A 72089-nucleotide genomic window follows, 5' to 3' on the forward strand; every position below is an offset into this window, starting at 1 on the left:
TTAAATATTTTAGAGTAATGTGAAACCCATATTTCCATTTGTATCTCTGGATCTGTAATTTCTTTTGAGTTGTGACTAAGTTTAAAAAATGGCTCTTTTTTGAAAGAAGTGAAGGATTTCAATAATTTAAAAGCTTTATATGAATCATTTGCACTGAACGAATTACTTATCTCAGTGGCACGATCCTCAAGGAATTTCCGCTTATCTCTTCTGAGTTTATGACTTATATCGTTTAGGATATACATAGCTCTGTTTCTCCTATAATGACCACTCCCCACTAGATTTGAAATAAGATTTTTTGATTCTATTGAGATCCAGTCCGGATAATTCATCTTGGCTGGTAAGGAATTTGATGCCGCTTTGTTGAAAATGTCACGGGTATTTTCCCATAGTGTGTCCGAGGATAAGTTGTTAGTTTGATCGATAAATTTATGAGAATTATTTCTGATTTGTTTTATATATTCTGTTTTGATATTGTGATCATTTAAAGCCTCGATATCTAATTTGGGACGTTTCGTAAGTGACTTTCCGTTTCTTTTCTTCCTCATATGCCATATCATCGGGTCTATTACCATAGAGCAATCTATAATTTTATTGTCAGAGTTAAATAAAACCTGATGAAGAACTTTAATATTTTTTATCCAACTCATAGTCGACCTATTACAAATAAAATAGTCTATTTGAGACCAAGTATTGTATGTTGGGCTAAAATATGTGTATATCTCTCTTTTATCAGAATGTTCGAAGAAAGTATTAGCTATTCGAAGATCTAACTTATGACAGAGTTTTAATAGTAGTTTTCCTCCAATATCGGATTTAATATTTAGTGTTCCTGAACCAAGGGAAATATGATTCTTTATATCGATTTTTCCTACTTTCGCATTAAAATCACCAGCAATTAGTAAGTTTTCGCGTTTCGGAAATTTATTTAGATATTCGTCAAGAAAAATGAAGAATGGTTGTTTTTCAGTATAGTTCACTGGTATATAAATATTTACAATATTTAGGGTTTTACACTCGTATTTACTTTTATGCTACATACCCTACTATTTACGCCATCGAATTTTGAAATGTAGCCCGATAGATTCTTTTTGCTCAATATACAAACTCCACACCAGTTTTTTTCAGTTTCGCCCGAGTTAAAGAGGAGGTAACCTTTGCAATTAATTTTACAAGTATCTATCTAATGTGTTTCTTGTATACAAGCAATATCAACCGCTAGGGTGTCTAATATTATTCTTAGTTTGGCAAATTTATTATTATTTAGGGATCTAGCATTTAGGGATATAATTCTTAGAGAACCAGAAAAATTGTTCATTGTAATGTTAGTAAATTTATTTAGTAATTAAAAATTAGAGAAATAATTTATATTACTAGATTAAAAATTTATTTAACGATTTATAAAACAAGATATCGACAATATAAAAATATATAAATAAGATAAGTCTATATTTTTAAACATAAAAATAAAAACATTTACAAAACATACTAGATAATTTTCTAAATTAATACTTAAATATATACAATTTTAAAATTTTTCGAATTTTTTTTAAAAATTTTGGATTATAGCCTTTAAAACGAGTTTTATTTTGTAATCACAAACTTTAAATAACAATATACATATGTGAACCATCTTTTAAAACCAGCAAACACTGCTACAACATATTAACCAAATATTTTTTTTAGTGAATGTATGGAAAAAATTAATAAATTTTTTTTAAACTTTCGCTTTTTCTTAACATATAAAAAAAAATGATTAAATGGTGTCTTTTTTATCCAAGAGTCTTTATGTTTGGTGCCTTTCTGCCCGGATGAATCTCCGGGTTTATTTTTGTCCAATGAATTTTAGGGTACTTTTGTCCGAGGTACTCTGTCCGGATCTTCATGTCCAGGACACTTCTGACTCGATTACCAAAAGAAAAGGAGGAACTGCTCTATAGGGGATGTTAAATTTATATTAAAAAAAAAGGTTTAGTAGGAGAATTTCTCTATTTAACTCCCTGTCTAGGCCTATGTGTCTATAACCTTTACCTCTCCTTATTAAAATTACTTCAGTTTGAACCGTGATATAAAGAGGAATCTTATTTTAAAAAGCGTTTTACGCGTATTTCGTTTTATTTCTTTTTAATTTTATTGTTATTTATTAATTTTCAATGTTGTTTTATTGACCTTATGAAATAGGTTATGTCTAACATAGGGTATAAATCGATAGCTAATCAAAAGATCTATTCAACTGGAGGTCAATCTCTCCCCCGTAATGGGCGAGTCTAGGTCTGGGGGATCAGGAATATTTTTATAAACAAATTCGATATGGGTATCAAATAAAAGCTAATTTAAATATCTTTTGACTCTAAGCATTCATTCTTGGTCTTGATGAGTATGACTTGGTCTGGGGGGTGGGTGAAGGGGGGGGGGTAAAAAAATAAGTTTTTTTGATATGGGTATCAAATATAAGCTAATTTTAATATCTTTTGACTCTAAGCATTCATTCTTGGTCTTGATGAGTATGACTTGGTCTGGGATGTAGATGAAGAAGGGGGGGGGGTAAAAAAATAAGTTTTTTTGATATGGGTATCAAATAAAAGGTAATTAAAATATGTTTTTATTATAATAATAATAATCACTTTAAGCGGGTGGGTCTAAGTCTTGGGGGGTCAGTAATATTTTTAAAAACATAAAAATCGATATGGATATCAAAAAAAAGCTAATTTAAATATCTTTTGACTGAAAACATTCATTCTTGGTCTTGATTTGTATGAATTCGTCTAACATTCAATTTATAAATTATAGAAATTTTAGAAAAATTCTGACGTCCTAAGCCCTAGACCCGACCATTTACTGTTATTTAATATTATAGTCTTAAGAGGTTTCATTTATATTATATTTGATTTTTTAATATCAAATTATTATTTTTTAACCCTCCCTACTCCGGACCTAATCCAACCATCAAGACCAAAAATAAATACTTAGAATCAAAAGATATTTAAATTAGCTTTTATTTGATACCCATATCAAAATAACTTATTTTTTTACCCCCCCCCTCTTCATTCACCCCCCAGACCAAGTCATACTCATCAAGACCAAGAATGAATGCTTAGAGTCAAAAGATATTTAAATTAGCTTTTATTTGATACCCATATCAAAAAAACTTATTTTTTTATCCCCACCCCCTTCACTCACCCCCCAGACCAAGTCGTACTCATCAAGACCAAGAATGAATGCTTATAGTCAAAAGATATTTAAATTAGCTTTTATTTGATACCCATATCAAAAAAACTTATTTTTACCCCCCCCCCCCATCTTTACCCACTCCCCAGACCAAGTCATGCCCATCAAGACCAAGAATGAATGCTTAGAGTCAAAAGATATTTAAATTAAATTAGCTTTTATTTTACAAAAAAGAAGATTTAAAATTCTTATCAAAGCAAATTTTGCTTAAAATTTGGGCTTGAAAATCATTAATTAATTGTAACAAACAGAAATATACACAAACACAATAATACAATACAATATTAATTCTAAATACTCGTCCTCTAGTTGACTTAAATTCACGACTCAAGTTGAAAACTCATGTTCTCGACTCGAGTTGACTTGAGTTCACGACTCGAGTTCACGACTTACGACTTCAGACTCTGAGTCGGGTGAACTCGACTTTTTAACAACACTAATATATTTTATATAAAATATTTAAATAGCTACATAACATGAAGGTATTTCTATAAATAAAAATACAAAATAAGGTTTACAAAAATAAGAATAAGTTTAACAAAAAATATATCTTGCAATACAGGTTAAAAAATAAGAGAAGTCAAAATTGACTATTAATTTTACAAAAATAAGAATACCAAAATAATATTGTGAGAATAGGATAAAAAATAAGAGATCAAAATTGAATATTATTTTACAATAATAAAATTACCAAAATAATATTGTGAGAACAGCTTAAAAAATAAGAGAAGTCAATTTGAAAATTTATAAATTCAAATATCAATATTATCATTATCCCTCTTCTAAAAAGCTTTTCCCATAATATAATGTAAGCTGTCATTCAGAGCTTGTTGTCCAAATGGTTTATCGTTTTGCATATTCCTTATCGTTGGCTTGTCTATATCGCATTTGATTTTACACGTTGGTTTGTCCAAATCGTTATTGAGTTTTTACGTTGGTTTGTCCAATGTTATCCTTATGATAAGTTGTTTTCATCAAACGCAATTTCATCTAGTTAGCTTGCTTGTCGTACTCCGTTGTCATTATTATCAATTTTCAAAATTGTTATCATCATCATTCCATTATGAATATTTAGGAATTATAATTGATCAAATTGGATATTAAGATAAAGGAATTATCGGAATAATATATGGAATTCGGAAGAATAGAATCAATTGAATAATAGAATATTAGAATGATAAATCAATAAGATTATTATATCATATTTTTCAAATGTTTAATTTATTTTTGGGTCTTAGTGTTAAATATTTGTTGTATATATTAAGTTATATAATCTTTTAATTAAACAGGCTTTTGTTTTATTCGTATAAGCATAGAAATTGGTGTTAATATGTCTTTATTTATAATATTTTTATGTATGTCCACTTCCCTTCTTAAAAGAATTCTTAGGGTTAGTCATGATTTAAAAATGCATTATAACATATTCCTTTTCTTAACTGGTCTAAAGGTTCCCGTTCTAAATCGCTAAAGTAATAATCGCTAAAAATTAAAATACCACTAAAAAAATAAATATTAATGACAACAAATAGTTATATAAAATACTTAATACAAATATAAATCTAAGGGTGAGAATATAATATATTTTAATATATATAATTCATAATAATATTATTAAACATGCGTTTTACAAATTTAATAATTGTTTTAAATAGCAATAAAAAATTTCATCAATAGTTAAAATACTTAATACAAATATATAACTTAAGAGAGAAATTATAATAAATTTTAGTATATAATTACAAATTATATTATTAACAAGGCGTTTTACAAAAATAATTTAAATGGCAAAATAAGATTTTATAATAGTTATATTCAATACTTAATAACAAATATATATATTTTAAGGGGGATATTATAATAAATTTTAATATATATATATAATATTATTAAGTATGCGTTTTATAAATTTTTAATTATTTTAAAAAGCATTAAAAAATTTCATCAATAGTTAAAATACTTAATACAAATATATATCTTAAGGGAGAAATTATAATAAATTTTAGTATATAATTACAAATTATATTATTAACAAGGTGTTTTACAAAAATATTTTAAATGGCAATAAAAAATTTTATCAATAGTTATATTCAATACTTAATAACAAATATATATTTTAAGGGGGATATTATAATAAATTTTAATATATATATATAATATTATTAGGACCCTAATGATGAAATATCAGGAGATGAAAGTATTAAAGGTATTAATCAATTACCAAAACCCCCAACTAAAATAGGTATAATGGCAAAGAAAATTATCACTAGGGCATGAGAGGTAACAATCATATTCTGATAATTATTCTTAAGGCAGTTCCTAAAAATACAGACCAGAATCCAAATATAAAATACCAATATCTTTATGTGAGATAGATGTAATTCATCGCATATTATATATATTTAGGATCAAGTTATATTTTAATTTAAATTATAACTTGATCCTAAACATATAATATGCGATGAATTATATCTACCTCATGTTTTAAAAAGTAACTTTTTTATATTAATAATATTTAGCGAGATGATAGTTGAGAAGTTATAGAGGGAGTATTCTTTTATTTGCGAATTTTTTTTAGGGGGAGGGGGTATATAGACAGCGTCATGTCAGGATTTTCATTGGATGCAAACCCCCTTCAAAAACCTTTGCCTAACCTTCTAAAAAATTACCGCCGCCTGGCGGCGGTGTCTTTTTATTATTATTTTTACCTATTTAATTTATTGATACTTGATACTCTTTTCAAAGAATTTATAAAGGATAACTTAAATTAATCTATCTCTACTACCATCTATCGATATTTTGTGAATATAAAGAATTTATTTTTTAGATAATAAATTCAATTAAAACTCCCATTATTTACAATGAATTAATTATTATGGCATTATGAGCTTGCTGAAATATCTAAACCTTAAATTACATTTAAAAGGATAGTTTATTTAGAAAACAATGTGTATGATTGTTTGCAATATATAGATTTGGTCGATGAATTGTATTATAATAATTCCATAATAAAAGTATTAATTTTTACAGCAATAAATTTTGTCTTATTTCATCTCAAGATTTAATAGATAACCCCAAAAATTTTTTATCCTACCCTTATTAAAGCAGCTTACCACCCACCCCCTCAAAAAATGGATGCAAACTGTTCCTACCCCTCCCGCTCATGTAGACGCTGTATATAGATTTATGATAGATATCTACATCCAGTGAAAATCTTGTCATGTAAACAAAAAATTTACTAAGTTATGAATAAGTAAAATAAAGTATCATTTCAATCGAAACACCAAGTATATTGGTCTTTTTTATCAATTTTATATTAAATTTTTTATTAACAATATATCTACAACTATTTTAAATTTAATAATATATATTTATTATGATTTTATTAAATCAGACACTTTATCAATAAAAAAAAAAAAATTAGAAGTAATATCATATAATGCTGTTAAGTTTACAATTTTTTTATTAATCATCACATATTTTTTAATTAATCATCACATATTTTTTATTTTTCCCCGTAACTATTTCCCCGTTATTGATTTGTATAACTTTAAGTTCTGTCAGGCGTTGGTTATCTTTTAAAACGCGAATTAATGAATATATGTCCGGATGAGCATTTTTTGCCATTCGCTTGAGGGAATGGTGATATCCTTCGAGATGATTATTACTGCGAGGACCTTGAATCTTATACCTAACACCAAACAATGTATTAAATGTTAAAAATATTATAAAATTTTATATGAATTGTGAGGAATTAATAAAAATGAAATAATTACCTGGTCCAAATTTGATGAGGAAAGATTGCATCAGAATTTATCCAGGTAGTATCCATATATATTAAGAAACTTAATATTAACGGGTCATTGGCTGCTAGATCTACACAAGAATCACAGACCACTTGAATGTCCTCTCTCTTGCATAAAGGTAATACACTCATCCTTCGAACAATAGTGTATACAGCAGTCTCTTCTTTATACTGCTTGACTAAACCTAAATGCTGAACTTTACGCCAAATGGCCTGCGTAAAGTGGACGAAGCAGCCTAAAAATAAATTATACAACTCTATATAATTTAAACTTTACCTTTTACTAAAATATTGGGAAATACAAATTGTAGAGCAGATATCGCTCCTGCTTCATAGTCGGTTTGTGCCATGTCTGGTGAAAACTGGATACCATTCAATGTCCCATATTCCACGATTATTTGAAATAGCTCAATATATGACTCCTTCCTCTTATCTGGAAGAAGTGCATATATGATAGGGATCATCGTTTGATTATACATGATATGTATAGTATATAATTGGCTAAAAAAACGTGGACATGTGTAAAAAGTCCCATCCATATAAATGAATTTTGTATAGGAAGATAAACTGACTAACATGACAAAACCAAATACAATAAGTTTGTTGTTTTTTATTAAGAAGCTATCACCACTGAATGTTGTTATCAATTCAGTGGTCAATACAATTGTATCATTGCTAATGGGAATATTTGGCCTGGTTTGTTTTAAAATACGGTTAATCGTATTTTTAAAGGAAATAAAAGGTGGTAAGGCTCCTGGATAATTGATTATATCTGGATCTTCAGAGCATTGTTGGTTTAATGCCTTTAGATAGATATTCATCCTTGTATCTAAAGGATTTTGTTGTACCGTTGCTTTTACTGTTTGCAAAGTTTTTAATTTGTGAAAAAGTATAGCATGATTTTGATGTTCATGCATTTTGGATATTGTGTATCCTTGAATATATTTACACGTCACTTTACAATCAGCTTTTAGACAACGGTAGTAAATTGTATTCCTGTATGTACCGTTATAACGGTAAAGAAAATTTAAAAAAAAGAGCAATGATTTGCCCTTTTGGCTATCGATAAATGTTGGTTCCTCTAAAATATAAGAAAATTTTTACATGTTTATATAGAAATTTACCAAAAATATGTATATTTTCATTAAAATCTATTAGAGATTCTGCAAATCCATAATTATTCATATTTTCTAAAAAATAATTGCCTATATATATAGTGATATATATTTTCATTAAGAATTATTACTTTCTATTTCTGAATTAAGAGATGTATAGAAATCATTTGATATGTTGGGAGCATCTATATTTTATAGATTAAATTGATTTGTTATAAAAATGTTACTTTGAAAATCAGGAATATATGGGGAGATATATGAGCAAAGAGGGGATGTGTAAGCTGAATGACTTTGAGTATAACCTATTTTAAAATTTGTGTTTAGATAATGGTTATATAATATGTTGTACCTAAAATTATAATATTTATTTAAGATTTATAATTTTTAACTTGGATTTGAGAGGGTCAAGGATTCTCCATGAGATTGAGAAGATATTTGAGATACATCTAAATGATTTTGAGTTTATTGTTTTATAATTATGTAATAAAATATTTTTACCTTGAAAATTTGATCTCAGTTGTTCTAAGATAATGTTTGATGATAAAGGTGAAGCATCTAAAATATAATAATATATAATTACAATTAAGTTTTACTTTGAATTGGTTTACAAGTGTCTAATAAACTCAAAATCATATAGATGTAATCAAACATCTTCTCAATCTCATGGAGAATACTTGGCCCTCTCAAATCCAAGTTAAAAATTATAAATATTATTAATTAACTATAAATTAATAGATGTATCTCAAATATCTTCTTAATCTCATGGAGAATCCTTGAACCTATCAAATCCAAGTTAAAAATTATAAATAATATTAATTAACTATAAATTAAATAGATGTATCTCAAATATCTTCTCAATCTCATGGAGAATCCTTGACCCTATCAAATCCAAGTTAAAAATTATAAATAATATTAATTAACTATAAATTAAATAGATGTATCTCAAATATCTTCTCAATCTCATGGAGAATCCTTGACCCTATCAAATCCAAGTTAAAAATTATAAATAATATTAATTAACTATAAATTAAATAGATGTATCTCAAATATCTTCTCAATCTCATGGATAATCCTTGATCCTCTCAAATCCAAGTTAAAAATTATAAATAATATTAATTAACTATAAATTAAATAGATGTATCTCAAATATCTTCTCAATCTCATGGATAATCCTTAACCCTCTCAAATCCAAGTTAAAAATTATAAATAATATTAACTAACTATAAATTAAATAGATGTATCACAAATATCTTCTCAATCTCATGGATAATCCTTGATCCTCTCAAATCCAAGTTAAAAATTATAAATAATATTAATTAACTATAAATTAAATAGATGTATCTCAAATATCTTCTCAATCTCATGGACAATCCTTGATCCTCTCAAATCCAAGTTAAAAATTATAAATAATATTAATTAACTATAAATTAAATAGATGTATCTCAAATATCTTCTCAATCTCATGGAGAATCCTTGACCCTCTCAAATCCAAGTTAAAAATTATAAATCATATTAATTAATTATAAATTAAATAGATGTATCTCAAATATTTTCTCAATCTCATGGACAATCCTTGATCCTCTCAAATCCAAGTTAAAAATTATAAATAATATTAATTAACTATAAATTAAATAGATGTATCTCAAATATCTTCTCAATCTCATGGAGAATCCTTGACCCTCTCAAATCCAAGTTAAAAATTATAAATCATATTAATTAATTATAAATTAAATAGATGTATCTCAAATATTTTCTCAATCTCATGGAGAATCCTTGACCCTCTCAAATCCAAGTTAAAAATTATAAATCATATTAATTAATTATAAATTAAATAGATGTATCTCAAATATCTTCTCAATCTCATGGAGAATCCTTGACCCTCTCAAATCCAAGTTAAAAATTATAAATCATATGAATTAACTATAAATTAAATAGATGTATCTCAAATATCTTCTTAATCTCATGGAGAATCCTTGACCCTCTCAAATACAAGTTAAAAATTATAAATCATATTAAATAACTATAAATTAAATAGATGTATCTCAAATATTTAAAGGTGAAACATCTAAAATATAATAATATATAATTACAATTAAGTTTTACTTTGAATTGGTTTACAAGTAAAAAAATTTAAATGTAAATAAAATTTTCATATCTATAAATTATACATACTTTAATATCTAATTTCCTAAGCTTAAGTAAATTATTTATGTTTTCTGCTACGGTTTGAATCTTCATTTTTTAAATAAAACACTAGTAGCCATCTTTGGGATTTTCACTGGTAACAAAATTGGGAACATCCCATTTTTTAGCGATTTTTCGTTTAGCGATTTAGAACCGATCCCGGTCTAAATGTATCCTTATAATACCTTTATTTGTCTTAACTTGGAACATCATGTTACTTTTAGTTTGGAAAAGGAAGGTCACTGGAGTGGACTGGCCAGTAAGCCTAGTGGGAAAATCTCTCATGGGTCCTCGAGATTTTACAAATTTAGGGGCCTCCTTAGTAAAGAAAAAAGAATTTTTTTTAAAAAAATTGGCCTAAAATCTAAATATGTTTTAATAAAAAAAATTGTAAATATTAAATTTAAATAATTATTAAATAATAATTTAATTATCTGGCGAATCATAAGCACATAAAAAAATTCACTCATTCATTCATTTAAAAATAAAACCATTTATTGTCTTAAAATAAATAGCCGCAAGTAAATATTAAAATTATGCGATATTTATAGTTTATATATAGAAAACACAAAATTATTATTATAATATAAACATTTATTAAAAATGGATCGAAATGAAAATAATAAACAACACAAACAAAACCAAACCCCATAAAATGATTATATTAATATTAAATATATGTTTATGTATGATTTATATAAGATAAGATAGATTTTTAATATAAAAAAATATGGTACCTTTCATATTATTTTTATTTATTTATCTTAAGTTATAAAAAAATTAACTTTTCTAACCTAGAACTAAGCATGAGCATTAAGAAAATTTATAATACTCACCCCTCCCAAATAAAATGAGTCATATTTGTTTCACAATCCAATGTAAATGTTTAAGGATTTTTCTGGGCTAGTGGAATCTTTACCTAAAATATATTGATTATTAATAATATTATCATTCATACATAACATCAAAATTTATTTGACATAGATCTTTAAATATAAAGAAAAAAATATATAGATAACCTTGATAGCTATTTTATTTAATAATTTCTAATTTTTTATTTAAATCTATATTATATTATCTTGCATACAATATATAGTGAAAAAAGAAAATATAAACGTGGAAGAAAACTTCATGATAAATCATATAAAGAACTTAAGATAGCTGGTGAAAATCCAAAACAGCAAAAGTTGTCTTTTTTCAATATAACAACTACAAACTTATCAAAAACATCTTCATTTCTTGAAACTTCTTTAGGCTCTCTCTTATGCTCCAAAAAAGGTGATAATACAAAGTTGTCTTTCTAATTCATACCATAAAAAGTCCACATAAATCACATCTTATGTTTATTACAAGTATCTTCACCTATTATAAGTTTTGGTTCATGTTCTAATATAACATCAGATTTTTCACATATACTCAAACCACAAATTTAAAAAAAATTAGCATATTTAACAACAAGAGATATAACTTCTACTACAATTACATCAACCTAAGAGATCTAGATTCTTCTTTACCTTTACATGGTAATACAATTTCACCAAATTTTCCAATATTATTTCTTTCAAATGGTAATAGCATTCCTATTCTATCCCTAACTTTAAATAAAACTTCATTTTTATCTACATTGCAAACACCTACATTTACGAATTATAATAGAATAGCTAGCATTTCGTTCAGAGAAGCAGCAAATTTGAAGAAAAAGATCTCACCTTTTATGTCAAATTTATTTCATTTGAATTTAAATACGACAATTCCACAAAAACTTACTTTTTTACAGGAACATCCAATTCAACCCGTGAATCTGCTATTTACATAGCGTTTATATTATATAGTTATGGAAGATAAAGCATCACGTTGACTTTCAGTTGCTATAATTAATCATGAAATTAAATCTATTTACTGCTAAATTTGTATAGCTTTGGTGTTATGAAAATTTATTTTCAAAAGGGTTCACCACCCATTTTAAGCATATATATCCTGTTGTTGAAATCATAAAAATTCAAGTGTTCATATCCAAGTAGTGGAATATTTTCTTAAAGCACCCAGTGACAACAGCATATAAGATTCAGTTAATAATAAACTTATTGCTAGAAAAGCAAAGCATATTTAAAATAATACTCATATAAAATAACTTATATTTGAAATATTTAAACTATTAGGGCGTCAATACATATAGAGGTTCTGATTGCAATGAAACCTTATCAAATTTTGAAGATATAAATTTAAATCCTGGAAATTTTCTAGAACTGATACGTCACCTATCTAATTATGATCCAATCCTGAATGATCATTTAAATAAGGCCATTCAAAGAAGCAAACATAGGAAGAAAAAACGTAAACTCTCAAGCAAGTTACAAAGGGAAGAAGTTCCCTAATTACCTTATTATCGAAGACAACCGTTAGCAAAGTTATTGATGCAATTCTAAACACGCTTAGAAAGCTAATTAAGGAACAATTAGGAAATAAAAGATTCAGCATGCAGATGGACAACACTCAGGATATAATCATATATGATCAAGCTACATTTTGTTTGCGATACATTTATAATGGAGAAATTACAGAAAAATTTTTGCAGTAGTTTAAGTGACTAATCCTTCAGGTTAAGGACTTTTTGATTTATTAAGTTCTTGTTAGGGCTACAATTAAATAATATAATTCGAGAATCTTTTGATGATGCAGCTAACATGAGAAGTGAATTTATTGGATGGCAAGCTCAAATTAAGCAAGAAGCCAGACAGTATATATATTTGGTGCTATAGCCATATTCTTAACTTATTTGTTGTGACTGTGAGACATGTGATAATCTCGAAACGAAAAACCTATTTAGATTACTAAGTAGGCTTGCGACATTTTTTAATGAATCTTATAAAAGAATGGAAGTTTGGACGAATGCAAGTATGAATAACCGGCTTATTAGTTCAGAAAAATTAAATAGGCTTCAAAAAATTGGGTAAACAAGATGGAAGGCACGCGAGAAAGCAATTTTTTGGATGTTCAATAAAATAAGATGCGCTAATATCTTCTACAATAAGTGCCTTACATTATATATATTACAAATTATCTTTTTATAACGACTTCAGAAGTCGAGACTTTATTAGAAAAGTTATTCAAATTTAAAACCCTCCTAACGGCACAAATTTTTTGGAAATTTTTGAAATAATTGGGCCTCCATCAAGATATTTCTAAGACATTTCGACTGCCTGGAAAATGGTTGAAGATTCTAAATTACTTTAAATTCTATATATTTCATCTCAATATATGTGAAGGTTACAAATATGGCATTATCTAAAAATAAAGATTTCGCCGATTTGATTATACCTGATGACATATGCATGGAAACTGAAATAAAGTAGCTTAGAATTAGTCGTTAAAAGAAGATGTGTTTTGAGGAATGCTCAGATGAACGTCCAAAACACTATTCAAATTTACAGAATTGAAGTGTTTCGCTATATCATTGATCAGATCGTACCTAGTTTTACAGAAAGGTTTTCGAAAAATCAACATTTAATAACTGATGCTCAATATTTCCATCATAGAAGTTTTGATGAAATTAATAGGGAAGGTATAACTAAAGAGGCTTTGGAAAGAATCTCTTCGTTAGTGTAGATAGGGATACAGTGCGAAAAGAACTAATTTCATTCTCTAAAATATATTGCTGTTAATATATAATTTTTGAATATTAAAACTTTTATATTTTCTTTTTAAATTAAATGACCTTTTCGTAAATTTCCTTTTACTTTTTATAAAATATAAGGACGGACTTGTCGAATTTCTATTTATATATAACCTTTTAAAAAACTTATTATTTTTAATATGTAAAAATGTAAATTTAAAATGTATATATAGAGCACAAAATGTTAAATATTTTAGTGTTAATAAAAATAAAATAAATTTAAAATATAATTTTAATTGCCTTCCATACCCATTTATTATGGTGTCAGAATACTTGATAATCATTACGCTACCAATTGAAATAAGTATAAAAAAAATTTAGATATGATTTTAGATACTGGAACATGGTAGAACTAGATGAAAGAGGATTATGGAAAATGATGTTAATTTAATTCTAAAAACACGTAAGAGATGATTAAAATGTAAAATTAAAATTAAAAATAAATATAATAAAATTTTAATAATAAAATAAAAATATGAATAAACCTATATGGGACAATAAGAATAAAACAAAATCCATAAATGAATTAGAAGATTATTTAATATACTATGAGAGTAAAGATGTTTTGAGTTTAACATTTAATCTACCAGATGACTTATATTTGCTTATGGACACAATGTTACCGATATATGGAAGTTCAAGTTATGAAGAAGCAATATCTATAATAAAATGTTTTTGTAATTATAAAGAGGTAAAAGAGATAAATGAAAAATCTAGATCAAATAATATATCTTATCCTAATAAAAATTTTAAAGGTCAAAATAATAAAAACTTGAATAAAATTGAATTATGTAAATTAATACCAAATGTTAAAAAAGAAATAAATTCTTATAAATTAAAATAAATTAATCATATGATAACAATTGAAGAAATAATAGTGATTAAAGACAATAATGAAATAAAAATTAGAGAAAATAATAAAATAAAAATTTTATAATTAATAAAAAATTTAAAAAACTTTGGAAATAAAGAAAATTAAAACAAATATTAAAAAGAGAGGCAAGGTGATTAAATATCTTGATGTTGAAAAAGTTTTTAAGATGAAAATGGAAGGAGAAAGAGAAATTTTTTTATAAAGAACAAGTTGAAGATTTATTATGATATAAAAAAATTGTTTAAATTGAAAAATAAAGGAGTAAAATTTAAAAATAAAAATAATTAAATAATAAATAAAAAATTATTATATAAAACGAGACAATTCCAAATATTCTATTATTCTATATTCCAAATTATGATTCTAATTCTTATGAATGATTTCGATAAATTATTTATTCCATTATCATTTCAATTATTCCAAAATTATTTTATTCGAGATATATATCATAATATTAATTTACAAACATTGATAAATAAATACAAATGATAATAAATAATGAGATGAACAAGCTAACGAGGTTTGGATCGTTTTTGGGCTCAACAACCAACCCATCCGATTTAGGAGTTTAACAACACTAGTCTATTTAACTTGTCCCTAATGAACGGTAAAAAAGAGTATTTTTTTTATCAACAACGATACCATTCAATTAATATTGTTAAACGACCCGATTTGTGATGATTTTTTAAAATGGCCAATTATAGTTTTAGCCAAAATAATATTATATAAACCTCGAGATTTGACAAATAAAGATCCAAACCTCTCTACCAACTATGAGAAAAATCTCCAGGATTACATAATATTAAGTCGAAAATCTTATTCTGACCATTTTTAAAAATGACCCAAAGCGGGCCATTTAGCAACACTAAATAACAAATACTCCATTTTATTATTAGATTAAGCTAAATGTAATTTATTATCTAAAATAAAATTAATAAATTCTTTTACAAGAATATAGAAATAGTTCTTCAATTATTTTCATTCCATGAAATGTTAGTAATTTTTTTTATATCTGTGTTTAAGAAGCGATCATCTATGCATGAGGAGGATCTGATAAAAGTTAATTATATAGTGATTAAATTATGAGTAAAATATTTACTTATATATCTAGACTAAATGTGAATAAAAATATATTAAATTCGCATTAATAAATTCATAAATATTTGCATCTCCTATTTTATTAATATCATTTCTTCCTTATTTATTAATATTCATCATCTTGTTTTATTCATTTTTTTTTAACCAAATATATATTTATATTTAAAAATATTTTAGTTAATAATTAAATAAAAAAAGAAATTTTATATTAGAGAAACTTTAGTTGATAATAATATTCATAGTTAGGGTTAAGCAGATTTTCAGAAATTTGTATTCGGATACAGATACTGATACTTTATAAAATTTAGTATTTAAGATATAATATTTTCTTTAAAAAACTTTATATACTCAAAATCAAAATGTATCAAGCTTTATTTTTTTAACTATATTATAAATTTATAAAAAATATGAAAATAAATTGTAGAAAATAACAAATTTGTTATATAAAATAATGCGATATATTTTTTAAAAAATTGTATAATAATAAAAACAATATTAGAACAAAAAATTAATTAGTAAATAGCAATAAATCAACATCATAAATCAGCATTATTTTTTAATATTATTAATTTTTCAACTTTCAGTCTTTGACAATTTGGTATATTGATTATATTAGCAAAGCTGAATAATCGTTCAACGGGGGCAGAGGGTGGTAATATTGTGTTGAATTTAATAAATATTTCCTTTATATATTTATAACTATTTAACATATTTATATTGTACCTATCATCTTTCATATAATTTAGGATCTCTAATTCAATATCATTTATTGAATTATTAGAATTGGATGCGGTACTTTTAAAGCAAAGTAATCATCATCTTTATCAATTGAGGATGTTGTTTATATATTAATTTCTATATTATTTTTAAAAAATAATTAAAACTTCATGTATTAATAAATCCTGACGGTATTTTTTTTCAGTTCACCATTAATCCAAAGATTTTTAAAGTAGAAATGAGAAATAGGGGCCAAAAATGCGCTTTTAAAGTTATTATAAAATTCATATATATTTTTAAATCTTTTATTTAAAAAGTTTTCTACTGCATCAACTAATGGTTTGCAAAAATGTAAGTTTGAATTAAATTTGTGATTTTTTTTAACGATATTTAATATTGGAGTTGAATCTCCATAATAGCAGTTGATTTCGCTTTGTATTTTGTTAATCGCTATAGCCAATGGGAGCATTATATGACAATTTTCTTCTAAATATTGCATTTCAATATCTCTTAGTTTTTGGAAATTCTAATTTTTCACATAATTTTGGAAGTTCGCTTTTAAATAATAATAATCTAATAAGGCTATTAAACATGCTATTCCATCTCGTACAGCGTGGTGTAACTAATTAAATTTATTTTCATAAAACTGCTTTGATAAACTCAGTTTTAGGTCTATTACTAGCATTCTATAACTTAGTACACTTAGCTAGTCGGGATGATATTCTAGAAATGATAGGAGAATAGGTTCTAAACATCTGTTGTGGCGAAAGGGCTTATCATTTGGCATAGACAACGAATGTGCTGGGGCAATGATATTGATGCTTCTTTACTTTAGACCCTTAAATATAAACAAATAAATAATTTTATTTGAATAAATTTTTTTATTAAATTTACGATACCATTATAAATTTTACAATAAAAGAAGTATTAATTTATACTTTCAATGATTTCGAATTCTATCATCTTTATTGATGTCAAAATCATTTTCCACACCTTCTTTCATAGAATATCCAAGGCTTAAAGGCTTTGTTAAATTAGATCAGTTGTCTGTCACAGTTATAACTTTTTCATCAATTCTAAAGTCATGATAGATTTCATCAATTCTAAAGTCATGATAGATTTCATCAACTAAATCTGCTATTTTATCAAATGTGGGCTTCCCAAAAATCTTCTTACAACAAGGACCAGAGATTGTCTTTGTAAACTATCGTTTGTCGTTTGTGAGCTTATTTAAAAATATATTTAATTGAATTTATAAATAAAATAGCATATGATTTTATCACCCAATAGTGTTGTTAAACGGCTCGTTTTGAGCCTTTATAAACGCCTAACTCAATATTCCATCTAGAAACGCAAGCCTGAAGATTTTGCTCATAGAAGGAATAAAGATCTAGACATATATTAACAAAATCTCGAGGCTTAGGCATAATTTTTCTGGCTAAAATATTGAGTTAGCCGTTTTATAAAAAATTCGGATCAAAATGAGCCGTTTAACAACACTATCACCTAATGACCCGTCATTGCAAGAAAGATTCTTATCTTAGTAGACCAAATATCTGTAGTAGTGCATATGACTGAGCTTTCAATAACTGTTTTAAATGATCAGTTTCATATATGAAGCTTTCATAAATTTTTATTTGCAAAGATCCTCGAGAAAACTTTTAATTGGTAATGGTAATCAAATACAAGATAATATTTTTAATAAATTGACAAGTAGAAGATATAAGAATAAAAAAGAAAAATTAAATTTACCTGCCATCATTTTAATAAATTCATTTTGCTCAACTATAGATAATGGATGCATTCATTTAACAACAAATGAAGTTAATAAATTATTAAATTTTTCTTGAGATATTTTTTTATTTTTATCATTTAAAAATTTTAGAGTTTTTTGAGTTAATGATTTTGCAGTTTTCACAATTTCTTTTTGTTTTTTCTTTTTTTAAATATTTTATGATGGTTAATATAATTTTTCTATGATTCCAGATGACGTGTCTTTCAGTGAAAAAAATTAGAGATTTATTTAGTAAATTTGACACGAAAAGGTCATATTTTGAATAGCCCTATTTTTTTGTAAAAATCTATTTTGAAATGATATAATTATATAAAATATATTTATATTATAATATTATGATATTTATGCCAAAATGTTTTGATAAATAATGCTCATTATTACCCGTTAAAATTATAAATAATAATAATGAAAATCAAATATGATACTTTTGCAAGAATTTTTCTTAAATGCAATATAGGCCATCTATATTATCTATAAAAAAAATATATTTTAAGCATATTTGTAAAAATTTAAAAAATAATACAAATGAAAGGTGGATTAAATATTGTATTATATACTATCCTATAAAAATAGTACCCTAAATATGTGCATTATATATTGGACTAGTGCTCAATTTAATGATCTCTTTTTTATCAATATTTATTTTCTTATTCTTTTCATATATGATTTTTATATATCATTTTAGTTTCATTATCAATCGTGAATATAAAATTTATTTTAAAATACTTCCAAATACAGTAAAATATTGATATGGAATATGAAATGGTAATGAATATGATTATAAATTATAAATGTGATTTATAATAAAATTATATATTATACTTTTCAATTCTTGACAAAATTTGATGATGAGTCCGGTGAGCCACTAATAGATTTATGGCATTCTTTGCATTCTGCAATAATTTTATTATTTGTATTGGTATGTTCATGTTGAGTGACTTGAAAAAATTTCCCATAATACTTAATTTAAATTTATAATTATATTCTTCATTAGGAAAATCACCTGAGGAAGATAAAGATATTATTCTATTTTCTTCTTCAATCATTATTTAAAAATAGATGGATATAAAACGATTCAAATAAAATATGGTAATTGTTTGCAAATTGCTATATGACTACCAACATCATATATCATACATTATCTTAAAATATCTAAATTCGGATTAAATTTTTCGATCGAGCCCATTATTTTTAGAGAGGTTGCATCTGGAAAGATTCAAAATCAGAATGCGAGTAATTATTAGTGACTGCTTAAATATCAAGTTTACGGACATTTCTTGTCATCAAGACAAGAGAGGTTGCATCTGGAAAGATTCGAAACCAGAATGCGAGTAATTATTAGTGACTGCTTAAATATCAAGTTTACGCACATTTCTTGTCATCAAGACAAGACACACTTCCTTCCAAACATGGTGGACTTGGTATAAAGTCCCCACTGACGATGCGCGTTCATTGCTAGGCACTTTCAGGCACATAGACTAATCGACCAACATCTGTCAGTCCACTATCTCTTTTTGAATAATGCTAAAACGGAATGGGCAAAATCCGTGACAACCACAACAATATTTTCGATCTCTGTAAAACAGAAGGGATCTACCACTTGTGAAAAACCCCGTTGATGACCTTATTTCGAGTCTTTCACCTTTGGCTAGATCCACATTCATTGAAATTATCAAGGATCGGGGATATGAATTTTTAGATGTTATTCCATCTAGCAAACTTAAACTTGAATTGGACAATCACGAGCTCAGCTATGCTTTATGTAACAGGCTCAACATTCCTTTTACATTACCATATAAATGCAGAAAATGTCATACTGATGATGACAATATGGCGCTTCATATTTTACATTGCAATCGTAATCCCGGTCGGCAAACTCGGCACTCGAGGTGCAATCAAATCATATCTCTTGCACTTAGATCAGCTGGTTTTCCTACCTCATTGGAGCCTACTGATCTCTTACCCGATGTTAGGCGTTCTGATAGAGTTACACGAATTCCATGATCACAAGGAAAGTTTCTTATATGGGATTTTTCTTGTTTGGACACGAACTTCTCTTCCAATCTTAACAAGGATGCTCTGAACAGAGCTCGAAATTTTAAGATCACCAAATACAGCGCTGATTCTTCTAAGTACATATTCGTACTAATCATCTGCTCCACTTTAACAACATATGAAGATTTGGCTAAAAAGATAAGACGTTGGCCGCCTAATCAGGAAAAATTCTGGAGAACCTCGGGAAGGCTTTAACTTAAGGCAGAGGATGACAATAGCTATTCTTAAGACGAATTATGTTTGTTTTATCAATTCATCTCTCCCAATGATTAGAGGTAGAAGAGGATTTTAAATAATTATGCTGGTTTCACTTTTATTTATTTTGTTGTATTTTACATTATTATATTATTAATGCTCAATATTGTCTTTTTGTTATTATGATTAATTTTTTTTCCTAATTCATAGTATATTAACTTTTTATGTTAATTGTATTTTCTTATTTACATATAAAATTAAAATAATAATTAAAATAAATTTTAAAAAAAATATCATTTTAAATTTTATTAGTATTTAAATTAACTAATATGAATTTATTTTAAAGTATCTGTTTCTTTTTAATACAAAGTTAATTAAGATACAGATAATTTTAAATTATTTGTATCTTAGATACAAATATCCGGATACAAATATCCGCGATACTGTCCAACCCTGTTCATAGTCTTAGGATACACCTAAATGATACTTTATATAAATAATCAAAATATTTAAATAATTAAATTAAATTTCAATTTAGGCCTTGAGAAATTTACAAATCAGACCATATAAACAATTATTTATTATAAAATTTTATTTGTAATTTTTAACTATAAATCTGATAGATATGCCCTTTTGCCAAGATAATTGTCTTAATTACGTTCAATCGCATACTATATCAAATAGTTCCAAGCGTAAAACCGATTTTTTTAATCAGCAACATAATTCTCAAATCGAATTTGTAAGATTTAATTATATACACCTTTTATTAGATTAACCCTTGGCATTACCTGACATGAGCCAAATCTACCATTTTAAATCCTTACTATTTAATTACCTATAGAATGCTGATCAGTTTCCTAACCCCAAGAAGGCTTGCTTTAATATTATAGATTTGGATACTAAAATTTATGGTAACTCAGATTTTATTCAAAATACCTCCATAAAACCGTTACCTGAAAACGTTAACGATGCTAATCAGGTTTAAAAACTGTCAGATTATTAATATTTGTAAAAGACTCACACATGCACTACTTAATCAAGATTCAGGGAGCATCTTAGGGAAACTGATGCAGACCTATATTTAATATTTATTATGTATTTTATTTAAATAGGTGCAGAATCAACTAACGAATATGGATGTATCACAAAATAATCCAAACAATATAACCTACGACACAAGGTGAGATATTTATAATATTTATTTAATCCAGATATTTGTAGAAAAAATCAAACTATGAAAAGTGTTAATCTTGGTAAATGCCACTGTTTTCCTTCATGGGATGGATTGGATAGTCAAATGCCTTATTCAAATTTTTATTAGAATATTTTATCATTAGTTAATAATATTTTATAGCAAATGAATATTAAATAGATTTGAAATTATTATTTATATACAAATTTATGTATTAAATCCCTCTATATTTTATTGGTATATATTTTAATTTAATAAAAAATATCATTATTCATCCAAGAACGTTCATAAAATCATATATTTTTGGTACCAATTAACTTTGATTAAAAATTTCTTTAAAAAAAAATTATACATATAAAAAAATATTGACTGCTATTGTATTTCATATTTACTTGGTGAATGGGTAATAATAAAATTTATTAGAAATTGGTACTGGAGGTCTGTATCACTGGTTTTTCAATGTGACATTCTTTAAAAAGTAGCTTGTGTAAGAAAGAAAGGCATCTTGAATGTAAATATTTTACCTACCCTGCCTGTCCAAATATATAACTTATTTGTCTGAAACCCATAATTAAATCATTTAACTAATTAAAATTCTTAGAAAACTAATAACGTTTTTGATAATGAATTATGTTTTTTTTATCTAACTCAAGTCATAAAAAATATAGTGAGCCTTGAACCTTATAGCATACTAATCAAATTTATTTTTATCAGACCTTGCCTGAAATGGTACCTAAAATGATATAATTATAGGTCAGGCTAAGTTTAAAAAGATCACAAAGCAAATTTAAAAAAAAATATATTGAATGAAAAGCACATATGGGGCATGAATATAGTACACATCTCCTGAACTATGCATATTCTATTATAGAAGCACAAATTTAATAATAATATAGCGTTGTGGCTAGCTTATAAAGTTGATGTAGAAATTTTTTATTTAACTGGTGAATTAATGAAGTATTAAAAAAAATCCTTTTTTACATGACTAAATTACACATCTTCAATAATGTTTAGCTTTTTAGTGGGTTCATAAATGAGAATATTAATTTTAAGAAAAAATTTTGGCCAAACTAAGGCATCCCCTATTAAAAAGGCTCTATTAGAAAAAATAAATATACAATCACCTTTAGTTCTTAGAGGGGATTGAGAAAATAACTATTGAAAATTTTTTTTTTGACTAAACTGTTTCTCCTATTAAAAGGGCTCTAATTAAAAATAATAAATAAACTATCGTATTTAGCTCTTTGAGGGGATTCAGAAAATTGTAATATTAATTTTAAAATAAATCTTAATTCTCAAAATTTTTTTTGACTAAGAGTTCAAATTTAATAAAATCAATATAGAATTGTAATAGCTTATGTGATGATATAGAAAATAAAAAAACACTCTTAGTTGAATAAATTACACATATTCGGTAATTATGTATTATTTTTAAAATATGAACAGAATCATGTTCATCTCTGTGGGGATTCAGAAAATAGTAAAATTAATTTTAAAAAAATTCTTTTTTTGACCAAACTATGCATTCCCTATTAAAAAGGCTCTAATTTAAAAAAACAAATATATAATCATGTATTAGCTCTTCAAGGGGATTAAGAAAATATTAATAATATTTTTTTTTGACCAAACCACACATCCCCTACTATAGATGCTCTTTTTAATTTAACAACATAAAATAGTTATTAGTATTGAGATGATGTAGAAAATATTATTTTTAATTATATAAAAAACTGGTAAATTAATAAAATAGAATCACTTATTTGAATGACTAAAATATGCATCGTCGATAATTATGCGCTATTTTTTGAATATGTATGTAGAACCATTTTTAGCTCTTCGTAGGGATTTAGAAAATGGTAATATTAAATTTTTTTTTTTAATTAACAAAATTTTATTTGACCAAACTATGCATCCCCTATTAAAAAGGATCTAGAAAATAAATTACATTAGCTCATCGAGGGAATTCAGAGTGGTATATTTTTAAATTTTTTTATTTTATCGAAATTTTTTTGACCAATAATTTATGAATAGTTAAAGAATAGACATAAAATTTAATTTTTCTAAAAATTAAAGTTTTTATATTTCATTTTAGAAAGTTATTTCCTATTCGATTTCTATACCCCCCCCCCCCCCCCCCCATTCCCTATACACTCCTTCCATCAATTTTTGCTTTGAGTATTATATTTAAAAAATTTAATTTTTTTTCTTCTAATATTTATATTTATTGATATTATAAATGATTATTATGATTATTTACTTTTATTTACAAAATTTAATATAAAGCTATTGTTGAAAATTAATAATTATTCATTTTAAGTTGATCGCTTTTATTTCTCCTTAATGTTGGTGATTTTTTACCATCCGGCTGTGGACAATTGGGTCTGTGTCGACGTCTGACGGATGAGCGAGGGTTTTCATTTCTTCAAGAATTAATATCAGCTAGAGTGGTTGGAATTGCCATGTATTCTTGCATAGGATCCCGTCCCATTTCGTTTGGTAACATTCTCCAAATTGGATTATTATTGAGGTGAATGGGATAATTTATTAGCATATGATTCCTATGATTTTGTAATGCAGTTAATCGCATTTCTAAAAGATCCAAATGAATTCGATTTCGTATTAGACTTCTTTGTTTCTTGATAATACTATCAATCAAAATTATGATAAGAGTGATGAGAAGTAAGCTTATATAAGGAATATTCACTGAGAAAACATCCGAAATTTTTGATATTAGCTCGACAGTATTTGTATCATCAAAATAATTCATATTATTTCAATGGGAACTAATATAAACCACTACATTATCATATTTTACGCCATAGTATAAAAATAATTAGAATAAAAGTCTAGAAGTTTCGAATTTTTTTATGACAAAAATAATATAGAAGTTACAATTTTTTTTAATTTAGCAAAGATACTTTCAAAAAACATTAACATATAATTTAATGCTCTGCAATAAATATACGGTTTAAGTCTGCACTGGCATTATAAAAATTTGGTCAGAATACATCAACCATGACGAATATTTAGTCTAACTATTATTTTTAGAAAGAGGTACAATCTGACCCCACTTTAAGTTACGAGTTCGATTCGAGTAAAAAAAATGAAGTTATAAATTTCTTTTACCTTTATAAAAAATGACGAGCTCAGGGAAAATAGGAGTTATAAAAGCCTTATGAAAACAAGCATAATTTTTTTGACGAAGCTCTAACAACCCGGGAAATTTTACCATGGGCCAAAATGAAAAAATTACAATTGAATCAATAAATTCTCCTCTAACTTTACCAAGAGAATATTTTTAAACATTTTAAATTTATTATAATTGTTAGCTAATCTCAGATAAATATTTTTTTCTATTACCTAAAAAATGCTTCAGTTATTAGGTTTATATATGTGCAATAATTCTTAAGTATATTTTTGTGTATATATTTGCAACATTTAATTTTTAAATATAATTTTAAAAAATTTATTTTTACAAAGTTCTCTTTCGAGACATTTATGATATAGCGATTCATACGGTGATTATATACATTTAATATTTTATCATTAATTTATAATTGAATTTATGTATTAGAAATTGTCATTTTATAGGCAATAGTCCTAATAAATCTCTAGTTAAAATATTCTCATCTAAAATAATTTTTAATTATACTCCTTCCCCATATCATACTGCGCATTCACCTGCCTCGATGGCTAGAGCCCGTGTAGGCGCAATGAAGGATGACGATTATCAACTCCGCAATTTTAGTTTAGGGTTTGATAAATTGTAAGCAGTTGGTCTGAAAACTAAATTAGGGAAAGTGATTCTATTTTTATATAGAGATCACCCGCTCTAGAAAAAATTAAATAGGGTACGTCAAATTAAAAAAACTTGCACAAATTATGATCATTTTAGGTTAGTAAATTACTAAAATGCTTAACCTCATCTTAATAGGGCCCCGGTACTACATTTCCAAAAAAAATGTAGCTAATAGCTATTAGTTACAAAATAGCTTCCGCTACCTTTACCTTCCTCTATTTAAAAAATATTACGTTAAATATTATTAATTCAAACATTAAAAGTAATATTAACTAAATACAATTATTTTTTTTTTACAATCTACCTATTTAAAAAAAAATATATCCTATTAAAATGATTTTATAAAAATTATATGAAATAAAGATCTAGTATTAATTATTATGAAATTTTAAGATTATTTTTTTATTTGCGTTTTCAATTCAAATACTTAATGCCTATTTTGATTATACTCACTTCACTAGACTAGTTATGAATATTTGCTTTCAATTTTAACCATACTTTTTAAACCTAGACTCTTTTATAACTAAATATTTGAATTTACTTAGTCAGAATTATTAAATAATAAATATTTGGGCCAGACACACAATACATACTATTTAATAGCATAAATAATAGTTATAATAGGAATGAACATATAGATATGTATAAAATGCATAGAATTAAGTTATTATTAGTTTGATATCGAGATGGACCACGGGATGTCTGATCTAAGGGCAAAGAGTTGCATGAATTAGTTGGACACGATTTGACGCAAATATTGATAACTTTTGGTTCTTTAAATAATAGGGAATCGTTTAGATAATGAAGGTGTAATGTATTTGATTTTAGATTTTCACATTTTGTGGGAAAATATTCGGGACTGCAACTTCGAGTATAAGAAATGAGAGAGCCTTAATTAAAAATATTATAATATATAAAATTAGTTTAATAAACATCGAAAGTTCTGATTCAATTTGGCCTTAATTAAATTAGGATCAAAATGGCGTACAAGGCTGTGTTTCAGCTCTTTATATCTACAACGAAAATTGCGCTTAGAGGTCAAATATTGGACAATTTAAGATAAACCTTTTCAAATAATGAGGGGAATCATTTGAAATTTAATGTTACTCTTTAAAAATAATGGGATTATGTTATTCTACGTTTGATCGTATTTTTAAGGCTCTTATATCTCTCTCTTGAATGGCTATCTAACTGTTTCATAGTAATTGTGTTTAATATCTCTGCACCAGTACTGTATTTGTTATTAGATCATATCATAAATTACTTATTTAATTTTATGTTAATTAACTATATTATTTATAGATTTAATATTTTAGTTAAACAGCTCTTAAAATAGAATACACATAAATAGGCATATTGAAATATTTCTTTCAAATAGTATTAATCAACATCTAGCTTAATTCATAAAAAAATGTCCTGGCTACCATAAAAAAATTAACATAGGGAATAGAATTATATGAAATTATTTTTATTAAGTATAAAATAAAATTATATTTTTATTGATAATTCATTTCATCCTCTATTCATCAAATCTTATAACAATAGGCTTTTTATCCCATCGTTTTTAAAATTTATTTAACACCCCCTCCCCCCCCCCATCCCTCTTTAGAATAATTTTCTATTTTCTATTTTATATCGTTTTTAATAGTATATTTGTATAGTCTCTAATTGTTAATATTATATATTTGATATTTAAATAAATAATGGCGATTATATTTTATAAGAAAAGAAATATAATTAATAAATAATAAAAGTATCTTTTTAAGGATTTGAACCCAAACCGTATTTTTGGTGAACCCAAACCCGGACCCTTTTTAAAAGTAGAGGGTTCATAAATTCTAGGTATGGCAAATTTCCCGGGAAACTATAATTGAGAGAAATTTCCTCGGAAATTTGGGGGAAAAATGTAGTGATGTTAAGGTAACTAGTTATATTTTTAAAATTAACTAGTAACTGTAACTAGTTAAAAATTTTGAAATGTAACTGCCAAAAGTAACAAGTAACTAGTTACTTTTAAAGATATATTAAAATAATTAATTTTATTTTTTATATGTTGTGATAAATTAATTTTAAATTAAATTAATTTTTTAAATTAAATTTATTAATTTAAAATTTTGTGAAAATGTCTGATTGTTCCCAACAATAACACAAATACTTATATGTATGGCAGATGTGCAGGGATTAAAATATTGTCAACCTCTAAAGGATACTATATTAGCTAGTATTAAAAAAAGATAACTAAAATCAAATAATTATTTATAAATTAATAATATCATGTCATAGGTTTAATAATCTTTATGATAATGACATAATCATTGCTGCAATTCTTCACCCTTTATTTAAAACTGACTGGCCTTGAATTAGGCAAGAAAGGAATAAAGCAAAAAAGGAGGAAATTTTAAATTTAATAAATACCTTAATACCTCAAAGTGAATCCCAGACGAAAGAATCATGCTCAAAACCAACATCACTTGATGTAGTTGGATTTTTTGACCTAAAGCGCCAAAATATTCTGGATAATGAACTTATAGAAAACTTTATCAAATCTAATAACAACACTTTTTTTTATATAACGATTTCCCAAAGTTAAAATTACTCTTTATTAAATATAATGTTGTTCTAACATCAAGTGCTCCCGTAGAGCGCTTATTCAGTCTAGGTAAGCTCATTTTTGGAGATAAACGAGCACGTCTCCTAGATAATAACTTGGAAATTAATTTGTTGTTAAAAGCAAATAAACATTTATTAGATTCTAAGTTTTATGAAAAATAAATGTTTTTTTTTCAATGCAAATATATATTTTTATATTCGATGTAAATATTCAATTTTGCGATATTTTTTTATATAAATAAATTGTATATTATTTTAAATAACTGATTATACTTTGTTTATCCTAATTTATTTTATATAAAATAAATGCATTCAATAAATAAATAATGCGCATATGAAGGAAGTATAAAGTAAGTAAATAGTTATTTTTGAAAATAACTGTAACTAATAACTAGTTACTTTTGTAAAAATGTAACTAGTAACTGTAACTAGTTATGTTTTTGCCAATGTAACTAGTAACTGTAACTAGTTATGTTTCAAAAGTAACTTTTAACATCACTAGAAAAATGGAAATTTCCCTTAAAAAATTATTTTAGAGGTCAATATTGAATTTTTTTTATGTTTTATTAAAAATATTTAGACTATTAAAAAATTATTTAAACATAATTTTAATTATTTAATTTGTTATCTTCTTTTGAAGATGAAAACGATTCCAGACCTCAAAATCGAGTAACTTGTCATTTGTCCCGTAGCATCGAAATTTAGGTATCAGAAAATCGGTTTAACATCTTATCCTTTATCAACTTCACTGTCTTTGAAATTAAATTCACAATATCTTGGATCAAGAATATGAGCAGGGTAATGTAGTATTTATTCCGGCAACAAAATATTTTTCTGGTTTTTTTAAATATATTCGACTCTGTAATGTCGTTCAGTAAGAGATCTGCTTGATATAAATAAATACTTGAGGAAGGTCAGATAAATATGAATTGTTGGCTTCAACTATCTTTTTGTGTAGAACTGACTTTATAAAATTATATAGTTATGCAATAATTTAAAAAACATCAAGAAGATTAAGTTTCTTATCTCTAAAAAAGGATGCATTGCCGCAAACTTTTATTTTTTAACAAATTATTAATTTTCAAAACTAAACTGTCCAACGAGTTAAGCTAGGCAACTGGAAACAATTCTATTTTTATCAAAGTAGTTTTTTTCCTTAAATGTGTAAAAGATTGTTGAATTTTACATATTTTATTATACTTCTTTTGCTATAAAAATTTAAATTGGCAATAAGTTATTTGCTAGATCCTTTAAAAGCAAATTAGGTCCATGAGATGCGAACTCTATGCATTCGATAATTGAATATTTATTTCTTACAAGTTTCCAGTCTTTCTTTATTATTTGCATTATCTTTTATTATGATGTTAATTTGTATATCCTATATCTTCAATTACTTTAATAACTTCACTATATATATATATATTTTCCAATATGTATATCAATTAATTTATAGAAAAGGGACCTTGTTGCCATATTAAAATTCATAACATTCCAACTCTTATATTTATCCAACCATTAATAAGGGTCAAATTTTTATCTTATCTTTCAGTTACTATATTTCTAATCCTTTCATATTCACTGTTTAACAAATTTTTACTGAGTAAATATCTTGAGAGAATTTTATATGCTGTTTTTAAATATTAAAATAATTTTTTCCAAAGGAAAATTGACAATTTAACATAAAAATCAAAATATTTCATTAAATTATTTTTCAGAAATAAAATTTATTAGTAATTGAATTAAAATTAGATGAGGAAGTTGGTCTAACCTATCCTATATCTCTTTAACTTTTTAAAAAATTTAAATATATTTCAGTCAATAAAAAAAATTTCCTACCGATGAAGATTACTAGAGTTGAGCTATATTATAGAAAATGAACGTATATACAAAAACCAAAAACAATTATAATATATGAACCAAGAGGGAAAAATATATTTTTTAAAAATATGATAAAAATCCTGATTATTTGATCAAAGAAACATAAAATAAAATTGGGGAAGCTATAGGGAACATTTCCGGTATATTTCAAAGTTTCCCGGGAAATTTTCCCTATGTGACATCCCTAGTCCTCAGTGTTAACAAAAAATATTATGAATAATATTTAAAAAATATATTTTCTTCTTTAAATCCATAAAATATAAAATAAATTAAAAATTTATTTTGTGAAGACAGTTTTTTTTCCCTTAGCATTTTTCAAATTTTCTGGTTTTTTAACTTTCATTTATAGGTAATTAGTTTATTTTAATTTATATTAATTTTAGAAAGTGAAATATTGTGATTTTTATAGTATAAGTATAAGTAATAATACTTTATTTCTTATATAAATTAAATATTATGAATTTTGTAGCAGGCGCGTAACTAAAGATGCCCCCCCCCCCACCTCAAATTTGTCTATTCTCGTAAATAACATTTAAAGCTAATAAAATTTCACCCCCTCCACACCCCTCCCTCCAAAAATTGTATAATATATATTACTATAAGGAAGATTTTGAAAGAAAAATTTGTAAAAGATAATAAATTTTTAAAATAAGGGCAAATTTCAAAATTTTTAGGAAAAAGGCATTTTTATAAAAAAAGTGAAAACCCAAAATTATTTTTATAAAAATCGATTAAAGCCACAGGCCTACAATAAGTGGATCTAACGATCTTGAATAAAATTGATAGGGAAAAAACTCACCTAATAATGCTCCCCCCATTAGCAAAATACTGGATGCGCCTATGTTTTGTAGGGTAAGTAGACATGTGCGCCGCCGGTGATTTTTGATGACGCCGACGCCGCTGCCAAAAAGTGTCGGCGCTAAACACGCCTCCGCCGATGTAAAAATTTGGCGGCGTGATAAATATTTTTTATAAAAATAATATTTATTTTATATATTATTTATGAATTGTAATTAGAAGAAAAATAATATTAAATATTTTTGGAATTATAAAAAAATGGTATTTTATTTTTTAAAATTAATAAATATTATTAGTCAAAATTAGCGTCTACAAAGACAGGATTTTCACTGGATGCAAACCCCCCTCGAAAACCTATGCCTAGCCCCCTAAAAAATTTGCAGTTCTGTTTCCCCATTATTAATTACACCTTTTTAATTATAATAACTCCTTTCAGAAATTTTAACAAGAATAACTTAAATTATTTTATCTACCAAATATCAAAATTTTGTGAATATAAAGGAGTTATTTTTTAGATAATGAATTCAATTAAAAACAACATAATTACAATGAATGCATTATTATAGCATTATGAGCTTGCTGAGAAAAGTTTTATTTGGAAAAAAATGTCTATGATTGTTTGCAATATATAGAGTTGGTCGATGATCAGAAATATAATTATATTATAATAGGTCTATAATAAAAGTATTAATTTTTACGGCAATATATTTTGTCATATTTCATCTCAAAATTTAATAGATAACCTCCAAAAATTTATCCTAACCCCCCATTAAAGGCGCCTACCCCCTACTATCCTCAAAAAAAATTGGATGCAAAATGCCCCCCCCCTCCCCCCCCTCCCCTTCCCCCCCTCCCTCATTTCCTCGCTCATATAGACGCTGTCTATATTCCATATAATATACGTTCGCTCACTCTGAGCAGGTCTGCGACCAATGTGCTAGATAAGATAAGATTAGGCTAGTAATTTACAGGAATGTTATTGAAATATTATTATTATTTTATTCTCTTAATTTTTGTGTTTAAAATATTTCGTATAAGACCATCATTTATTGTATAAGGAGTAATACAATGTTTTCTTAATGCAATCTACAACTCATCATATAAATAATATTTTTTTATCATAAAAGGAAATTCTAATTAATGATTTCTATTTTATTGCCATTATAACATATATAAACATAGCAGTACTAAAACAATTATGGATGCAGCATTGCAATACCCTATAACAAAATACAGAATATCCTTGCAAACCCTTCTTTTGCATAGAAACATTTTGGATCCTAAATATTAAAAACTGGCACAAATAATAAGAGAACCAGTGTTGCTGCTGCATATAAAGTCTTTTGTAATATATGCTCGCAAGTAGCACTTGATAAAAATGTTGAAGATGAATAATTATTCATTTTCAGAGTAAATTTTTTGATTATTTTTAAAATATTTGTGAATTATTTTAACTAGTTCTCCAATCAAATCTTTTTCAAAAAATATCAGCACATCAAACTTAATAAAACATTTACTTGACAAACATGACTTGTAATGTAAAGGAGAAATATCTAAACAAAATTTAAAATTATTTTTCAAACCTATTGTAAAAGATACAATTGACCCTATAAAAGATAAAAAATGGATTCTGGTAAGGAATTATGTTCTCATGTATTGCAAGGATTTAATGCCATTCTCTTCTATAAATAATACTGGAATGCAAGATTTTCTAAAGATTATTTGTAAAATCATTATAAATTTTTATAGGGTAATCTTAATTTTTATTTTAACTGTAAAAATATTTAATTTTTATAATAAAATATTTTAAAAAAACTTTGAATTTTTCAAGGCATGTTTTTATTATTAACTTTGTATTATGTAGAAATATAGCATTATTTCAGATATAAAAGATTTACCAAATAGAACAACACTTAGCTGGAGGCGTGTATTAGATGTTTAGTATTTATCAATGAAGCATAAATATGTTAACAAATTAATATTGGTCAAAATTTTCAAAACTTTTGATATGTGGACCGACAAATATAGACGGCGAAATGAAATAGATATTAATTTTAATATTTATTTTATACATTGACGACACATCATGTCACTCAAAAACATACCGCTGAAACTATTCCTTCCGTGATAGAAAAAGTTGAAAATGAATTTGAATTAGGGTCCAAGAAAATTCAAATGGTTCCGGAAGCAGAACCTAATGTAAAGAAAAGTGTTCGTCTAGGAGAATATGACTATCATTTATGTTTGGGGCATGGATTACATAATCTAGTAACTGCCGATGGAATAAAAAAAGTTAATAAAATAGAAAATTTCAGTAAAAAAGTGAGAGAAATTACAGTTGCCTTAAGATTCAAAACAGTGGATTTTGAAAATATAAACTATATATCGAAAATAAGAAATATTTTGAATCGATATCATTTGGATATTTTAGATTTGGATGATAATGATCCTTTTTATGAAGATCGTTTTGGGTTTGATGATAGTGCATGAAATCATAATCATGAGAAAAAACATAAAACCTTAAAATTAAATGCCTAGTTGGTATAATATTTTAATAATGCTGAAAAGTGTGAGGGCAATAACATAAATTCTATAAATAATCTATTAAATAGAATGGAGAAATCGATTCTCAAATTATTTAACTCTGATTGGGACTTGCTGCATGAACTTTTAAATTTTCTTAAAAAAAACTGCTGAATTTTTATCCGTCCAATGTTGTTAAACGGCTTGTTTTAACCCTATTTTTAAAAACGGCTAATTCAATATTTTATCCAGAAAAATATTGATTTTGTTCATAGAAGGAACAAAGGTCTAAACAATATATTATCCAGATCTCGAGGCTTAGGCAATATTTTTCTAGCTAAAATATTGAGTTAGCCGTTTTTAAAAAATGACTCAAATCGAGCCGTTTTACAATACTACGTCCAAAGAGGAGTTACTATAAATTTATCCTTATTATTTTGTAGTGAAATTAAAATTCATTTAATTGTAAAAGAATATGATAGTCCTCCAGTAGCATCCCTTAAACAAAATATGCTTATTAAATTTGATCATAGATTTCCAATAACCGATCTTCAGGTAGTATTTTAAAATACATAAATTAATGTTTTAAATATTATTTCTCTTTGTTTTATTTTTCTTAGGTGTTAGGAGCACTTTTGGATCCTCGTTTTCAACCTAAAATCATAGTAAATGAATATTTAAAGGAAAAAATATTAATACGGTGCAATTTTTATGTTAACACGCTACCTCTCTGTGGCCTTACACGGACGAATTAACCGAGTGAAATGACGGAAGTTGCTTCAGAATTTAATTATCTCAAGTCATTGGTACGAAACATTGATCTATTCATAACAATAATTTGGAACAACAAGACTATTTAACTAGTCTAGGAAAAGAGTGTTATTCATTATTATCGCCTTATAATTTAGAGATAAAAGATGTCTTAGATTTTTGGAAGATAAGAGCATTATATCTTCTTAAACTTTCGATATTAGCTAGAAAGGTCCTATGCGTTCCAGCTATATTCAGCGAGCGTGTATTTTCCATAGCTGGACTCACTTTAAAGTCTAAAAGATCATTATTCCTATAAATCTAAATAAAATAATTTATATAGATAATTATAACTTAAAATTATTAAATTATGGTAATAAACATAATAAAACATAAATTCATAAATTTTATTTTAAAAGTGTTTCCAATGAATTTGTAATCTTGATTAAAAAAATTTAAGTTAGAAAAATATTTGACGCCGCTCTGCAACCGCCGATTTTTCGGCATCTTAATCAATTCGTCACCGCCAATCGATCGTTTTAAAAAAGAAACGCCGCCACCGATAATGCTGTCGGCGCACATGTCTAAGTGTAGGTAATAATATTTAATTAATGATATTGAGGCTAAATTAAATAAAACATTTAAAATATAAATTATTTATTAAATTTTATAATTTTTTATTTGTAAATTAAGTATATAATGATTTGAGTCATTATTTCTTTATGTTCTCCAAACCCTAAACTTGGAACCCGTGCCCTTTTTTAAATTTTATTCCTGAACCTAGACCCTTTTATTGTATAAGAGTCTATATCCCTGGGATTTTTTTAACTTTTTGGGTATATTTAAATTAAAAAATAGAGCGTGGGGGGGGGGGGGGTAAGTAGAGGTGGTATTTTCTGTTTGAATTGAATAATCTTTTTAATTTACTAACTTTTTTTTCATTATAAAGAAATCCTACATAATTAATAAATGTTATGAAATCTAAGTCTAGCCCGAATGTTTTTTATTTAATTGCCAGGCCTAGCGCGAAATTTTTTATGTAAGACTTGCCTGACTAGACCCAGCCCTTTATAATTTTTTCTCGGCCTGGCCCGGTTTAATTTATTTAAAATCCCTGCCTGATAGCGTAGCCGGGCTTTGCAGATCTCATACTTAGGTTGATTTTGATTTTATAAAATAACGGCCTAGCAAAACAATTTTGCCCATTATAATTTCAAAGATGACGACTTCAAAAATTAGAAAAGTATTTGCGTGTCTTTATAATTATATAAACAATTTTCATAACTTTCGAAACATTCTAGGAATAGTACCCATTTCGATAGCGTTCCATAATTTCCCCAAAGTCTATTCCCTGGATATGTCCCGAATAATCCGTTCCATGCCCCTGATTTGTCGAGTTTAAATTTAATTATCACATAAGTAAATCGAGGCCTAGTCACAAATGTCTACATGACGAGGGGGGGGGAAGTAATTTGCAACCATATATATTTTTAGAGAAAGAGGGTGTAGGGAGGGGGGATTTTTTGGGGGGAAGTGGGGATAGGAGAGAGGGTGTAAATCCCTATGAGTTTAACCAATATATTCCCCAATTGATGCATTGAAATAATTGGTATATTAAACAAAACTGTATTCCTGTGTCAATTAGGGCTTAACCTTCATAAATTAAGAAAACTAATCAATCTCAAGGTTCTGAATTGGAATACTTAAATTAGAGACCTATATAGGCCCTTTTCGGACTCCCCCCCCCCCCCCACGGTCTAAAAATTTAAACCTACTGGGGTTCGATTTTTAAATTTTTTTAAAATAATCAATCGGAAAATCATACACTGGAACTTTTAATATTCATTTACTGCTGATATTTTCGATTTCTCTTTGAAACAATTTGAATACAGCCAAAATTATTCAAAAAATAATTTTAAGAATTCAGGGTCGGTGTACGTAAGCTGATTAAAATTCTGGGCCGGACCAAAAAATTTTCAAAACAATCCCAGGACGGGCTTGAAATTATAAAAATCTCGTAGTGTCCAGACTTGAAAATCAAAATTTTAAAATCCGGGCCGGTCCAAGCTTGAATATAAAATTTTTTTAGAATTCGGACCGGGCTTAATATTTCGATCGGAATATAAATTGTAATTGGATCTAAGGAAGGAGCCAAAATTGAAAATTATTTATATAACTTAAAATTAAATATTCAGGTATTTAGAAACAAAAATTGCATTAGGTTGAAAAAACTTAACTATCTGCCATAAAAAATAGCCTACTAAAATAAAAGTATAAACGATCTATTTTTATTCTTAAAATGGGCGAGAAACTTTATATATTGTATTGAGAAAATATACTGATCCAATTGATCATACTCAATATATTCCGACTGAATATAATTTATAGACCCACAATTATCATTCAAAAATAACTTGTAAATTAAATATTTATTAACATTTATATTTATTTCGTTAATTTATATATATAAAATATCAAAATTGGATTGAAACGATATAATATCGTTAATTAGATTTTCACTGTATCCATTAAAATTTATGTGTCTCAGTCCATAGCTATAGTTAATTAGTTCATTATTTTTATATTTAGGTAAATACAATACAATTGGATACATTAAAAATATAAATCTAAAATAAGATATTTAACTATATAAAACTATTTAAAAAGCTATAAAAATAATATTACAATTAATTAATATAAAATATTGACTATTTGCGTTCCCCGAAAGCAGCCGTAGTCACGGGTGGAATGGCCATAAGACCAGGTGGGCATTTTGCCCACGAGGCCGCAAGAAAATGTCGATTTTTGGGGCCGATCAGAGGAAAATATTAAAAAAGAGGCCGATTAGAAAAAAAAATATTATTATGTTCACATTATTTTCTTTTATCATTTATTGTTTTTTAATGATACCTCTATGATTTGAATGTCACATTCCTTGAGAATTGTCATGTCGTTTACAATATTTTAATGCATAAAATATCAATAACGTCGCTTGACGCTATACATCATTACCGTGTTCTTTTCTTTATATTTTTTTTCAAATGAAGTGAAAACGCTTCCGTTTGAGTAGAGTGAAAGCTAAGTTTTGATTAATTTATTATATTATATTTTTATACATTGATTTATTGTAGAAATAATATAGCCAACATTTCTTGTTCTTAATTCATTGAAATCAAATAAAATTCAGGTCGGTGAATCAGATAAAAAGATGGATGCTTGGTGTTATAAATAATAAAATATTTATATTTAGTTTATGGGATTATATTTAGAAGGATGTCAATCAATTATTATTATTGATTGTTAAAAATATAGATAATATCGATTATTATATTAGGTATATATAATTTTGAATGTGAAAAATAAATTAATAATAAAGTGCAGTTTTTGTGTTAAAATTCTACATTTATTAAAGTGGTACACGTTGAACCAGGATCGAAATTTTACTGGGAAGAATATTTAAATAAAGAGAAATAAATTTATAGGACGCAATTCCTAAAGAAGATCATTTTTATTCGAGGAAGAAATTTGAAGGATCATTCGAATCAGGATAAAAAAGGTAAATAAAAATATATTGTCTTTATTAAATATCTTGTTACACACAACGCAATTATTATTTAGGATAAAATTATTATTATTAAAATTTTAATGAGAACATGGTTTATTTTTTTATTAGTAATCATAGGAATTCTAACTTTAATAAAATGCAAGTTTATAAGAATAATTTTGTTAAAGTATTTAATTCGAGTTTCGATAAATTGGATGTGACCAATTGTGTGGTTACAGCTCTAATTTTTTTCATCTTATATATTTCATTGATTTTTATTGTACATTTAATTAAGATAATTAAGAATAAGTATTTTACAAATAAAGTGAGTATGTTAGATGATTCTAATGTTGTGGATTTGAATCCTATGACATCTGATAAATTTTTAGATTTTTCTGAAGATCTAAAAAATAGTTTAAATTTGATTTTAAGTGAACTTAGAAATTTAAATATCCAGAAAATAAGTAATTCCAGTGGGAATGAGAAGTCAAATACTAGTTAAATGCCTATTGTTGGTAAAAGTATTATGACGTCAAAAGATATAAATGTTAGTTTAGATTCATTTATGAGTGAAATTTCTGAAAAAATTTCTGAAATTGTGATTAATAAACCTGTGAAGGTTGTAAAAGATTATAATGTACTTGTTAAAAGAAATGAAAATGAAGGTGTAATTTCAAATGATATAAAAGAAATTAAAGAAAATTTGAAGAATATTTCTAAAGATATAGATACAATTAGAAATAAAAATTATAATTTTAGTGAAAATTGTGATATTTGTGGCCGGAGGGGTCATATGGGAAAAATTGTTTTACGCGTGAGCGAAAGATCGATGAAAATGTGAATGTAAAATTAAATGATAAAAATGATATAATTTGTCATCGATGTGGTTTTACAGGTCATATTAAAAAAATTGCATAGTGAAAGAAGCAAATTTTAAATATGGTTTTCCAAAAAGACCACCGGTATTGCTAAATCCAGTAGTACGTAATATAAAAGATTCGGTGATTTTAAATACAAGTGAAAAAGATATGAACAATAAAGATAATGACCGAATGTGTTTTAAATGTGAGAAAATGGGTCATGTGGCCATGAATTGTGTTCAATTCGTGAGTGAATTGCAATGACTATATGATTTGAAAGAGAATCATGTAAAAATTGAAAAATCCTATATTAATAATAAAATTCGTAATATATATAGTGTAGTTAAAAATAATTCCAATATATTTAATAAAAAAAGTATGGATATTCAGAGGCCATTAAATTCAGAGTTGAATTTAGACATGTATATTAATGATATTAATAGTGATTCAAATATAATAAATATAATTCAGTTAATGAAAATGTATAAAATTTTAATGATTGGAAGAGAAATTAGTCAGCGTTCGTGTCCTCGTATAAATATAAAATTTGATAGACAGAATATAGAAATGTTGTTTGACACTGAGGCAAGCATTTCAATAATGTCTAGAGCAAATTATTATAAATATTGGCCTGAGGGTACACTCGAGAAAGAAAACATGTGTGTTAAACAATTTGATGGGTCTGAAATTTTGGTTTTGGGTAAAACTAAATTAGGAGTGATTTCAAATGATTTAACAATTTTTCTTGACTTATGGGTGGTAGAAAAAGATGTAGAAACAATTATGTTGGGATTGGATTATTAAAATTGGTCCCATGAACAACTATTGGAATATTTTTTCAAAAAATAGTGATTTGTTACTAAAAAATACTAAATGCAAAATTATGAATAATAATGTTAAAAATAAAATTCATGAAATAGTAACATCAGATTTAATAGAAAAGGAAGTGAATCCTTCTATTATACTGATACGTGTGAAATTTCCGAGAAATTAATGGTTAACTTGGATAATGTTCAAAATAAAACTGAAATGAATGAAAATCAAATTGTTGATTTAGAGGTCATTATATTGAAGAGAATGTGTGAAGATATATCTATTTTAATGGAAAAATATGGTATAATTTTTGAAGACAATTTGCGATGTCTTAATGATTATAAAGTGGATGTGAAATTAAAAGAGGGATTTTCACCTATTTTTCTAGCATGTCGACGAGTTCCTTTTGAGTGGAAAAAGGAAATTAATGACGAACTAGACCATTGGGTTAAAGATGGTATTATTATTCCGGTGGATTATAGTGAATGGGCTAGCCCATTAGTTCCAGTGAAAAAAGCTAATGGAAAGTTAAGACTATGTGCTGATTTTAGATTAACTTTAAACAGGTGGGTTGTTGAATTTAAATATCCATTACCCCGAATTGAAGAAATTTTGGCCAGTTTTAAAGGTGCAAAATATTTTTCTAAAGTTGATTTTTCGTCAGCTTATTTACAATTACCTTTAAAGAGGAAATTCAAAAATTATTAACGATAACTACACCTAAAGGATTATTTGCGTTTTGCAGATTACCATTAGGATTAAGTGTTTCAGCACCTATTTTCCAACGTACCATGGCATCTGTTTTTCAGGGGCTAGAAGGTGTATTTTACTATATGGATGATGTGCTGATAACTGGGGTGACGCCAGAACAGCATAATAAACGTCTTGAAGAAGTTTTCAAGAGAATTCGTGATAAGGGCTTGAGGGCTAGCAAAGAAAAAAGTGTTCTAGGTGTAACTGAAGTAATATATTTAGGTAATCTAATAAATGGGGTGGAAGTGAAGCCTCTTGATAAAAATTTAAAAAATATATTTAATATGAATCAGCCAAGTAACAAAGCTGAAGTACAATCTTTTTTGGGCATGGTAAATTATTATCATCGTTTTGTGGAGAATTTTGCAAAGGTGGCATCTCCATTGTACGATTTATTAAAAAAAGGGGTTCATTTTGAATGGGAATTTGAACAACAAAATGCTTTTGAGATTTTGAAAAAGAAAATTGGTGAAGAACTTATTTTAGTGTGTTTTAATAATGATTTAGAAATAATTTTAGCAGTGGATGCATCCAACAAGGGTGTTGAAAGCGCATTGTTACATATAATTGATGGGTTAGAAAGACCAATTATTTTTTTTTCAAGAATTTTTCATGAAGTTGAAACTAGGTATTCTGTGATTGAACAGGAAGCCTTAGCGGTTATTTTTGGGTTAACCAAGTGTCGTGAATATTTGATTGGTAAAAAATTTGTGATTTATACTGATCATAAACCATTGATTCATTTGTTCAAAAAACATATCAAAGAATTGATGATGTCCCCAAGATTACAACGGTGGTTGTTACTTGTAAGAAGTTTCAATGTGGAAATTAAATATCGGCGAGGAAAGGAAAATAATTTGTCTGATGTGTTGTCTAGATTAGGATCAGAGGAAATAATTGATATTATAATTTTGGATAGGGAAGATGCTTTAGTGTGTAATTTATCTTGTATATTAAAGGGAGGTCCTACAACGTGGGAAGACCTTAAATTGAATACTTTGAAAGACAGGGATTTTAAGCAAGTGAAATTGTGTTTGATAGGGAAAAAAAATTGGAAAATTAAACAAAATGCGTATAAGAAAATACAAAAAGAATTATCAATTGTGGAAGATTGTATAATGCGGGGAAATCGTGCTGTAGTCCCATATAAATTGAGGGATACGATTTTATGTTTATTACATGCAGGTCATCAGGGTCAAAATAAAATGAAATCATGGGCTCGTGAATATGTGTGGTGGCCTGGTATGAATTTAGAAATTGAAAAAATTACAAATAAATGTGTACCATGTAATACCTGTGCCACAATGCCCCGTAGAGAAATGGGAGGTATATGGCCAAAGTCAAATCAACCATGGGAAAGGGTTCATATTGATTTTTTTGACTTGGATAAAAAAACATATTTCTTAATTGTAGATTCATATTCTAAGTGGATTAAATATGAAGAGGTTAATGGGTTAACAACCAAAGTTGTTATCAAATTGTTAAAAAAATTATGGTCAAAGTTTGGTATTCCTAAAACTATTGTGTCAGATGGAGGGCCAGCGTTTATAAGTGAAAATTTTAAACATTTTTGTACTTCGTTGCAAATAAAACATCGTGACTCAGCCATATCATTCTAGTTCTAATGGTCAGGCTGAAAGAATGGTAGCCATAGTGAAAAATTGGATAAAAAATGCCAAAATAGAAAAAACTAAAATTTGGATGGCTCAGTTGTATTATAATAATTCTAAAAATAAAGAAGGTTTTACTCCTGTGGAATTATTTTTAGGTCGAAGGACCAGATTACCTTTAGATTTTCTTAAATCAAAGGGAAGTGTTAGTAAATTACCATGTGATAGAAACAACATAAAATTTCCTGTGGGACAAATGATTTGGGCTAGAATTTTTGAGAATAAGAAAAAAAAATGGGAATTTAGGAAACAAAATAAATCGTGTGGAGTTTATAGACGGAATTAAGGGAATCCGTCATAACGATCAATTGAAAATACGTAGGTAAACTACTAGTTATTTTCAGATTGATGTTATTCCCAAAAATTAATGTATTATAAAATTGAGGTTATTCCCGAAACATGATATCCAAAATTAATGTAGTCTCAAATTTATGTTATTTTAAAGTTAATATGATATAACATTAATATGTTAAGTTATTCTAGAAGTAATGGGAACCGAAGTCAATGTGATATAAAATTAAAGTATACTTAGAATTATGTGAATATTAGTCTAATTATAAAAATTAGCAGTATTATGGTAATTCCATTTATCATGGTATTTTGATCTGGTTAATTCTTATTTATTCTACTTACTCAATTTTCCTGATGATTTAAGTTGAGGCGTAACTTACTCAATTTTTCATGATGATGTAAATTGAGGTTTGACTTAACAAATTTTTCCAATGATTTAAGTTTTTTTTTAAAAAAAAATGGATAAAAATTGATCGAGTTTATCGAAGCGTGTTGTTTGTAAGATAAAAACAAAACGAACGGTGTAGTTAAATTGTTTAATTAATAAAATGCAAAATAAAACAGAAGTGTTGGTTATTAATGAATTGTGCTATTAATAAATGAAGAAAATAAAATGTTTATGGATAGAAATAAAATGGTTAATTCAAAACATACAAAGGTTTAAAATATTTTTGTGTGTAGGAAAATGTGAAATAGGGAATTAGGAAAAACAGAAATGAAATTTATTTTTTTTTAAAAAAAGGGGGGATAAAGTATTTTTATGATTTTAAAAGAATATTTATTTTTTTTTCCATTAAAAGAAAAAAAGAATTTTTATTATTTTTGCCATTTAAAAAAAAGAGATTTTTATAAAAATTGATTTAAAAATGATTAAAGAATTACCCTTAATAGATTGTGAAACATTTTTTCTCAAGATAATTGTAATCCCAAAGTCTGTGAATGACTTGAAAATAAAGAAACCATCTTATACTGGCAGGAAGTGTTTTCGCTGCCAGAGTTCTGATCATTTACTTGATAAATGTAAAACACCGGCGTATCTATTAAGAAAAAAAATTACTCCTAAATTTTACAGTGAGGAAGATGGTGATCAACCGAGATCTTCGAATAATTATAATGTGACCAAAAAAGGAAAATTGGGATTGGTGGATTACAATAAAGTGTATGAAGTGGATTCTCGAGTTAAACATTATGGCAATCGGGTGTGGCCGCCGAGGACGTATCAAGGAAATAGATTATATTCAAGAGATAGGCCCATGAATTCTTTACAGAAGTCCATGAAAAAGAGTGATTTCGATCTTACAAGTGTAGGTCATATTAGTTATTCCATGAAACCGGAAGAGATTCGAGATCAACCAAGAAAGGAGAGGAATACACTGATATCGAGATGGAAGAAATTAAATTATTAAGACAAGATGATTAAAAATTTTATTGTGATAAATTTTTAGTACATTCATTTTTGTAAATTTATTTTCATTAATTTAGTGTACATGTCCTTGGCCATATTTGGGTGGACATGTTGTAAATAATAAAATATTTATATTTAGTTTATATTATATTTAGTTTATGGGATTATATTTAGAAGGATGTCAATCAATTATTATTATTATTATTAATTGTTAAAAATATAGATGATATCGATTATTATATTAGATATATATAATTTTGAATGTGAAAAATAAATTAATAATAAAGTGCAGTTTTTGTGTTAAAATTCTACATTTATTAAACTTGGGTGAAACAGAATAATTCATCTGGCTAAAATAAGTTGAGAAGGTTGCAAAAAATAGGTAAGATAAGGTGGTGGGCACGAGAAAAAGCCCTTAAATGGATATATGGTAAATAGAGATTGCCCCCAATAATGATAAATGCACTCAATTTATAATAGATAATAAATCATTTGAGACAAATTGATAATTTATGTAAATTTAAGAATCTAAGTACAGCTATAATATATTTGGAAATTTTTGAAAGAATGAGGCTACTGTCATATAAGGACTTTATCATCATGGAAAATGTTAGAAGAGGCTAAGTCTTCTGTATCATCGATTCAAAATAAAGCAATAAAATGGCTCTAATTTAATTGAAACATTTTCATATTTAAAGCTCCCGGATAGTATCAGGGTACAGAATGCTCTGCCAAAAAATCGAATAGGACGAGCGAAGAGAATATATAGTGACAAATGCCAAGATGAACGTCCTCAAGAATCGATTGACCTTTATAGGTTAGAAGTATTCAAATTATAAACAGCTTGTCAGAACGGTTTTCTACGAATTGAGAACTTATTTTGAATGTGCACTATTTGCATCCAAGACTTTGATGAAATAAATAGTAAAGATATTTCTGAAAAGGCCTTGGAAAAACTGGCACAATTGGTATATATATTGAGTGTTAAATTACGTAACTAATTATGTTCATTTGCCAGTGTATTCAAAGATTTGGTAGTAGAATTAAATAAAAAGGGCCATGATATCGTATGTACAAGTGAGGAGTCAAATGAAGAAGATGAAATATTACAATATGATAACAACTCAGAGTGTGATAATAAATGTAACAAGTGTTTAATATGCGTGTATGAAATTCTTAAAAGATACAATAAGCATACAAGTTAATTTATTTTTGGCATATGAATACATTTTAACTTTGTCATTTACACAAGTTAATTGCAAGAAAATATAGTAAATTAAAATTTATAAAAATAGGCTGAAAGCTAATATTGACCAAGAAAGATTAGAAGCGTTTTTAATGATGTCAGTCGAACGAAAACTATTAGAGCAGATTGAACTAGAAGATATTCTTGTATATTTGAGCAAAGGCTCAAAGTTAATGAAATTATTAACGTAAAAATTATATATTTTCTTAATTTTTTTATTTGAATCTTATTAATATCTATTTACAATATGATCGGTGCCTGATTTTATAAGTGCAGCAATTTTATTCTCTATAATATTTATATGTGTAATTAATTGATTTGATATATTGAGTATGTGTTTTTTTTATATTTAACATGTGATGTATTTGATTTTAAAGTGCAATCGTTGTAAATCGAATATAAAATACATATGTGCAATGAATATATTATTTTAGATGTGCATTTTTTTTAAATAGTGTATATTATGATAATTATATACAATAAAAAACTCTGCTAGTAGTACAACGCCATTTTATAACTTACTCAATTTACCCAACACAACTCGAAAACTAAAATTAATAATTTGATGCATACCTGTGATTAGCTGATCTTCATCTACTCGGTTTTTTATCTTTATTTTTTTATTTATTTTTTTGTGTTTTTTAAATGTTTATTATAAAACTAAATCCCTAAGTATTGACATTTTTATATTTATATTTAAATTTTTTTCGTTTTCCTTTTTTTATATTTTTAGTTAATATTTGGTTTAAAGAAATATGTATATATAAGTAATCTAAATTATGAAAAAAACCTGTGCTTCCACTCCTTCGCACAAGTATGTAAATCCAATGTGATATATTGCTGGGTACTTGTCTATCTCTGTAATCTTTTCCTTCAATGTTTTGAAGTCATAGAGGTCGGGGACTAAGACAATGGTGTTAGACCTCACCATCCTTTTGAAGAAGGCATGCGCTACGTAGTGTCTCGCGGTGCCAGCTGGGTTGCCGTTTATTCTGAGGGATAAATCCGCTGTAGGGATAATCCGACCTGTTTCTTTCATATCTAACACTGGTACAGCCAGAGCGACATTCTTTAAACCAAGCTGCTTTTCCCATCACATCATCCTCTCCATTATTTCCCTCCATTGTTAAAGTTTGACCTTTGATTCTAACACTTCTATTCCGCTTAGTTCTTCTTCCAATTTACTATCACTTTTAAAATAAAAATTTTGATAACCTAATAGATACGACAGAATTAATAATGTGATTACACTAATTATACACATATACATATTTATTAACTAATTCGCTCCTCTAACGATTATTTTAATCTATTTTACTTTAATTTAACAATACTATTTATCTACCAATTCAATTCTAACTCTTTAAATATAATTATACTAGTATTTAAACACAATTGTATAGTTTATTCAACTCCAATTACCTTAAATTATTCTACAAATCTTATCAACAACAACTCGGTCAAGTCACAGCACCAATAAGGGTGGGTGCTCAACGACATCGTTGTAAGTGAGACGTGAAAAAAAGAAATCAATAACTAGCTAATAAGAAATACAAAAAAAAGCTCCGCAATTACAAAGAATAAAGCAAGGAATAAAGCCAAGGCGCAAGCAAAGCAAATGGCGAATTTGAAGGACGTGAAAACATTTGAGAATGACATCAAAGTTTATAATCGGGATGAGTTCGAAGCACCAGTCGCGCTACCGACATTTAATGGGGCATTTGAAGGAGGCCTAGCAGCAGGCATGGAGTTGGCTTTAGCAGATGAAGACAAGTTGGCCGTTGTACACATAGAAGAAGCGGTTGCAGAATCCGATGTCAAAATTTACCACCCATTCAGACGTTTCGAAAGTATGGTAAATATGCAATGTATGATATAATTCGCAGCTCTTCTTATCAGAGAATATCGAAGTGTGATAAGATAGCCTTAGGGTCTGTGTATGTCTGCTTCAATTTCAATCTCGTATGCTACAGGGGAAACACCACAGTACCTGATGGAGATTGGCGTATTTATGTTAGAAAGAAAATGTCATCCACCATATAGTGCTGAGGAGAAATGGGTGGTAAATTTTGACATCGGATTCTGCAACCGCTTCTTCTATGTGTACAACGGCCAACTTGTCTTCATCTGCTAAAGCTAACTCCATGCCTGCTGCTAGGCCTCCTTTGAATGCCCCGTTCTTCGAATTCATCCCGATTATAAACTTTGATGTCATTCTCAAATGTAATCACGTCCTTCAAATTCGCCATTTACTTTGCTTACACCTTGGCTTTATTCCTTGCTTTATTCTTTGTAATTGCGGCGCTTTTTTTAATATTTCTTATTAGCTAGTTATTGATTTCCTTTTTTCACGTCTAACTTACAACGATGTCATTGAGCAATTTTATTGGTGCTGTGACCTGACCGAGTTGTTGTTGATAAGATTTGTGGAATAATTTAAGGTAATTAGAGTTGAATAAACTATACAATTGTGTTTAAATATTAGTATAATTATATTTAAAGAGTTAGAATTGAATTGGATAGATAAATAGTGTTGTTAAAAGTAAAATAGATTAAAATAATCGTTAGAGGAGTGAATTAGTTAAAAAAATTTATGTATATGTGTATAATTAGTGTATTCACATTATTAATTCTGTCGTATCTATTAACATTACAGGTTATCAAAATTTTTATTTTAAGTGATAGTAAATTTTTTATAAATATGAAGAGTTTTAAATTTATAAAATATTGGGAAGTTCAGTATAATATTATTGGAGCATTGCTAGTATTATGTATATGGGTTTGTAGTTTAATTCTGGGAAGAAGAACTAAGCGGAATCGAAGTGTTAGAATCAAAAGTCAAACTTTAACAATAGAGGGAAATAATGGAGAGGATGATGTGATGGGAAAAGCAGCTTGGTTTAAAGAATGTCGCTTTGGCTGTACCTGTGTTGGATATGAAAGAAACAGGTCGGATTATCCCTACAGCGGATTTATCCCTCAGAATAAACAGCAACCCAGCTGGCACCGCGAGACACTACGTAGCGCATGTCTTCTTCAAAAGGATGGTGAGGTCTAACACCATTGTCTTAGTCCCCGACCTCTATGACTTCAAAACATTGAAGGAAAAGATTACAGAGATAGACAAGTACCCAGCAATATATCACATTGGATTTGCATACTTGTGCGAAGGAGTGGAAGCACTAAAGCACAAGATTGAATTTGACGATAATGACGGGAATAAGTATATTGAGAAAACAGGAACTTATGGTGAGGTAGTCATGAAGGCCAGTACGCTGATGCAATCTCCTCACTACAAGAATGAGCTATACAAGTCCGATGAAGATTACAGCTCGGATTATGCTAAAAATTTACGGGAATATATCAACAGCAGGCAAAACGAAGGATTTGCTTTGATCTGGGATCTCGGCTGGGGCCGCTGTTTATGAGCAAATCGCTAAGCTGTAAGGAGTTGATGTCAATAAGGAGGTTGTTGGACTCATGAAGGAAATTGTCATATCACCTGTGAAAGAAAGCGGTGCTGTTGTTGGTGTTGCAACAGTAAGTGTTGTGGATATTAAATACTTAGCCATTAGGTTTTTTTCATAATTTTGATTACTTATATTACTTATTTATTTAAACCAAATAATGCTTATTATAGAACATTTTTATATTTATATTTATATTTTTTTCTTTTTTTTTAATTTTAGTTAATATTTGGTTTAAAGAAATATGTATATATAAGTAATCTAAATTATGAAAAAAACCTAATGGCTAAGTTATTTCTTATCCACACCACTTACTGCAGCTGTTTATGAGCCGCTAAGCTGTATGGAATTGATGTCAATAAGGAGGTTGTTGGACTCATGAAGGAACTTGACAAAGCACCTGTGAAAGAAAGCGGTGATGTTGTTGGTGTTGCAATAGTAAGTGGTGTGGATAAGAAATAACTTAGCCATTAGGTTTTTTCCATAATTTAGATTACTTATATATACATATTTTTTAAACCAAATATCAACTAAAAATATAAATAAAGGAAAAAAAAAGAGAAAAAAATATAAATATAAAAATGTTAATACTTATGGATTTAGTTTTATAAAGCATTTAAAAAACACAAAAAATAAATAAAAAAATAAAGATAAAAAACCAAGTGGATGAAGATCAATTAATCACAGGTATGCATCAAATTATTAATTTTAGTTTTAGAGTTGTGTTGGGTAAATTGAGTGAGTTATAAAATGGCGTTGTACTACTGGCAGAGTTTTTTATTGTATATAATTATCAGAGACCTGCAGAGGTACCATTTGCACGGCCCGGCCCGGTTTTAAATTTTTTAGGCGCGGCCCGGCCCGGATATTTTTTTAAAAAATTTTTTATGGCCCGGCCCGGATTTTTTAATTTGACCTGGTATATACAAAAATTCACCTATGAGGTATTTTACGATATTTTTCAGCGAGTATTATCGCTTATTATTTAAAAAATACATGTAAAAAGCTAATATTTTGAGAATATTATATTGAATTTATAAAAATTATAAAGTTATTTATAAAAATGGATATTTTGAGCATATACTATATTTTATATTGCATTTATAAAAATAAAGCTAATATTCATAAAGATGGTAATAATATTTTGAGCATATACTATATTTTATATTGCATTTAAAAAAAATAAAACTAATATTTAATTTATAAAAATGGAAAATATTTTGAGAATATAATATATTGTATTTAATTTATTATTTAATTTATAAAATAAAAATAAATCGCTATTTAAAAAAATGCATGTATAATAAATAGTATTTTGAAAATATAATCTAATTGCACAATATTAATATAATTTATTTTGTAGTATAAATTTTTAACAAAAGAAGATAATTGTATTATATAATATTGTAAAAAAAAAAAATGAAAAATGTTGGATTAAAAACTTTCATGACTCAAGGTAAATATAATAAATGCAATAAATATTTGACAGTTTGCAAAAAAACCAGCATGATTGACGAAACCCTATATTCAAGAAAGATATTAAAAATTCACAAATTATCATGAAGAAAGAGAAGCATATCTATCTTTTCAGGTTGAAGATTACTTCTTCTTTCTTCAAGAATTCTCCCAGTAGTGGAAAAATTCCCCTCACAGCTTGCACTTGAAGCAGGAATTGCCAATACCCGTTTTGCCAATTTTGCTAAAATTGGAAATTCGCTTTGATGAGCCGCCCACCACTCTAACAAATTATCCACCTTAAATGTTTCATCTATTTTTTTATTTATGTAATTATAATATTCATCATCGGGTATTGACATATTACCAGGATTACCATTGCCCCATTTGTCATAAACGATTCAGTTTGTTTAACAACAGTCGTAATTTGACTGGTCGATGGTATTTCATTTACTTCCTGAGCCTCTTGTAATTTAATATAATCTTTTATATAGTTTTCTGTCATCTTGCGATCTGTCCCTGACTACATACGTAATTGCTTGAATTTGGGACAGAGAAAAAAGAAATAAAATGATACTGGTGTAAAACAAATTTTTCAATTAAAAAATGCTTTATATTAAGTAAAATCAATTTTATTTCTCCTTTTTCGCTTTGAAAGGTATTACAAACTTCAAGAAGTGATATTCCTTTATTTGATTGTTTTGGTAAAATATATTCTAAAAATTTAGATATGAATTATAAAAAAATATATTAATAATACTTGAATATTGGGGCTTATTTAAGATATTCCTTTATTTGATTGTTTTGGTAAATTATAAAATTTAGATATGAATTATAAAAAAATATATTAATACTTTGAATAAATTTGCAGGAAATTAATAATTAGATCGATCTGTGAGTGTTAGGTAGTGCTAACCATCACCCAATATTATATTAATCATAACTATAATATAATATAATCTTATAACCATTAACTCATAATGTAAAAATTTTTATAAAAAATATTAAGGCCCGGCCCGGCCCTGGTTTAACAATCTTAGGCCCGGCCCGGGTATATTTTAAAAATTTCGAGGTCTCTGATAATTATCATAATTATAAAATCTAGTCCCTTTTATAATTTTGGAGATCACGAGTTTTACACGTGATTATAAAATCAGGCGACTATTTATAAATTTGTTAAATATTAAACAAAATAATTTTTAAAAATAAATAATAATAATAATATGACAAATATGACATATATGATTAATACTATTTTTTTAAATTAAAAATGTAAATCGTTTGAACTTATTTTAAAAAATAAGCAGAAATAAAAATTATGTAAATCAAAGAAGCCATTTAAGGGAACCCGGTCGAAGACCAGGCAAAAGCGGGCCGAAGGCCCGCAAAATGCGGGTATGGGGACGAAGCCCCCATATAAATGAGGCCGCTATAAAAAATGCCCATGAGGCCGTAGCGTCGCCAGTCCGCCTCTGGCCGTAGTTAAGTCTGAATATTTCAAGTTGAATTATTTGTCGGATAAAAAGAAATTCCCTAGCCTCTCAGGTAAAATCACTAATTCTAAGTCCTAGGGTTTTTAATATTTTTTAAAGTTCTAGGTGAAAAGCTGTTGTGGAGATGACTTATTGGGGTGAATATAAAATTTGAGATCTTTGCATTTTTAAATTTTTTTAAAATTTGACTCGGTTTAAGAAATTTATGTTGGTATTAAAAGGAAATGATAAGACACAAATAAAATCCCATATTATAGATTTAATGAGGCTCACCGAATTGTAGTCATTCTGCCATATCTTAATCTATCTGCGATAGGTTTGGTTGATGGGCTCAAGATGGTTAGGTATGGTAGCGACAACATCTATTGATGAGAGGATTTATTCAAGTGAGTGCGGCGTTGTAAAGTTATATGATAAATTTTAAAGAATGCATTTCGTTTCAGGACTCATTGACACGGCTTCCACCATGACTATGATAAGATGAAGTGTTGTAAAAAATCTCACGGAAGTAGGGGATGAGAGGCAGGCTTGTTCAGTAAAATTCTGGGGTGGCGGGGGGGGGGGTTAAAATTTTTTAGGAAAGTAGTAATTTGATATTTTGAATTTTTACATAATAGATAATAATACATTAAATCTCTTCACAAAGAAGTAAGAAAAAATATATATTATATCACTTATCTTCTTTTTTCCAAAGTTTTTTATATTTATCATAATTATAATAATTGTAAATATTTACTAATCAATAATAATTACTTGGGGTTAAATTATTTGTGGTTTCAGCAGTAGTGTGTACTTAGTTAGTTAGGAATCAATCTTGATTTTTAAGGTGGTGAAGTGGGGGAGGGGATATTTTCAGGGGGGTAGGGGTAAAAATATTTAGAGAGTAAAATCTTAAATGGCTTAAAGGGGTAAAGAAACTGTTACTGATTGATTATATAAATGACCCTTAAAGCGCATTGCTTTTCAAAAGCAATAAAATTTCCTTCTTTTTTTATGTAAAATAAATCAATATCGATTTTAAATAATTATATTTTAAGGTTCGAATTGTCATATTAAATAGCATCACCCTAATTTTAATCAATCTAGATTATAAAAAAAATTGTTTGTTTAATTAATTCTTTAAACGATCGACTTTTTTTAAAAGAATTAAGAGTATAAATCATGATCTATTATATTAAATTTATATAACATAAAGTAAAAATTACCCGATAAGTTTGTTTCGACTACAGTTAAGCAATATTGGAATATTAAATTGGGACATTCTATAGCGCGAGGTGGGTTGGTTATGCATAGAGGATCTTGAAGAGTTGAGCATTGTGAACACTTTATTCCTTTAACTTTTATAAATAGTAATTTTCAATCTTTATATATCATTTATGATTTTAATAACATTAAATTTTGATAAGGATTTCAATAATTAGGGTAGATGGTAATAAATTATTTTGATAAATGATTAAATACTATCCTTTTATTTTTATCTAATAATAAATTAATTCAATTATTTTCCAATTTCTAAAAAAATATAGCAGTAATTAAGCAAATTGAGGTTTTAACAAATTTTTAAAACTTAAATAATTTATAACATATATCTAATACTGAAAGGTCGAAATCGTATTACAGCATTTATTTGAAAAGTAATTTGTTATAGTTATTAGTTACATTCTATAAAATTAGTAACATTCAATACTTTGTAAATTATGGTTTAACTAACCATTTCTTTCTAAGTATACACTTTTCAATTTTTTTTATACAAAATAATTCTGCAATTTACAAATTTGAATTAAAGGATTAAATGAAAATACAATTTTAAATAAAGTAATATTGTACTGAAAAAATATTTTAAAAAAAATTGGGCTTAATAAAATTTTATATGATTTAAACAATAAATTATTTTTCAAAATAAATTTCTGATAGGCTTGTTAGATTTCCTCAAAAAATAAACTTCCCTAGACTAATCAAAGGCTTCACAGAAACGTTTGATGTAAATGAGACATTATATTTGATGAACCGCAATTCAAATTCGAAAATTTCCATATACAAAGAAAAATGAAAGGCGCACATAAATATTTAACATTACTTAGAAATTCTAAAAAAAGTTCCAGCTAGTAGTTCTAGTTATACATTTTTAATATTAACTAGTTATTTTGCGGCAAAAACGTAATAAATTTTCCTCATATAAATTAAGCACAAGATGTTATTGCGAAATTGTTTGAAGTTCATAGGGATATTGCATGCTGGAATGATTTGGTATAATCAGGTCTTTCAAAATTTAAAAAACGCGCACTATTAACATTTAAATTTTAGATTTTCTAATAATCAGGGTCAATGAAACATATCAATGAAAATAACCATAAATTTGCATTATATATATATAGGAAATTCATCTCAAGCTTGAAAAAAAGTATTTGTGAGCATATGTCATTATATCCCTGAGCGCGATAGTGATAATATCTTGCAATTAACTCCAAATTATTTTTTATATCTAATCCTAACTCTATATTGGATTTCGTTATCAGCTGTTGTCACTTACATACAGAGTTGTTAATCCCTATTAAAAGTAGCGTGCTACCGCATCGCTACCCATCAAAAAAGTAGCGAGCTATTAGCTACTATTTTTAAAAAGTAACTTTGGTTACTTTTTAGGCTATTTTTTATAAAAAAAATTTAGAATAAAGATAATAAATATAATGAGTTATCGCATTGAAGTTATTAAATTTCTAAATCAACATACTCAAAGAGAATGTGCTAAAGATTAAATGTTTCAAACAATGTTTACAATATTTAAAAATCAAAGAAGACATTATCAAAAGCCATGCAAATGTACAAAATAAACAAATTTTATTTGATAAATAATTATATATTTTTATTCTTATTTTGTATGCAACCATTAAAAGTATAAGGTCTAGATAAATCGGGCAACTGTCTAAGTTAGGCAAAAATCTACGTTCAAACGGTGCTCAAATTAGACAGATTTGACTATAGATTAACATCTTGATTATAAAATTCAACTTTAACAAAAATGTAATAAATAAAATAAAAATGAAGAACTTTAGTGGTCGATCTGAATTAATGATAAATTATTTATAAAATTTTTAAAGAAAATAATATAAAATATATTTTTTCCTTATTTTTTAAGGAAAAACTTAAATAACAAGTAATATTTTTGGGTTACCGTTAGTCAAAAATAAGCGCGTTACTTATTCTATTGAGATGGAAAAGAACGACGTTATTTTCATCGGCCTCACTTTACAGTAACAACAATATCTAATATCTTTTTTAAATATTTTAGCTATATTCAGGACTTCTACACTCCCCTAAGTCAATGACAATGTTACCATCGCCCCAATTTGTCCCCTATTCCCACCCTACCCGAATATATTTAGAAACTATAAAAAGATAATCCAAATTATGCTACTTCCTTTTGCCCTCTACCCCCTTCCAAAATTCTATTAAAGATCTGGGGTTATCTCATACCCTCACCCCCCCCCCCCACCTCATAGTAGAAGTATCTGATTATATTCTATCATATAAAGACTAAATCTATACTGTAAACACTAAGTTTTAAAGGTAGTGCGCTAAGCTATAACAATTTTCCCTCAAGAAATAGCTTCGCTTCTTATAGTACTTTTTCCTATAAAATTCGCGAGAATATAGCTGCTATTTTTTAAATGTACTTATAAAAATCAGGCCTCCATTTTTTTTCTCAAGAGCTAATTAAAAATATTTCAGTCCCGTAATTATATTTAATCAATTTTGTGTTCAATTTAAAAAGAGAAAATATCTTTCAAAGTCTTCATCTAGCAAAAACATCTTTTTCCCCAAAAAATGCTCTTCGCGAAACTAATGAGCCTCTCAACTGGATGAGATAGATTCTATTTTATAAAAAGATTTTTAAAAGGGGAATTTTTTTTAATTAATGCAGTCTGAGTCTGATATTGTTGATCTCAAAAATTAGAAAATGTTCTCATTTTGATAGAGCGATTTTGTTTTTGCTGTTGAGACATGATAAAATAAATATCTCCTTAGTTAATTTTATAATTATGGTAACTTTTATTATAGTATTCCTCTCTAGATTTTCGATTTCAGGTTTTAAATAAAGAATAAAGCAAGAGAAGTTAAAGCAATTGTACAAATTGTAAAGAAATTGTCCAAATTGGTTTTTTAAAAATATATTCATTTAATTTATTCAAATTATAAAAAATAAATGATATCATATCGAAATATTAATTAAATATATTTATAAAAACTTTAAAATATGAAACTTTAAAATTAATGCAATGAACAATTTTTGGTTTGGCCTGCTACCTTTTATGCGTCCTTAAACGCTAGGACGTTTCTCAAAAAAATATTATGAATTAAAACGCCTTAAAGTTAACAGATCTTCTCAGGCATGCGCCTGTAGATTAAACCGAATTAGCGGACATTTGCCATTATACCACTATTTGCTAGTAAAAAAAATGTAGCGCGCCACTTTCAATAAGCTATTTTTAACAGCAATGATCTGTATAAACTTGTTTTTAAATGTAAATTCATTTTAAAAAAATTATAAGAGTTAAAATGCGAAATATTTCCTCCAAAAAATATTTTTAAAGGTTATGTATGAAACTTAATAGATATAGTTTAGAATGAAATAGGAGGCCGAGGCTACTGATAAAACTAGGTAAAGTTACAGACAAGTCTTTTTTTGGTAACAAAAACTTGTTTTTAAATGTAAATTCATTTCAAAAAAAATTATAAGAGTTAAAATGCGAAATATTTCCTCAAAAAATATTTTTAAAGGTTATTTTATCAATATGTATGAAACTTAACAGATATAGTTTAGAATAAAATAGGAGGCCGAGGCTACTGATAAAATTAGGTAAAGCTACAGACAAGTCTTTTTTTGGTAACAATTAAAAATGGTTGGCATGGCGCTATAACCAGTAGCATATCTAGTATTTTATTTGTTGAAGAGATTAAGGGGAACGGGGTCGAGTTAAATAATTATTATAAGACAGTTCAATAAATGTTTTTAAATTAAAATTAGAAAATCAAAAAAAAAGGTAGTTTTTAAAACGTTTCATTCTGTTTTATGGTTCATTCAGATAACATATTTAATCCAATTTTTAAGTATAAAAAAGTGGGGTGGGGCGAAATATCAATTTCTATATGCCAGCTTATTACTCGAAAAAGGGATAATTTAGTATTATGCTTATATTCAATTTAAAAACGACTAAAAAAAATACATTTAAGCAAGTTGTTTTTCGTTAGATGATCATATTATTTTTTTCTGAAAAACAAATTAAAGAAATAGATAATTTTTATACACTGCCTATTTTGCCGAGACCACCTTTCCCAAGGCATATTAGTGTAATGATCTAATTTAGCGAGCACTTAAATCAGCTCTCCTGAATCAACCACTTCCAGACGGAGTGTTTCCAATTTCATGGTTAAAGGGTCAGCTTCTGGTTTGGAAGTTCACCTTCATTAATCTAAATGCCCTGTCCAACCAAAATGTCGATGCTGTCACATTTGCCGAATTTTGGAAATAACCAAATATAGTTCCATCAATCCTTTTTATACATTCATACCGATTGCCTGCCCTACTCTAACCTCTTCCGATAGCAAAGCTCAATTGGGGAGTTTAACAGCAAAAAGATCAATCAGCTCAATGAATCTCTTATCTTATGACAAAGTCCTGCTAAAACAATTATTCGTTGTAACTCTCTAAATTTTATCTCTTTCATCGAATTTCCCATACTTCTTTCGAGTACCTTCTTCTTTTATTCTTAATTTCATTTATTTTTTTCTCCTTAATTATAGAACGCCATTATTAATTTTATATTTTAAAAAATTGTTCTTATTAGATATATTCACTTAAATATATATAAAGAATTGCATGGGAAAAAAAATTACAATTACCTTGATAAATATTTGTGATTTTGAATATCATTATACATAGTATGCAAAGATTTCCTGTGAAATTTAAATGGTAAAATCTGTAAACGATTCTTGACAATACATTAATTTGAAGATTATTCTTAAATATTAACATCATTTATCGCATTCATTTGATCTCTTTTCATTTTTTATAATTACTTATGTACATTTCCTAATTGTGCAATCTATTGGAATATAAATGGGATGTCTCCCATCTTTTATATTAAGTTTTCGAAAATGTTTATAAATTTAAGATACATCAGGTGTGAAAGTATTCGATTGCCATTATATTTTTGATAAAATAATCCTCCAAATTATAAGCATGGTAGAAAATATTAGATTATATGTTTTCAATTTTTCCCCACAATTATGTGATTTATTTTACAAAAATATAATTTTTTATGTGAAAATGTTTTTCTCCGGACAAATATTTCATTTCGATTATAAAATTTTATTTCCATTTCTAATATTTCTTTTTATGAATTTTAAAAATAATATGAATGCCTTAAATACTATAAATTTCTTATCAACTGAAAATGGAAATATATTTTAGTAAAAAAGGTTTTAAATTAAACCCACAAAATCAAAACGGTATATTGAATGATTTTAATTATTCATATAATAACTTTTGAAATAAAACATTCGGATCCAGCTGTTTATAAGAATTTATAAATCAATAATGGAAATTATTAGATAAGAATAATACCAGACTATATTTCTGATTCAAAGCAAAGCATATTAATGTAAATATGTTTATAAAATCGAAATAATAGAGTTAAATTATCGTTATATTCTTATTTTTTTATAATTATACAGTTCTGTAAATTTCCACTGCGAAATGAATCATCATAGAGAGGCATAAACATAATATTTTGAATTAATAATTCTAATTACCTGAATTTTGTAAAATATCTCAGGTTTAGTTAAATGTTGTGTAATATACTATATCTAGATAGATTCGTTCATTTTTTAAATGTATACTTAATAAATTCCACAAATTTCGTTAGAAAAAGGCATAAATGTATTTGGAGGGGCCAGCTATTACCTCTTTAATTTTATGGTCATACAATCTATATGACTCGTTTAAGATAACAAATTGCTTATTCCCTTTAATATAAATGTGATATTTTCAATTATAAAAATTTGAGTTATAAACTTAAACTTACAATAAAAATAAGAAGAATAAATACTATTTATTTAATTTTTTTAAAACTATTTAAAAAAAACTTTTATTGAAAAATATAATATTTTTATCTAATTTCTCTAAAATGTTCAGAAAAGATTTCGTTTTTTATTGATTTTTGAGAGAGCGAGAAATTTAAAAATTTTTTATTTAGGAGCGAGAGAGTTAAATATTTTATAAAACCAATATTAAATATTAGGGATATAAAAATTTTAAAGATATTTCTTTTGTTTTGCGGTAATTGGTTCACAAAACGAAATTTATAATAATAATAAAAATGGTATTTTAAAAAATGAAATATTGGCGTAAACATTAATTTTATATAAAGCCGATATACATTATAATAAAATATAGCTAATTCTAAATATTCAAACTATATTTTTTTAGAAACAACTCTAGCTTTTCCATAAGCATTATTTTTGATATATGATAATTTCTATGTATTTAATGTATATGGAATAAAAGCATATAATTAAATCATACTGAAACGGATTTTTAAATATTTATAAACGTTCCTTTTTAAATAATTAGGGTAATAGATCAGTTCTAACAGTTAAAGCCTTATATAGCCTAATTGTAGAGTATTGGTTATAATGAAATGAGATTTATTTTAGAGATTGATACTAAAAAGATTTTCTTATAGGACAACTTATACAAAATATTTTCCAAGCCTGAAGTTAACAATTTTTTTAAAGCTTAGAATTAGGAAAATTAATGTCCTTTTCCTTCATAAAAATATTAAGGGATGGTAAAAAAAAGTTTTCAAAATTCGGGCTTTGCATCGCAGATCTATATTTTATTGATCAGTTCCTATACTTGTAAACTATAAGCTAGTTATTCGAAAATCACAGTTCATAAATAAATAAAATTCTATTTAAGCCTTGAAAACTCAGACATCCTGTACGACAAAACAAGTTAGAAGGAATATGTTTCGTTTACAGAAGTTAGAACTCTCGAAACTAAATTATATCACCAATGTCATCTTACGGATACAAATGGGTTCAGAACCATTGGCAGACCAAAATCATATGAGAAGACAACACAATCTAGTGCAAAGGGGCATGTTTTAAGGAGATGGATGTAGCTCAAAACCACACTATAAGATGGAATAGAACAGGAACAACAAGGCCTAACATTTTTTGGGACCGAATTAAGATGAAATCCATATTTTAAATTTAGACGAAATAGAAGGAGGTCTTTAAAACAGTGGCGCGTTGCTATTTCTCAATATTTAGGAGTGTTAAAATGACAATTTTATTTATTCATATATAGTTGCAGTGGCGTATCCAGAATTTTCTTATGGGGTATATTAAATTATTCATAATTTAATAATAATTATATTTCTATTTTTAACTATTATTTACAATTCGTGCTTATGGATATTACAAGCCTATTTTTTAAAGTTAGGTATATTATATTTAATAAAGTTTTTTTAAATGTAAAGTTGAAATAAAGTTTAATGTCATTTTTTTTATAAAATTTGCTTTAAAAACTAGCCTCAGCTTAAATTCTCATACAATATAAGTAGAATATAATTTTTTTATTGATAATAGTAGTGTGTATAAAATATTGACTAAAAAATAATTTAAAAAACAATTTTTTTTAACTTCTTATTAAATAGAATAAAAATTTTTATTAAATACTATAATTATAATGTGATTTTTAATTTTCGTGGGAATGTTGCCAATTCATCAAGAATTTTGTTTGTCGTTCGAACCAAATCTCTGTGAATATTTAACAAAGCTAACCCATTTAGCCGAGATTCGGAAGTAGTACTTCGTAAATATGTTTTCAACCTTCCCAAGTTAGAAAAAGTCCTTTCATTCGTACATGTTGTAATAGGCAAACGTGCAAAAATATAAAACAACTTCAAAATATTAGGGAATTTAGCCAAGGTTTTTTTACACCGAATGAGCGAACAATAGCATGCTCAGGTAAAATAGCTAAACGTAGTAAATATTTATACCACAATTCGAATTCATGATTAAATTTATTTTAGTATCAACATCATAGGAATAAAATTTTGATAAATATTTAATTTTACCAATAGTGGCATTTGAAAACGAAGAAGGATCTTTGGGTAATAAAACTTGAAGATTGCTAAAGACTTGTTTTTTTTATCTAAAAACCGTACTTTTATCTGCGTTAAAAAAGTATCTAAAAATGGGATGAAAATGGATATTTTATAATATTCTTCAGTTGAGCCAATATTTATTTTACATCTCAATAATTGCCTAGGTGCTAGACGAGGTTTAATTAGTGTTATATCATAAAATTTAGCCTTCGATTCAACGTCTAGATAAATATTATGAAAATATTCATCTACATTCATTCTTATTGTATCTATCTGTTCATACATATTTTCCGCCAAATCAATAACCTGAACCAAATCTAAATTTGGTTTTTGTAAATTTCTACATAGTAGTGAGCTATAGGAAAATAATTTATTGATGTAAATAGCAGCAATGATAAACTCTGATTGATCAATTGAATTCAATAATGATATCGCTTCTGACGACACATTACTTTTTTTCATGCTCAGCCTTATTTAACTTTTGTATTTCTATTTCTTCTGTTCTACAAAATGTAAGTAAAAATGAAAAATATTTAAAAAATTATAGATATTTATTAGTAATTAAAATATTATTAAAAATACTTATTAATTCTAACTCACTAATATTTTTGAATTTAATAAAATAAATTACCGTTTGATTTCAATGTCTTTGACTAAAAATTTTTCCATTTTATTAATATTTTTGAATAATGTTAATGTACTCACAAGGAAAGGAAATTTTAATAAAATTTATTTTTTTAATTTTATGTTGGAAAATTGATATTCAAATATTTGTAAAATTTTAATTTGGAAGGGGGGGGTGGGGGGGGGGGGTAAATTTTTTATTAGCTTAAAATGATATTTATGAAAACAGTCAAATTTGCGATGGGGGGATCCCCCCCCATTGGTTACGCGCCTGTATATAGTTGCTTGATTATAGGTTCTAAATCAAATGAGAATAATTTTACCAAAAACTATAAGATATTTAAACAAAAATATTTTTTTTAAATGTTAAATATTTTATTAATACTAAAAAAAATATTTTATAAAATATAACTTTTTGAAAAATTTAGAAGAGTGATTTTATAAAAGAAATATAGAATCTTTAGTCATTTTATTTCAATAAAAGTCAGAATAATTGCCACTTTTCCTTTCCTTTTGGAACTTTTCCATCTATGATTAACACTTTTCCTTTTTTGATTGTCATATTTCTTTTTTTGGGGGGATTTTTCATTTATGATTGACCTTTTCCTTTTTTGATCAGACCTATTCCTCTTTTATTGATACTTTTTTTTTGATAGGACATTTTCCTTTTTTTGGATGGGAAACCTTGTATATTACTTAAGAGATACATTTTTGTAAAAGTTAAAATTTTAATATTTAAATGAGTGATGGGTGGAATGAAAAGTACATTGAAAGCTGTAATAGTCTAAAAAGATATAATATACTATCAATAAGACCGTTCATATTTAAGTAAAGAAGGGAAAATAAGAATTTAGAGTATATAAAATAATATGAGTAAATAGTATGGGTGGGTGGGAGGCGGGGATTAGGTGGGAACTAAAATAAGATTTAATATTGATAAGGAGTTTTGAAGATTATAAAGTCAAAAAAATAACATTCAAGAATATAAAATAGTTAAAATACAAAACAAATGTATTTTTTAATCTGAGAATATTGATTAAATAATTTAATGTTATTTTTTTTTAAAAAAATCATTAAGTTAAAAAAGTTGGCAAAGGTCATTTTTGTAAATTTATATCTCTAAATTTCTTTAATATTTTTGATTATGACGTGATAAAAATAATGTTTGATTGGTTAAACAAATCGAACCTTATAATAAAATAATAGATTTATTAAAAATCATATATAAAGTTAATTTTCATGGGTTTTTTTTAAATGTAAAAGGGGACCATAAAATATTATTTCCTCACTTTCAATTAGTGTTGTTAAACGGTTCGTTTTGAGCCGATTTTTAAAAACGACTAATTCAACATTTTATTCAGAAGAATATTACTCAAGCCTAAAGACTTTGTTCATAGAAGGCACAAACATATATTGGTGGCGAAATCTTGAGACTTATTCAATTTTTTTCTGGCGAAAATATTAGTTAGCCATTTTTAAAAATCGGCTCTAAACAGCAGTTTAACAACATTACTTTCGAATAAAAATTGAGTTAGAATCATATAATAATCAAGTTGCGATATATATTTAGGCATACCAAATGGACATTATGCCTAATAACAAAATCGTGAAAACTTAGATGAAATAGAAAGGTTATGATTTTGAAGTTATATAGAAAATTGAAGAAATTTCCAAATATATTTGAAAAAAGAGCAATTCATGCCGTCAAATATGATCAATTACTTTTAAAAAATATTTAATTAATATACATTAGAGCTCTAACCGAGCCGACCGGACCGAGCTCGGGTGGATATTTCCGAAAGTCTGACTTGATCTTAATATTCAATTCTTCATATTGTAATTATCTCGTTTTCCTTGCTTAATGTAATTATATAAATATGAAAAACCTAAATTTTTTTCCTTGGCAATGATTTTTTCGCAAAGTGGTTTTTTTCTTCAGTTTAAAATTTTTCTAAATCTTTAAAGGAAAATATTCAGATCGGCTAATAAACTAAGATGCCACAATTTAATTTATCTCCATAACTTTAATTTTTCAGTTTCTCTACTGAATTTTATAAAAAAAATAAATAGCCCGATTTGATTCGAATAATGATATTAGACAAATAAATCTTGTTGTTCAAGTCAATTCGAGCATGACTTGACTTCATTAATCTTAAATTTATTTTTAACAAGTATAAGAATACAAATAATTCAATTTGTAGCCCAAAAAAAACATAACAAATAGCCATTTTACACCAAATTCTAATCTTTTGAAAAACGTAACCCATAAAATTATATACAAACAAGTCCAGGGAATTTTTTTTATATTAAGATAAAAATATAATTATTCTTTTTTTAGATATAATCATGGTACCATTTTGATGTTGGCATAGGAGAAGCTAGGATCTTGCTAATGGGGGGGGGGGCAATATTCGGTGGGTTTTCTTTTCCTCCGTAAGTTTTATTGGAAGACTTTGGGTTCACTTATTATCGGTATTTGGCTATATTTTATTTCAATAATTTTGGGTTTTCACTTATTTTTTAAAAAAAATATTTTTAGAATTTTAGTTTTTATAATACAGTTATTAACTTTTACAAATTTTTCTTTCAAATTCTTCTTGGTGATATTTGCGAGAACAGGAAATATTGAAATAAGGGGTGGGGGGGGGTTGAACAGTCCGGATATATAATTGTGCATAAAAATAAAAATGACTTTTGATAAAATGTAAATACTGGAGCTAATTAATTACATTTTATGAGATATAACGACAAAAGTAACTCGTTCAAAAATTTAAGCATTGCTAAATATGATTTAAAAAATCTGGATATTTCTAACCTTCTCATATTAAAAAATTTATCATGCTTACTATTTGTAATATTCCCATATTTTAAAGCAATAATTGTATTTATAATTTAAATTTTTTTATAACGACTAGCTAACTATTAATTTCTTAAATTTTACGTCCAGGACGCATTTAAATTTAATCTCATAAATAAATTATATTTATATAGTATATACACTTAGTTTATTATCTATATTATTATTTTCCGATGTCCTCACTACGTCATCGTGACGTCATGTCATCGCTACGTCATGTCATCGGTACGTATTTTTTTTTATTTTATTTATTTTATTCAACAGATGATTAGAATTGATGATGTACACATACCTAACATGGATGAAAAACAATATTCCCTCAAATTTGTAAATATGAATGAAATATTTCACTTAATATTTTCTTTATTTTTTAGATTACCTTATCAATTTTCATCTCATATTATCAATTACACATTAATGAAATCTTTTTATACTCATATTTTTCTTTCATAACCAATAATTAAGAAGATAACCAAGTATATTCAAATATTTAAATATTCTTATCCTAACCTATTTATACTTAATAACATTACATTCATCATATTATTTTTTAACTTTTAGAATATCATAATAGGCTTGATAAGTCCCCCAAAAAATTTTTCCTGATGATAGCCAAACCTTATCAATTCCTTTAATTTAATTTTTATAATATAATATTTAATACCTTCTTTTTTCCCCCCTTTTTTAATCTTATTTTTTAATTACCTTACAATTAATTAACCTTAATCTTAATAACATTACATTCATCATGTTATTTTTTAACTTTTAAAATATCATAATAGGCTTGATAAAAAATTTTTTTGATGATAGCCCTCCAACTACTAGAAATATGCATCTAATATTGACCCATCTACCGGTTTTACATTATTTTAATGTATGTTTATTTTCAACAATAGTTTATTTATATTTTTGCCTGATTTCTTTATTTGTCTAGGCTACCCCTAATCCCTCACATTGATACAAAACATGATTTTATTATTAAAGATAAGCAAAGAAAATAATGACGATTAAACAAACGCCTTACCCGTTCTAGAGTTATTGGTACACAAAATAATAAAGAACTAGGCTTGAAATGAACTCATCTGGAGGTTTATTTTATTATTTTTATCTTATGTTTTATATCTATGTTTATTTTATTTTCACCCATTTCTCCAAATGATATTTCTATCACCACTACCACAATCCCTATGCCACCTCCGCCTATTTTTTAACAAATATCTATATTATAATTTTCCGATGTCCTCACTACGTCATCGTGACGTCATGTCATCGGTACGTATTTATTTTTATTTATTTTATTTGTTTATTTAATTTTTTTATTTGTTTATTTAATTTCACATTAATGAAATCTTTTTATACTCATATTTTTCTTTCATAACCAATAATTAAGAAGATAACCAAGTATATTCAAATATTTAAATATTCTTATCCTAACCTATTTATACTTAATAACATTAGATTCATTATATTATTTTTTAACTTTTAGTATATCATAATAGGCCTGCATACCTAACATGGATGAAAAACAATATAAGAAGATAACCAAGTATATTCAAATATTTAAATATTCTTATCCTAACCTATTTATACTTAATAACATTACATTCATCATATTATTTTTTAACTTTTAGAATATCATAATAGGCTTGATAAGTCCCCCAAAAATACACATTAATGAAACCTTTTTATACTCATATTTTTCTTTCATAACCAATAATTAAGAAGATAACCAAGTATATTCAAATATTTAAATATTCTTATCCTAACCTATTTATACTTAATAACATTACATTCATCACATTATTTTTTAACTTTTAGAATATCATAATTGGCTTGATAAATCCCCCAAAAATACACATTAATGAAATCTTTTAATATTCATATTTTTCTTTCATAACCAATAATTATGAAGATAACCAAGTATACCTAAAACGAATTATTTGTTATTCGATATTCGATTCGCATTTTACGAATACGAATAACACAATTATTCGATTCGAAAATTCGAATCGAATTCGAATAAGGAAAATATATTATTGGTCGAATAATTTTTTATATATTATTCGATCGAATTATTCGAGATTATTCGACTAAAATAAAAATAATCATATATAAATCATATATTATTATTAGGAATTATTTGAAATTATTTCAATTTAATAAAATCTCCTAGTGGAATAATGAAAATTGCTCCAAATTTTGAAACTCCATTTTAATTTATCTCATAATAGACGATTACTTTAGAAATTTCTTTTATGATAGAGATGGACGAAGAAGGTAATTTATATAACACATAACATATACAATTATAATAAACTGTTAATCCCATCACATCAAGAATGACGGGCAAACCTGATATTTCTCGTTTATTTGATGATGGAGAAATCATAAATTTGACTTTTTGCCTAAAGTTTTTACCACTTTATTTGTAAAATATTGCTAATGCCGTGTTATCTAAAATGGCGAGGGACATATTGTCGATACAGGGATCTTCAACCCCATGTGAGCGACTCTTTTCTGTTGGAGCTCATATGGTTACAAAATACAGAATGTCGTTAAAGGAGGAAACAATCCGAAAAACTTTATGTTTGAAAAATTGGCTGTTGTCAGATTTATCTTCATAATTATAGATATGAATATTATATTGATTTTTACACATTGTATATAAATATATTATATATGTATGCTTCTATTTTGTCTCACTAATAAAATTTGTTTGTCTTTATCCTTAGTTAAATTTTACAAAATAAATTTTATAATAGATCTTTTTTAATTCATGGTAAATAAAATTTTCGAATCGAATCGAATCGAATAATCATTTTATTATTCATACGAAATAATAAATTATTCGATTTAAACGAATACGAATAATAAATAATCGATTTAAAGGAATACGAATAATTCCATTATTCGATTCGTATTTTTGTAGGTATATAACCAAGTATATTCAAATATTTAAATATTCTTATCCTAACCTATTTATACTTAATAACATTACATTCATCATATTATTTTTTACTTTTAGAATATCATAATTGGCTTGATAAGTCCCCCAAAAATACACATTAATGAAATCTTTTTATACTCATATTTTTCTTTCATAACCAATAATTAAGAAGATAACCAAGTATATTCAAATATTTAAATATTCTTATCCTAACCTATTTATACTTAATAACATTACATTCATCATATTATTTTTTAACTTTTAGAATATCATAATAGGCTTGATAAGTCCCCCAAAAAATTTTTCCTGATGATAGCCAAACCTTATCAATTCCTTTAATTTAATTTTTATAATATAATATTTTATACCTTCTTTTTTCCCCCCTTTTTTAATCTTATTTTTTAATTACCTTACAATTAATTAACCTTAATCTTAATAACATTAAATTCATCATGTTATTTTTTAACTTTTAGAATATCATAATAGGCTTGATAAAAATTTTTTTCGAGGATAGCCCTCCAACTACTAGAAATATGCATCTAATATTGACCCATCTACCGGTTTTACATTATTTTAATGTTTGTTTAATTTCAACCTGATTTCTTTATTTGTCTAGGCTAACCCTAATCCTCTATTTTAGCTTCTGATGAATGATATTCCCACTATTTCTAGAGAGGTTAACCTAATATTGACTCCTCTTCAGGTTTATTACATTAATGTTTTTTATTTATTCTTTTGTTTTTTTTAAATAACAAGCCCTGTCTTACCCTCACTTAATGATTGTACAGGTGGTATATTGACTCCTCATCAGGTTCAATGCATTTATTTTTTAAAATTATTCTTTTGTTTTTATTTTAGATAACAAACTATGTCCTAACCTCAGTTAATGATTGTACAGGTGGTGATTTATCCGTCATTAATGAAAGAAAAAGATGGCAGGTCAATCAACAAAAGAATAGCTATAGGGATTGTGAATCCCAGCAAAATATACTAACAACATATAATAAAGTTAGTATATATATATATACTAAAAAAGCATAAATGTTCTTATATTTTTTTATTTTTTAGAATACATACATTTTAGCTTCTGATGATATTTCCACTATTTCTAGGGAGTTGATCCTAATCTTGACTCCTCTGCAAGTTTAACCCATTCATTTTTTTAAATTTTTTATTGGTTTTTATTTTTGATAACAAACCCTGCTTTATTTCCTCCTTATAATTGTTTAAATATTGATATATCTACCATTATTAATCAACAAATACAAAAAAATGTTCAGAAAAACATGATAGTCTTGATAAGTCCCCAACAAGACAAATTTTATTTTTTGATGATAGCCTCCCAACTACTAGACATAAGCATATATTGACCCTTTTACAGGTTCAGTACAGTAATTTAATGTTCGTTTTATTTCAATAATAATGTTTGCAATATTGACCCCTTTACAGGTTCAGTACAGTATTTTAATGTTCGTTTTATTTCAATAATAATGTTTTATATTTTTACCTGATTTCCTTATTTTTTTAGGCTAACCCAACCTTGATCCCTCACATTGCTACAAAACATGATACTTCTATTAAAGATAAGCAAAGAAAAAAATGGCGACTCAACAAACGTTTTACCCGTTCTAGAATTACAGGTATGCAGGATAATAAGGACCTACGCCTGATATTAACTCCCCTGCAGGTTTTTAATGTTTTATATATATAGGTTTATTTTATATTCACCCAGATACCTTCAACTGATATTTCTATAACCACTACCACATTCCCTATGGCACCTCTACCATGCATATTTCGACATATATTTGATGACCACCATATAGGAAACATAACAGAAATATGCGCCTTCTGCAATGCTAAAATGTGGAATGGAGAAAAATTATCAAAAAGCTCATGTAGAAATATTCAGTTTTCTACATGTTGCTTGAATGGGAAGGTAATTTTATTTAAAATTTCCCAATTACCACCAAATTTATTACGTTTATTTACCGGGGATCATTGTTCATCATCCCAATTTTTAACAAACATAAGAGCTTATAATTCCTCACTGTCATTCACTTCATTAGGAGTTAATATAAATAATTTAACCACTATTTCTCAAAACCTTATCACCTTTAATTTATATAATATAATAATTTATACCTTCTTTTTTTCCCCCCCTTTTTAATCTAATTTTTTAATTACCTTACAATTAATTAACCTTTATCTTAATAACATTACATTTATCATGTTATTTTTTAACTTTTAGAATATCATGATAGGCTTGATAAGTCCCCCAAAAATTTTATTTGATGATAGCCCTCCAACTACTAGAAATATGCATCTAATATTGACCCTTCTACCGGTTTTACATTATTTTAATGTTTGTTTAATTTCAACAATAGTATATTTATATTTTTGTATGATTTCTTTATTTGTCTAGGCTAACCCTAATCCCTCACATTGCTACAAAACATGATGAATCTATTATTAAAGATAAGCAAAGAAAAAAATGGCGATTCAACAAACGCCTTACCCGTTCTAGAGTTACTGGTGGCCAAGATAATAAGGAACTGTGAACTCCTCTGGAGGTTTATTTTGTTTTTTATCTAATGTTTTATATCTATATGTTTATTTTATACACCCAGTTGCCTCCAAATGATATTTCTATCACCACTACCACGATCCCTATGCCAACTCTGCCTAATTTTTAACAAATATAAGCATTTAATATCATTCACCTCACTAGGAGTTAATAAAAATAATACTTTATCCGATTCCCTGAGAAACTTTCATGAATATTTAGAGAGATGTTCAAACGTGAATGTGTAGTGCGGCCAATTTCATTAACATTATTAATGGGAAAATATGCGGTAGTTTTGTCATGGCCTTTATAACAATACTTACGACCGTTTTATGGTTGAGTTTACAATGTCGTTCATGATTCTATTTTAGAGGGGGATACCAAAACTGACACTTTGGCAGAAATATCATTTTGCGTTCTTCTTTTACCAGTAGCCCAGGGCTTCAGCTTTATCAGGACGCAATGGGTGTTGTACACTGCTTTGGAATTCCGTCATTATTCATTACTTTCACCTACAACCCTAAATGGGATGATATTATACATTAATAATTTCTTCTGCAGACGACTGCCCAGATTTATTTTGTCGCTTTTTCCATTAAAAATTAAAATGTCATAAAGGATTTGCTCTTAATTTTACCAGACACACAGAATAATAATTAATCCTCATCATTTTTTTAAAAAATTACCTAAATTTATATCGCAAGAAAAACAAATTTCTTAAAAAATAATATATAAATAAATTGCATCTAAGTTTCATTAGTATTGAATGGCATTTTTGTACTTTAAATAGATAGCATTTTTTTGTACTTAACATAAAGATATAGATAGCCCTTATCAAATTTTTTATTGGTAAATCCGAGATTTCCCCTTCATGTGTTGATAAATTATTTAGAAATTTAACTATCTCCGGGTTTGGAAAAAAGTTTTGAAAATTAATATGGGATGGACTGGCTTGAAAAATATTCCTCAATATTAATATTTGCTTGCACCTGACTTGGGAATATCTTTTACAAATTATTATGGGCCGGGCTAGGAAAAAATTTTCAAAATTATTATGGGTTGAGCTAGGCTTGAGAAATTTTTTTAAAAATTATAAGGTCTAAGGACGCTTGGAAATTTTTTCAAAATATTATGAGCTTGGACCTGGCTTGAAATTTTTTAATGTTAAATGTTAGTCTTATGTAATCAGTAAAATATTTACAAAGAATTTTGGTATTGGGTACAAGCTCATTTAAATATATTTTGACTCAAATAATAGTATCCACTCTTAGTTCTAATGGGTTGGACTCAATGACATTGCTTGGACTTGACCTAATTGGGGAGGGGGGGTTTAAAAATAATACAAATTGGATATGATTTTGAAATAAAAGGTAACATCTTTCATAAAAAAACGAATAAAATTCTCATTCTCCGTCATTTTTGACGGGCTATCTACTAGTATTGATAAATATAGCTTTTATTTAGGATAAATGATTCGCATTTTTTAAATTCAAATAAAATAGATTTTATTTTTAGGCTGTTTAGGTTTTAAAATTAGATGAACCAAGAAATGGATTAGGAATTTTTATTTTAGCTTAGTTATTTAGAGCTATGGCGGTGGAAGTAAAAAATAAGGGAGCGGAAGCAGCGAAATAACACAGCAGAGGTGGGGAGGAGGTAAAAAGTGCAGTGGTGTGGTAGATAGAGTAGTGTGAAAAGAATAAAATAGAGAATAGTAAAAGGGCAAGAGCGGGGCGAAAACCATAATATAGAGAACAGCAAAAAAGTGAGAAGGGAGTACCTTAATGTTAAATCTAAACATCTCAGTAGTATCCACCCCAATCTATATTCAGATTATTAGCTAAAATAGTAAGGGTACAAGCTAAAATTGGGGGTTAGCTTGTTAGGCACATGCCAATTAAAATTCGAGGAATTATGCAATTAACTTTAAAACATATATCCAAAATCCTTCTATTAAGGCTATAATTAAGCTAGTTTAAAAACGCCTTTAATAGCATATTTGGTGAACATTTAAAAAAAAAGGTTACTATAATTTTGAATTCTTAGAAAGGTTTTATATGCGGCATAAAACATCTTTCCTATTTAGTCCGTAAGTCCCGATGAAGCATTCACCAGAGGGACCCTCTTGGACCTTTCCATATTTTCCTAAAATTTATAACAATGTCTGCTAAACTTAAATCTATATTCACCTTGGACCTAAATATTTGATACCGTGATGATGGAATAATCTGCGATACTCTATAAAATAATCAAAGTTTAAAGCCAATTCTATAAATTTAAGATTCATTATAAATAAGCCTAAGGCAGATATCTACTTTCTTGATAAGAATCTAGATTTACCGGACATAAAATTGTCTACCTTAATAACCTATACCTATTATGTCTATCTTTATCAAGCATACTCTGTTTTAGGAATTATTCACCAAAATTCCTATAAATTTTCTGTATCTATCGGCCCATTTCGAAAATGGCTATATATTTCTAAAATATAGGGCTGTTCCAAAATTAAATGTGGCTCTAGGCACTCAAAAAATATCGAATCGGGCCAATATTTTTAAAAACCAGACCCAATATTTTTATTGTATTTGGTTATTTATTTTTTATTTTCTGAATAATAAATTTATGAAAAAAACTAA

At 26.7% G+C, this 72089-nt stretch overlaps 2 protein-coding genes and 1 long non-coding RNA gene across 4 annotated transcripts; 1 reads left to right on the forward strand and 2 right to left on the reverse strand.

The window, feature by feature from the left end:
* Nucleotides 1-6581: 6581 nt before the first annotated feature.
* Nucleotides 6582-8676, reverse strand: LOC135931557 (uncharacterized). The gene is made up of 8 exons (XM_065468770.1): nt 8644-8676; nt 8535-8591; nt 8373-8447; nt 8277-8330; nt 8155-8235; nt 7308-8111; nt 7002-7266; nt 6582-6916 (listed from the first exon to the last, which is right to left on the reverse strand). Exons 5-8 carry the CDS (start codon nt 8213-8215, stop codon nt 6709-6711), a joined length of 1338 nt encoding a protein of 445 aa, XP_065324842.1. The 5' UTR covers nt 8216-8235; nt 8277-8330; nt 8373-8447; nt 8535-8591; nt 8644-8676; the 3' UTR covers nt 6582-6708.
* Nucleotides 8677-21282: 12606 nt separating this feature from the next.
* Nucleotides 21283-22202, forward strand: LOC135931973 (uncharacterized). The gene is made up of 4 exons (XM_065469295.1): nt 21283-21475; nt 21578-21715; nt 21849-21916; nt 21958-22202. Exons 1-4 carry the CDS (start codon nt 21362-21364, stop codon nt 22055-22057), a joined length of 420 nt encoding a protein of 139 aa, XP_065325367.1. The 5' UTR covers nt 21283-21361; the 3' UTR covers nt 22058-22202.
* A 4158-nt stretch (nt 22203-26360) lies between these two features.
* Nucleotides 26361-57303, reverse strand: LOC135922235 (uncharacterized). Of its 2 annotated transcripts, XR_010570803.1 has the most exons (5): nt 57185-57303; nt 52489-52620; nt 52037-52096; nt 51557-51826; nt 26361-26617 (listed from the first exon to the last, which is right to left on the reverse strand). It is a non-coding gene; the product is annotated as an uncharacterized LOC135922235 (long non-coding RNA). The 2 variants fall into 2 exon arrangements; XR_010570804.1 differs by lacking the exon at nt 52037-52096.
* Between the last annotated feature and the right edge of the window lie 14786 nt (nt 57304-72089).

This window comes from Gordionus sp. m RMFG-2023, chromosome 1 (assembly GCF_954871325.1).
Source record: "Gordionus sp. m RMFG-2023 chromosome 1, tfGorSpeb1-WG-v2, whole genome shotgun sequence".
NCBI classification, from domain to species: domain Eukaryota; kingdom Metazoa; phylum Nematomorpha; class Gordioida; order Chordodea; family Parachordodidae; genus Gordionus; species Gordionus sp. m RMFG-2023.

What these genes read in the sequence shown, in the direction of transcription:
- LOC135931557 (XM_065468770.1), bottom strand. Translation starts at nt 8,215, where the DNA reads ATGAATAATTATGGATTTGCAGAATCTCTAATAGATTTTAATGAAAAT. An exon ending in TCCCAATATTTTAGTAAAAG is followed by an intron (nt 7,267 to 7,307) that starts GTAAAGTTTAAA and finishes ATTTATTTTTAG; the next exon opens with GCTGCTTCGTCCACTTTACG. An exon ending in CCTCATCAAATTTGGACCAG is followed by an intron (nt 6,917 to 7,001) that starts GTAATTATTTCA and finishes GTTTGGTGTTAG; the next exon opens with GTATAAGATTCAAGGTCCTC.
- LOC135931973 (XM_065469295.1), top strand. Translation starts at nt 21,362, where the DNA reads ATGCCCTTTTGCCAAGATAATTGTCTTAATTACGTTCAATCGCATACT. An exon ending in ATAATTCTCAAATCGAATTT is followed by an intron (nt 21,476 to 21,577) that starts GTAAGATTTAAT and finishes AATTACCTATAG; the next exon opens with AATGCTGATCAGTTTCCTAA. An exon ending in ACGTTAACGATGCTAATCAG is followed by an intron (nt 21,716 to 21,848) that starts GTTTAAAAACTG and finishes TTATTTAAATAG; the next exon opens with GTGCAGAATCAACTAACGAA.